The sequence below is a fragment of the Solanum dulcamara genome, chromosome 10, assembly GCF_947179165.1.
Source record: "Solanum dulcamara chromosome 10, daSolDulc1.2, whole genome shotgun sequence".
Lineage (NCBI taxonomy): Eukaryota > Viridiplantae > Streptophyta > Magnoliopsida > Solanales > Solanaceae > Solanum > Solanum dulcamara.
In genome coordinates this window covers 2,837,479-2,909,567 of record NC_077246.1, presented here as the reverse complement: position 1 = coordinate 2,909,567, position 72,089 = coordinate 2,837,479, and the positions used below count along the sequence as shown (strand labels likewise).

Sequence of the window (72,089 nt, the reverse complement as noted above, 5' to 3'; positions counted from 1 at the left end):
ATAATTTAGTATGGATTCCATCACCAGTAGAAGCTAAGTACAACATTTGCTCCAGTGCCAATTAGTTTTGAAAAGCTGTCATTGTCATAAAACAAATTTATTTTTTTATTTTTTATTTATCTAATTGAGTTATGATTTGGTGTTGCAGCTGAGCATGATACTCAATGAATCCTTGCGTCTTTACCCTCCGATCGTCGCGACGATTCGACGAGCAAAGGCTGATGTGGATCTTGGAGGATGCAAGATCCCTCTCGGGACCGAAGTATTGATCCCGATTCTAGCGATACACCACGATCAAGCTATTTGGGGTAACGATGCTAATGAGTTCAACCCTTTAAGATTCTCAGAGGGAGTGGCACGAGCCGCTAAGCACCCTGTAGCCTACATTCCATTTGGACTTGGAGTTCGTCAATGCATAGGTCAGAACCTAGCAATTTTGCAAACCAAGTTGACTCTAGCTATTATACTTCAACGATTCGTCTTACGATTATCACCACAATATAAACATGCTCCAACGGTGTTGATGCTACTACATCCTCAATATGGTGCGCCCGTCATCTTCAAACGGTTGACTCATGACCCCACAATTGCCAAAAGCTCTTGACATGGATAATACCTTTGGTGTTTGAGTGCATATATGCTTGGAGAAATGAAAAAAGAAAAAAAATGTTATTGCAAGCAAGCATTAATTATAGGAGTAGGGAGAAAATTTATTTTATTCCTTTTTTTCTTGATTTGTTTTTTTTTAATTGGTTTTCTTTTTTTCTTTTGTTCACCAAATAGTAGTAATACTAACTAACCAATCAAGTAGAGTCATCATCATGCCTTGTCTTTTATTTTGCCCAAAATTTCTTGGATTTTCGGCATGTTTATGCTAGGATTGTTACATAGTGACTCAATTTCGTAGGTTTTCCCTCATTTTCCCACCCTATGTATATGTATCTTCTGTAATATATATTGGCTCAAGCCCTTGTACAATTTTGTAATATTCTCATGTATATCTTCCTTCTTTTTAAATGGTAGGTTGTGTTGCATCTCTTTTATTTTATTAATTAAAAGGAAATATAAGACTCGATTAACCAATGGCGGATCTAGAGTAGATGTAAAAGATTTGGTCAAATCCACCTTATCTAATTTTTAATCTCTGACTCTAAATCTTGAATTTGCAATGTCATGAACATAGATAAGCAAAGAATATGCCATGCATCCATAAATAAGCAAAGAACCAAGCATTCCAGAATGAGATTTTCAGCTTGAATTCAAATTAGTAGACCCTGAAATTCATTGATTCTAAATATTGAGTATGCAAGACTGCAATACCATGATTATGGATAAACAAATAATCGAATACCCTAAAAATGATATTTTCCGACGCGAATTGAAATCTGTGGGGATAAACAAAAAGAAAAAGAACCAACAAAATTTAAAATTTTGAGACAATGGTATAATTGCCACTTGGTACATTGAATAGTGCAAGAATGAAAAGAAGATCAAAGAAAATTTTGTTTATGTATTTACCAAAAATTGGGCATTGAATCTTGCTAGTGACTTGTGAGCCCATTGTTGCCGCAACATTAGTCCCAACAAGAATACATTGGATTTTGGACCAAATGTGAAAAAAGATAAACACTACTTTTAAGAAAAATCAATATTGTAAACAATTTAGGAGCTTTAGAGAAAATCTTCTTTTTTCTCAAGAAATGTTGGTATGGTTATGACATAGTTGAACTTTTAAGAACATTCAAAAAGTTTAATGAGAAATTATATAGAATGTAACTCCATTAACTCTCAACAACAAATATCTCATCTCTTCTAAAACATATGAGTTATCAAAGTTTTTGAACGCTAAAGTTATCAAGTCGTTAACAACATATTTATCTGAGTGTACCAGCAAACAAAAAAAACTTTTAATTTCTGCAAAGATGTGAAAGAGGTGAAACATCATTAATTGTTTTGTTTTTTTTCTTAAATATAGTATTGATTATTTACTTCAACATGTTTATTACTCCTATTAGTAGTACACTATTCAATTATTAATTTCCCTCCAAGGGTTACATCCTAATAATTGAGGGTATATAAGACTAATGATTAATGAACAATTTCATTTGATTTTATTTGAATAATAAGGAGTTACTAGTACTATTATTTATTGAAGTGCCATTTACTACTCTTCTTTCGAATTTACTTCTCAAATTTTGACTTGACATTACTATCAAGAAAATAATTATTAATATAATGAGTTTATTATTTTACCTCTATCTATTGAAGGCATAAAGTCAACAAATTTTATTGCAGCAAAAATATTTCCCCCGTCTTAAATTATTTGTCTTGATTTTTAAAAATAATTTTATTTTATATTTAATAAAAAAATATTAATATCCTAAAACATAAATGATGATAAAAAACCATCTTTTTAATTAATTTTATAAGTGACGTGTAAAAAAAACACGACAAATAATTGGAGATAGAGAAAATAGTTAAGAGTAGAACAGATTTGCCATGAACTTTACAGAAATGGAAAAATTGTTGGATTAATTTATTTTTTTCATATCCAATAAAATTTCTTGAGTTATTGGGATTTGTTGTACTTGAAAATAAAGTTACATTTACTTGTATTCAATTTTCTCCTCATGTGATTATTTGTATAGTTGTATTGATATTTTAACAAATTGAGATATAGTAACCAATATATCAATTTATTAATTCTTTTAAATTAAGAATATTTTTGAGGTAATCAAAATTGGTAATCATTTTTGCATTGTTTTACCGTGAAACTGTGTGAAGGTAGAATTCTCTTTAAGTTTGCTTTGCAACGTACATTCTTGGAAGTTGAGGTACTCTTTTTCAATAACTTAGAAAAGAGCTACTATGCACTACGCAATCTAGTGATCAATGAAATATGAGTAAATTTTAAAGTTTAGAGTTTTAATTTGAGTAAAGACAAATAAATACAAGATAATATCTTTTCCTTTCTTTAATTTTTTAACCATGGATAGACTTACAAAGTATTTGTATTGGTGAGAGATAATAATTACTCAACTAAAATAGGACGGAGGAAATAAAATGGGACAACGCTAATTAAAAAAAAATACAAGCAATGATTTTATTGAGTTATTCCTATTTAATAAAGGTGGATAGATTTTTCTGCTAATATTCCGCACACTTCTTTATTATTAAGGGTTTAATTGAAAATAATTATTAAGTTTTCTAAAATGATAATTTTTAAAAACTAAAATGACAATGACGAAAGAAGTACTCCCTCTATTCACTTTTACTTGTTCACTATTTCGAAAATAGATTTTCATTTTTACTTATCAATTTTACCATATCAAGAAAAAATAATTATTATTTTTTTCATATTTTTTCTGTAGCGTTAATTACTTATTTCTCAAGATCTAATATTAAACATCAATTAATAGGAATATTATAATAAAATAGTCATCTCACTTATTATTTTTTAGTGTGCCAAATCTAAATATGGTTAAACAAAGTAAACGAAGAAAATATCTGATAGATTAGTTGAAATACATACTGGTTCACACATCATGCATTAATATTATAGAAAATAAAAAAGTATGGTATTACTACTATCACTAGGAGATGAAGAAAGTAAAGAACAATTTCAATGCCCCAAAAAGGTGTTTTTAGTGAGGGGTTGTTTATATCTAAGCATGCATAAAAAATAACTTTTTAGGGCTTTGAGTTGTAATCTTGCATGTAGCAAAGATCAAAAGCAACAAAATGCCCTTTTTGTATTACTTTTTGGCCTTCTATTATTAATAATAATGCTTCTCATCATGCTCTTAAGAATTTTGTTAGTCCCCATGATATTGCATGTTCTTGGGACTTGCTAAAACATTTGACAATTAATTATCAATCTCTCTTGCTAGCTCATTCATTTAGTTACTTTATTTTTAATTATAATTTGTCTTTTTTAGGTTTTGTTAATAGGAACCAAAGCATGCCTTGAAGCATGTGAAACCTTTCATAATTATTTCCTTTAATAAAATTCTAATTGTGAATTCAAATTTTTTTTATATAATTCTCTCTCCATCTCAAGTTATTGTAATTTCTAAAAATAATTATCTCAAAATATTTATTATCTAAGACATCAAAGATAAAATTAATGTTTTCTTTTTCATTTTATCCTTAATTATGATTTTTTTTTAAGACTAAAATTCTCAATTATAGCACATAAATAGAATAAAATTTTAATGAGCTAAGGAAAGATACAAATAAGGGTAAAATAGTCAAACATCCTTCCTAATAAATATTTATAAATAAAAAATACAATAAGTATTTTGAGACTACAACAAGAATAACATACATATGTAACCTCACAAAGGTATGGAGATAGAGTGTACGCAATTTTATCCCTATTTTATAAAGATTGAAATGTTATTTTTGATTAGTCTCAAGAAAACGACAAATATTTTGAGACGGTGGGCGAAATTGCGAATTCCTAAACACAACTCGTTGTATAATACTATTGTTTATAGGCTGTCTCTATGTAGCACAATGTTCCATAATAATGTTACTTAATTAACATTTTATTATCGCGTCGTTAACCTCGAGTTATGTGCTAAGAAGAATCATAGCCACCTGATTTGCTAATATTTTATTTAGATATTAATAATTTTAATAATTTTATTATGCATCTAGTTTGCACGCCCTTTAATTTATAATTATGTACATTATACTCCATAGTCGATTTGCTATATTCACCTTTAATTAATTATAAATTGTACATTGTGTATGCGTAACTTAAGAACACATTAATCAATTTCGTACAACTTGAAGTTAATTACAAACTAAACTAATTATTATTAAAAAACTACTAAATAATTATGTACATTCTGGAACTAAAAAAAAGTTATGTATATTATATTTCATAGTCGATTTTCCATATATATATGGAAATGCAAGGTAAGGCTGCGTATAATAGACCCTTGTGGTCAGGCCCTTTTCCGGACCTTGCGCATAACGGGAGCCTTAGTGCACCGGGCTGCCCTTAATATTCACCTTTAATTAATTATTATTATTGTAATCGTGTATGCTTAACTTAGGAACACATTAATTAATTTCGTACAACTTGAAGTTACAAATTATAACTAATTAATTAGATGAAGTCAATTGCTTTGATGCCTACAATTATATTGTACGTGACATGCAACAAACAGTAATTAAGTACGATTTAATTAGTATTTGAATTCAAGTTTATGATTCATTAATGACATTTAATTATATATTTTTCAAAATGGACACCCTTCTCTTCATTGTCATTTTAATAATGTCCTAATCTTCTTAGTACTAATTAATTATTTAATTAAAATTTTAAACATAGGAGGCAACTTTGTGCTTTATTAATAAGCACGGTTCTAGATATTGAGCTAAGTGCAATGTTCCCAACCATTACTAGAAGACAAACTAAACATTCTAATTAGGTAAACTAAATAAACATATATAATTAAAATTATTGTTCTTGGGATGATTAAATAAATTAAATAAAAAATAATTATTGATCTTTAAGCAATAAGTTTCAACTTTTCACCACCATGAAATGTGTGGTGGAATAATCAGAGTTATTTCGCTTAATCAAACGTCTCTCCAATTTCAAAGCCCTAAAAATAAAAATAATTTTGACATGCAATGTTGAGGATATAGTACAATAAAACAATTAAATGTGTACTCTTTGTTGTAATAGTATAAACTTTTAGTTAAAGATGATTATATAACATGACATGGTAATTAAGTAAATTAGATATGTGCTTTGTCCAATAATTAAAAACTTTCAAATAAGAGTCATTTTACTCTTTGGGCCACCTAGAAACCAAATTTCAAATTAGTCAGTAAATTTCGAATGTCAAATAGTTTTAAAAAAATAGTTCCTTTGCAGTGCGATAATTATACATTGTCACGATTCAATTTACCGGGTCGTGCGCACACCTACTCTAACATCTAGAGAGGAGAATTCTTACAGAAATAACATCTGGAAACTTAACAATTGTCAAATATCAATCTAAAAAGTCAGGAATACATCATAATTGAAAATTTTAAAATTCTAAGTTTTATTACTAGAAACATACTAACACCCACAAGGATACTAGTCTAAACAAGTAAAAGAGCTTCTAAAGATACATAGTATAAATAAAGTAATGACAAAACTCCTACCATAAGGAAAGAAGAGTAGAAACTGTTGAAGAATCATCTTCGTCTTCACCTAAGAAACATCACTGACTCTGCAATTAGACTATGCTAAGTGGTATAACAAAAGTAGTATCAGTACAAACAACACGTACTGGTAGGCATCATCGGTCAACCCGATACCCACCGTATAATATAAAGAAATCAATGAGAAGAAAACATGCTCTTAAGAACTACATCGCCTAACCTTTATGCGCAACTCTTACTATTCTCGATAACTTTATTAAATTCGTTCAAGCCTAACTCTCATCCCTTCTAGTTGATCCGCTACCAACTCTAATACAAATCAAGGCCTGACCCTTCTATCACATAGAGGAGTTCCAAACTATGGGCCACTACTAACTGTATCTAACAAGTCTATTACCTTTAGCTTTCACACCAACACCTGGTCCTATAATAATTATCATCTCACTTGGAAGAGGTTAACATATAAGGGCCCTAAGCTCCTCTCTGGTCCGTACTGGCCCACTGTGGCGGGACCTAACCCGCTGTGGCGGCCTCGTCACAGCGGGATTTCTTTTGCCAGAGCGTCTTGGCCGGAGATAGTAACTCTGACTTCTTCCCCCATGTTTTTTTCCACATAGACCAACAAGACCCCATAAATATCTGACTCTAAGTCACAAATCTTATTAAACCACACATCAACTGTTCTCCGCTTGTTTACCACGGACTCACACCTACGATACGGATACATCTAACAACTATAACATAATCTGAAAATGTATATATATAGAAGCACATTATCAATTTACCATTTTTAAAAGCAATATACAGTTTCACCGAGTGAATCTCATATTACAACTGTTAACATGGTAACACTTGGATCTTTGATCCTTTTATATCACTTATTACACAGAATGGGCATGTTCAATTATCATCAAGTCAGTTTCTCTATCATCACACACATAGTCAAGATCAATTTACAGATGATAAACACACAATGGTTCTCTTATGGAACTCGTACCTAAACTATTAGTGTGTCGGCGTGACACCTGTTGTGGCTACAATTACACATGCAAGTGTATGTAGTCTCTCAAGTAGTAAAGCAACTCTTTCAAGCTAGATGTCGAACCCACAGGGACCTTAATGAGAAGAATTATTTTTTTTCAATGAACTACACTAATTGCGATTATGTGATGGATTTGAGATAATTTGTTAATAATTTTAGATAGAAGAAAATTTTCTACGAATAAAAGCAATGCAGTAGTTACGTATATTAATAAGATTATGAGAAATTCTAGGGCTATAGCATAATGTGAAGTCAAGCTTGCTATTTTCCGATCTCAGACTTCGATGGATTATTTAATTACTGATCAAAAAGGTTATTAATCCAATCATGGTCTCCCGACCTATAATTTCCTATCTTTATTGTCAACCTAACTACATCATTGAGCAGAGATAGGCATGAAACAATAAAAACGCATTTAAGCTATCATCCTTTATCATGACCAAATGTGGTATATAGCTATGTGTCACGACCATCCTATATACGAATCATCCTAGGTTATTCTAGTATAAACATATTCCTTCCATTCTTTCATCTATCTATTTGTCCTCTTCTAAATTCAAGGCAGACAACACATATATTCTAATGTTGGCCAAACATTAAAATCATAAACCCAAGAATGCAAGAGTAATTAAAATCAATAACCCATCATCAACCATACTCAAATAATATTAAATCATGACTTTGTAGGTATAGCTCCAGAATTTGGGTGCTTAGCTACTCATATTCAAATGATAAAACAAGTATCTAATTTCATACAAATCAATGGGTACAAGAAAAAGAAGAAGAAAAGGAACCTAAAATGCTTGTGAACTTCTTTCTCTTCCTTCTTTTTCTCCTCCAAAACGCAGTTGCTACTTTCTCACAAGTCCTAAAAATCTATTTAAATGCCATCCTTTAATTATTGTCGGACCCAGAACAATAAACAAATAAAAAAGTTCTTGAAGCTGCAGTGGCGCTGGGCGCCACTATAGCACCCAAAATATGTCTCTAAAGGTTTGCTCTTGGCGTAGGGTGCTACTATAGCGCCTGCAAAGCACCTTTGAAGTTTTGTTCCTGGCGCCGGGCTCCACTATAGCGCCTGCAGAGCGCATTTCTCTTTTATTTCTCGTACTTCTACATACTCTTGCATATGCTTGAACACATACCTTAGTGCACACTTGATTGGTATTTCATTCAAAACACACAATTTAGCTCCAACATCTTCTCAAAACGCCTATTAAATTTGGGCAAACATTGCGCATGAGCTCATAAATATGCCCAAGATCACCACCCCACACTTAGACTTTTGTTCGTCCTCGAATGAACACCTGACTTAGGCATAAACACTGACCTAACATGAACATAAGGTAGTCCGTCTCAAATACACATTGAGCACCTAGCTAAGCATGTTCACATCCTCATGACTAGTTCAACACCCCTTAACCTCAAGGGTTGACTCTATAACACAGCAAACTCATATATATCATTCAGTTGGACATTATATAAATTATCAATTCTTACAATTGAACAACATGTGCATCTCACTACAATTGAATCACCCGCAACCACTCAATTAACATTTTTTTATTTTACCTTAATGGGTATATAACAACTAAGTCACTTACTCTCTCAAAAACAATTTCATGTGTCACACAAGAATTGCCATAGGCTTGTCCTTAGTGTTTTGCTCTACTAATACAAGAATGTAATAGTTTGGAATCACTAGGTCTTCATAGGTTAAAAGGTAGGCTGAGGAACGCGTAGAAACTATTATCTGGTAACGTTCCCAAACGCTTCAATACATTACACTTCTCATTTTCTCAACTTCAAACACCCATTTAAGCTCACCCATCCTTCTTGCTTATCCCTTCTTACTTACTTTGTCTCAAAAATTTTCTCTTTTATACTTATTACAAGATGTAAGTTTATTTCAAACATTGATGCCCCATTTCATAAGTTTCATATTCTCTTATCCCTTTGTTCCATATTTATATCTTTTCAAAATGCTTAGGATTTTGGATCAGATTAATGGCTCTAGATAATATGGGGGTAAGCTGCATAATGAGGCAGCCAAAGAAAATTTCAAGGCTCAACAGGGCTAACTATGGATTAAGCATTCGGGTTAGGCACAGAACAAGGGGAAACACAGACAAGGCTATCAAAGAAATGCCTACTTCATTTTCTAAACTCTACAATCTTCATTTCATTTTACATACACACCAGAAAAGTTCTGACTATCAATATGTACGCACAGAATACATCAAATCCTCACACATACATGGCACATGTACAACTGAAGAATGATAACTACTGATTACCAACTACACAATCATATGAATTCAATATTAAGCATGCATCACTTGAGTCGAATACAAGAGTTTAGGTGTCTAAACTAGTCATTTCATTTCATACCATGCTTTTATTCACGTGCGCAGCTAGTCAGACACTATATATACAAACAAACACAAACTTAGACCTAAGCCAATTTTTTTTGTATAGTTCAAAAGGGACTATCTTTGGCTAAAAATCGAAAATAACTACCAAGAAACCCAAAATAGAAATGCACTAAACAAAATCTATACAAAAATATAATGAGAATTCCAACTCCCACCCCACACTTAAACAAAGCACTGTCCCCAGTGCACCATTTTAATACAGTCTAAGAGTGAAAGAAGAAACTCTCTGAACCGCTCAGTCGTCCTCTCTACCAACAGTGGCGGCAGTGTCATCTACCACCATAAGAGCAATGGTAGCGGTATCATCTGGCTTTTCATCTTCCTCCATCGTGGGTTCGTCATCATCCAAAAGCTCTTAAAAAACTGGCCCCATCCGGCACATGTGTGTAGCACTATCTGTAAGAGAATAATGATCTGCTAATTCAGACATCTCATCATCCGTCACCGGACGACCACCAATTCGTAATTATAACTCTCCCATGCCAAACATGCGGTCCATCCAACTTTCATCGAGAGCTTGTTGGTCCACGACAGACAACACATGTCCTTGGGTTGTCTCTTGGCCCCTAGTTTTCATCACATCAACCATATTACAAACCAAATGTGCCATTACTCAACCATTTTATTTTATTGCATGAACGCGTATTACTCAACTATTTCACATGGAACTGTTACTATGAACACACACACACACACACATATATATATATATATATATATATATCCTATATTTATATGGATCAATAGCCCCTCCTGGACCCCCTCCCCCCTTTTAATTATCACAAGTCTGAGGATCTCACTCTAACCCACCAATTTTCTTACACATTAACTTTACAAGGACCATCAACCATATCAACAAGAAGTATTAGGGTTAACAATCAAGAACTAGACTATCACCACTAGTCACAGCATAATCATAACTCACACAGTACATTTCTACCATAAAAAATAATAGCAACACGTTCTGTCATCCAGACTCCATGCCCGAAGGCCTAAACATGAAATATCCCGTCAATCAATGATACATTATGCAATGGGAACAGATTTATAACTACTTAATTGAGAAACCTAGCTTATTTGGGAACCAATCAACTGTTGCAGAAGTCTGATTGCAAACCTTGACTCCTTTATTGGAACATAATTTTTTCTTGGTCTAAAATAATAACATAATATAAAATCAATCGCAAATAGCCTATTCCAGATTATATGCAAATCCCAAATCCAGGCCAATCCCATGATTTTTCCATCTAAACTAGGGTTTTTCTACCATTAGTTTCAAGCGAACGCCCTCCCTCAATGACCACCCACCAACAATTGCGGGTTTTAGGAATCAAATTACAAGTTTAGGGAATAAATTACTTACCTTTAGCACAAATTGGAGTGGAAATCAGCAGAAAATCGCCTTATGTCGCTTCTGGTCTTTTAAAAACGAAGTGAGAATGAAATAAACCATTTTGGAGTTTTTTCCGACTTTAAATTCCGTCTGTCCCACCATAGCTAGACCATCCTGCTCTAATGGTCCCCCACAGCGACAATGCTTAGTAAAAAAAGTATAACTTTTTACTCTGAACTCCAAATGAGGTAAATTCAGTGGTGTTGGAAAAAAGACTCATAGACTTTTAATTTGATAGATCATGATCAATCTAATTCATTATAGACTAAGATATATGGTCGTTTGAAGTAGACATTAGTTTGAACTCAAGTTCAAAACTAAATTGGAAAAACACTTTCAGCTCAACTTTGAGATAGAAGCATAACATGACCTTAATTCACAACTAATGCACTCACATATCAAGGTATTGATCCTAACTTTATGATGAATGAGATTCGTATACCTTTATTGCAGATATTTTTAGTAACGACGGGCTAGATTGTTACATATATTCTAAAAAAATGATTGATTGTTAAATGGTCGAGTTACTAAAACAATAATAATGTAAGAGTCTGTTTGGATTGACTTTTTATTTTTGACTTATAAGTCAAAAATCATAAGTTAGAAATTCTAGTTTGTGGCTTTTGAATTATTTTTAGCATTTTACCTTAAAACTAAGTGTTTATAAGCATTTTTTTTTAACTTACCCAAACACATCAAGAAATACTTAAAAGCTATTTTAGCTTTAAAAAACTTAAAAGCTATTTTAGCTTTAAAACATTTAAAACAAGTCAATCCAAATATGCTCTAAATTTATTGTCTAGTCAAAATAGCTTTGAAACAAATAGAATATAATTATTTGTTGTAGTAAGTAAACTGGTTACTTTAAATTAGTCTTAAAAGGCTTAAAGGAATGTTACTAAAGCACTGCAACTAATCAGGTAATTAGCACTGAAAAACTTTACAATTATTATTATTACTAAACAAGAATTGAAAGGTTTGCACTTCTGACAACTAACTGCCAACAAGAATAAGATAAACACAACCAAGTAGACACAATATCATGTGAGCTAAAAAGTTAAGGATGTAGACCTTTAATATATATATATATTTTTTTATTTTTATATGATGTTGGATATCTATTTTGAAATATTGAATCCAACACTTCTAATGAAAGGGATAGAAATTTTATATTGCTCCCATTACCATTCTTGATGGTTTGTATTTTTGTATATATCTTGAAAAAGAATCCAAAATATCATTGGGTTGACAATGTATGACAAGAAGAACAAAACAACTAGGTAAATATATATTATACTCACTTTTCTAAAACATACTCTGCAAATTTTCATAGCCAAAGGAACTAAGCCAGCTCAGTAATGGATTTTTTTTAAAGGTTTTTGTAGATAGCAGAGATCCCAAGTAAATGCTTACTTAAGATCTGAGGTTATCATTATTATTATTATTATTGTCATAATTCATAAATAATAAATGTCTCCTGTTTAAGCATTCATGCCAGAGAAAATAAGTTGGCTTGTGTCTGCACAATGTTAATGTTCTTGTCTGTGACAAAGGGGCAAAGGGCCATAATTTTTTTAATTATTGAGGAATAATCCTTCTTAATTATTCTCTATGGTCCAAAATATGTATTGTTTAGGGTTTTGGTATACGATCAAAATATCTCGGTAATAATATTATTTGTTTTTATATTCTTTGATTGCTATAGTAAAATATTATTACAGACGAGAACATATAATATAACGTAATGTGAAAAATTGTTTCAACATAAAACATGATTATTATAAAAAGATTTGACAATACTCTTTAAGAAAAATCATTTAATGACATTAATCAGGAAAAAAACAAGAGAGTCACTTAATGAGTTGATCTTTAGTATATCTTACCTGGCCCTATCATTGTTTCTCCTTATTTTAATAAGATAAGATATACTTATATCATTTAGTTCTGCAATTCTTTTCTTTTGCCAGATGAAAACTAACTAATATTACTTTCTTTTTGGGGGAGGGAAGGGATCAACAAAACTAATCAGACGTATTGAGTTCGACTTATAAATATGAAGTCGAAAATTAACTAATATTACTTTCTTTTTGGGAAAAGGATTGATAAAATTAATCAAATGTATCATATTTGACTTATAAATATGAAATCGTCTGAAGTAAAATTTCTCCAACGCGATTCAAAATTAGTTCGGCGACAAAATAGTTATGAGAAAAATCAAAATAAAAAGAAAAGAGAAGACAAGAGTGAACCATTCCAAGAATATTGACATATTTCTGCCATGATGGGTGCATTATTTTTTGTCCTAATTAATGATGGCTATAAAAATATATATACAAGAATTTTAATGGTTTATAAATAAAGTATTTCCCTCTCTTCTGCATTTATATTATTGTTCTTGTGATTTAATGTTTGTTCAAAATAAATGCATAGGTATCATGTGACACTGGGGTGGGCTAAAAATGCAATGTTCCTCTGCTACTTCTGTAATTTAATTTAATGCATTGACATTGACAATAATCAAAGGGAAAAAGATTTGCCAAATTCGAAAAAACTATAAAGAAGATGAAAGCTATCTCATGTTGTCATATGACAATTGTAAATTTCACATGTCCTAAGTGTTGTTGTATGTTAAATTGGGGACCAAATTGAGTAATGTCATAATATGTCACAAGAGAGAATGTAATTAATAACTTAATTTCATTATCTTATTTTCGATATAAATAACTCAAATTTTCAACTTAGTGACATTTTCGAATTTCAGAAGATTCAAATTTTTATTATAATATTCTTGACTTGCTAAATTTTTATTATTTTCTTTGCATATGATTTATGACTGAGATAGTCGTTAAATTTTAGATAAATGATTAAGAAGCGTCAACAATCTATGTCAGATGATCCAAAATAATCATTTTCTTTGCTTTATTTTGCTTACCCCACTTAAATTCAGAAAAAAAAAAACTTCATTTTTTTCACTTACTTTTATATAGCTCAAACTTTCAACTTGTTGGTCAATTTCAAATTTCAAAACTTAAAATGTTTATTATTAAATTATTAACTTGCCAACTAGATCACTTACCTTATTTACCCTGTAAGAAAGTCGTTAGGCTTTAGACAAACGGTTAAAAAGCGCCAACAATTTAAATTGGACGATTCAATTAAACCATTTTCTTTTATTTATTTTCTTTATTCCACTTAACTTTTTTTAAAAGGAAAATTGGCAGTATTTTCATTTACTTTCGATATAGCTCAAACTTTCAACTTAATTATCAATCGAGTTCAAATTTCATAATTCGAATTCTCATTATTGTATTCTTGATTTGCAATTCAAATCGCTTATCTTATTTATCATTTCATAACGTATGACTCATGCAAAATCCTTTTTAATTCTCTTTCACCTAAATTATTGACGCTTCATAACCGTTTTTCTAGAAATTCATTTTTTTGTCAACTATAATGAAATGACAATACATAGAGATATAGACTCTCTCTCTCATCTCTATTAATCCTAATATATTCTTTTACTTTTTAAAAAAAGATGTATATATATATATATATATATATATATATATATATATATATATATATATTTTATGAGATTTTTTATTTTTCTCATATAAGACAATAATTTAGGTCATGGATGTCTAAAATCCCAACCTAGACTCATTTACTACTCTCCTACTTTCTTCCTGTGAGATAGGAAGCATAATCACATGGGAGTAGCAATCATGAAAGATGCTAAAAAGACAATGGCAGAGGATTTGGTGGAACCACTTTTTATAAATGTGCAACTCATTTGTAGGTTTCTTTCTTAAGTATCTTTATCAATCTTTCTAATAAATTAAATAAAATCTAAATCAATAATTTTTTTGTGCTCCCCATATCAAGAAATTTAATGTCCTCTGACCTTGGATTGATATTTTGGAATTTTGTAGATCATTTTTTATATATTTTATTTGATTTAAAAATCTATTGAAAATGATTTTTTTATCTTCTAAAAATAAAGATAAAATTTACATATACACTATTTTTTTAAAATCTCAATTATTGAAATTAAAGTGGATATGTTATTGTTATATTCAATGAAAATGCCATTTAATAAGTGTATCCTATTATAAGTCACATACATTATTATCCCCCCCCCCCCTTATCATGTGTGACATTTTGGTGACAAGAATTGATAATCTAATTTTAAATTAACTCGATGTGAATAAGAATTTTTATTGCTAACTTTTGATTTTCTCGAGTAAGCGGTTATCTCCTCTAAAATCGAGATGAGAACGATTATCCTCACTGTATGACAGTCTAAGCATTTTTCACCGAACGTATTCGTGAGTATGATCATATTTATATTTACCCTCATAAGACAAATCTAGAGTGGATAAAATTTGTCAATTTCAACTAGGATAGTGAAATTATTGACAATATTGAATGAAACCAACATAATAAGGTTGATAAAAAAAAAAGGATTTTTTTAAAGCTATTTATTCCATGGGTAATTGAATACAGAAGCAATTTTATGGTCTCTTCATTATACAAGGTACTAATGGGCTAAATTCTGCTATTGGGCTTTCCATTATGTTAGAGGCGTTCGATGATTCAAGAATTGTTTTGACTTAAGGAAAGCCCAATATCTACATATTGGACTCTCTTAAGCCCACGCAAGTAATTGTGGCGCCTAAGCCCATTTTAATTTTACAGATTTCAAATTTATCTTGTCACAAATCACAATCATAGTCGGAAATTAATTCAATAAGAGAGAAACAAAAGAATTCGTGTTTTATTTATATAATTGATATATCCCGATAAGACATATATTGTTAGAGAAATGACATTTATTTATTTATAATCAGCAATATAAAATGATTCTACAAATAGCTTCATTTACAAGGATCAAATTTGCCAATTTTATATTTACATATTTTCACTAGAAGAAAAAAGAGAAACTTACATAAATATACAATATTAAGAAAATATTTATCATTTATAGCAATAATTTTTTTTTTCACCGAACACTTATAATACATTTATAATACAGTTTTAATATATATTGCAGAGAACTATTTATAAAACATATATAATACAAGTTTTATAGATGGATAATACATTTATCACATATTTTAATAGACTTATAATACATTATGTCAGTTTCTTACTATACAAACATAATATATATTTTAAAATACTTATAATACATTGTATGCATAATTCACTTTTAATACAAGTGTAGATTTTTCATAATATTGTTACGTATTTCTATAAATGGTAATAAATAAAAAATATCGCTAAAATCAGTAATTAATTTTTAAAAAGCACCCAATCAAAAAAAATTTCCAAAAAAAAAACATAAAAATAAATTGGGCTGTGCTTCATCTAGATCATACCTCATGATGAAACTGTATGACCCTGGTCATAATAGGCCCAATAAGAAAATCCATATTTAGATTTGGTTCATTATCTTGGGGACAAGTGCACAAAATAGCCTATTTTGTACCACTATAATTTGAACCAATTTCAGACATAGGCGATTGAAGTTGCAAAATGAATCTTTATTTTTGCTAATACTTAATTGTAAGTTATAAATCTTTTTTTTCGTATAATTTTTGATATTAGATTAATCTAGCTTTATTAGTAAAATTGACAAAATGAAAAAAAGGCAAGTATTTTCAAAAGGAGGGAGCAATATTTTCCAGTTCCAACCAAATATTATCTAAAACTAATATGAATTACGGTGGCATGGTTCGATATCCTTAACTAAATCATGTTAGAAAGATTGCGTTCAAAAATAGGCCTTGTAATAATAAATTTAAATTTAATCAAATTTCAATACGGGCCTTATCTAGTAAATAAAATAAAAAAGTTGGATGTGAAGGTAAAATTAAGTTTAATATCCAAATTAACAGGCTAATTTGTTTTAGGCAATTAATTAACTGAAAACGTTACGACAAAAACAGCTTCGTCTTTGGAATCTCCGGCTCTCCATTTTTCTTCCAGAGATTCAGGTAAGAACACCATCAAAAAGCCCTAACTTTTCTCCTTTTTCGTCAATTTTTTATTTAATTTTTTTTTGTATACACATTTTTTCTTCTTTCTTCGTTAAATTTCTCCATATTGTGCTTGTGATTTGAGATTTACTTTCAATTTGCCCGTTTTTTGCTAGTAATCTTATGGTAGGATTTTTTTGAGGGCTGTGGACTCGTTGTTAGCTACTAATTCACTTTAGAAGGGCACTTAGTGAAGAGAGGGGGCAGGGGAAGGGGAAGGGGATTGCAAGGTGGGGAATCGAACCCTCACCAAATAAGGTGGGAGTTCAGGTAACAACCAATTGAGCTATTAAGATTTCCAAAGAGTCTTTTCTTAGTTTAAATTTTAAAATCTCTTTTTTAGCCTATCCATAATTTCCCAACCATAGGCTAGTTATAGTGTCTTTGGATAGATGGTTGAGTACCCTTAGTCGAGGGTCTATTGGAAATAGTTTCTCTATCTCTCAAGGCAGGGGTAAGGCTATGTAAACACCACCCTCTCGCGACTACACTTGTGGGATTACACCGGGTATTATGTTGTTGTCATTGGCGGCTCAACAATGCTTTATGCAAGTGTAGTTTGTGAAGAGAGTAATTATGTAAGTAAAGATTTTTGTTCTATTTTGGTTGAAATGATGTTTGGAATTCTGGAATTTTCATTTAGTCTTTTAGTTTTAACTGTTTGGAAACTATTGATTTTTAAGGTCAAATGCTTTTAGCCAAATAGGAGAGAAAAAGAGGGAGTGGTTGGAGAGGGCAATAGTTTTCTGAGGCCAATTGATAGAAGTGGAAGCGGAGCCAGTGAATTTTGAATATAAGCTTTTAACAGAAAAAACTCCTCTCGGATGTAGATTTCAACTTTAGTTACTTTTAACATAATATCAACTTTTATAAGTTCGTCTAAATTCTATTTACTCAAACTATTTTGAGATAATCTTTTGTAAAATGTGACTAATGGTTCCTTCTCAAAAAAAAAAAGTGATTAATGGTAGCAAGGTGCAAGTCCATCACAGTTTTTTTTTTTGATAATAATTACTAGGGCAGTGCCAAAAACATATTTACATAGAGGAAGAAGATGCATATCAAAACAATGACAAGGTGCCTATCAAATTTATTAAAGAATCTTCCTCCTCTGCTAGATACTCTTTGCTCAAAAAATGAAACAGAAGAAAGCACTTTATCTTGATATTCTGCAAAGAACTGTTGCTGTCTTCAAAAACTCTAGAATCCTCTCCTTCCGTATTGTTCACCATATACAATGAAGAAAGCACTTTATCTTGATATTCTGCAAAGAACTGTTGCTGTCTCACATACTATTCCAGCTCTTAAGTAGGTCACAGGTGTTGGCTGGCATACACCATTTGAGTTTCACAATCTTAAGGAAGAGTTGCCACATTTGGTCTGCGAATGAACAATGAAGAAACAAATGGCTATTTATTTCTGTATTTGAGCCACAAAGAGAGCACCTAGAGCAAAATTGCAAACATTTTCTTTTTTAAAGTCTCTTTAGTCAAACAAGCCTCTCTTGCCACCAACCAAGAGAAACATAAGACCTTTGTACGGCTTTGACTTTCCAGATATATCTCCAAGGCCAGTATGTAATCTACTGGTCTGAATTATTGGCTGAAAGATGAGCAGATTTGACTGAAAAGACCCCATTCCAATCTGGCCTCCAGTGCAGTTTATCTGCTGTATCTCTAAGAACATTGAATTCTTCCAAGGTCTTAAAGAATTCCACTGCTCGTTGTTCCCAATCATTTAGAGCCCTCCTGAATGTGATGGTTCCACCCTTGCTGCCCCTAATCATGTCCAGTCTTACATCAAGAGCTATTGCAATGCTAAGTCAATGGCAGTTTATACTAATAATTGCTTTGTAATTATAGTTCTAAGTTCAAACTTTCAGGTGCCTTTATATGCAAAGCTGATTTTTGGTGTTTGCAGGTTCCATTGTTTGATAAAAATTAGTGGACAATAAAGTGGAAGCAGTATGAGTCTCACGGGGGCTTCCATGGGTTCTGGTTAGTTCTATGGTTTGTCTCCATGTCTTATGGCCACTGCAGATTGTACTATTTATTTTTCTTCAATGGCATGCCAAGGTCGCCTTCCCAAAATGCAACGAAATCACAGAATCTAATTTTCTGTTTCTGAGGCAGTTCCGTTGGAATACTTTGTTGTCTATTATTCTCTCAGGGTGTCAATAATAAAAGATACTGAATGAAAAAAATATGGCCTTACAATACATTTAAAAAAAGAAAGGAAAGGTTTTGGTTCTAGCGGCATGACCAAACTCTTCAATATTCTTACAGTGTATTTTTACTAATTTGCCAATATAATGGTAAGCAAAGAAAAATTTGTGAACTATTATGTCTTCATCATGGAGATCACAAAAAGTATGGAAATGAGACGGAATAACAGGGAAAAGTATTTGTATCTATATCCTCTTGACTCACTAGTTCGTTTCAAAGTTTCTTTTCTTTCCCTTTTTTTTAATTTGCGTATTTATTATTCATCAGAGATAAAAGTGTTATTGATCATCTGAAGATGTACCATTACCGTATTATTTCTGTCTCCTTCAATATTTCTAATACTAGTAACCCTTCATGTACATCTATTACAGTTGCTGGAACTGCTCGAAGGGCATTTGAGTTTGGACAGACTTATGTTGTGAAGCCCAAAGGTAAACACCAGGCAACCATTGTCTGGCTGCATGGCCTTGGGGACAATGGTTCGAGGTAATCTTGTAAACACTTTCCTTTTACCTCTTGCTTCTTTGTTCAAGCTCAGTATGTTTCAGTATATATCTGTCTCTCAGTGATCTTCTTGGATGATGTTGGATCAGGAAAGTTTTAGCATTATTCAACAACTGAATACATCTAAATATTGACTACCTCAGCATCTCTTATGTGTTGTGTTAGTTGCATTGTTCCACCATAGAGACCGAGAAATAATGCTTAAATTACCTATCATCAGAGAGATACTGTCAAAGATGTTTAAAATTATGTTTAAAGTTCATTTAAGTTGATAGTTTGTAAATATATTTAGTCAAAGCTAAAATAATTATTTTTGTTACTTTGAGTTTTGAAGATAGATAGAATACTAACAAATAATTGTTATACTAACAACCTAGTCAAATGGGAGATAACCTTGAACAGCAAAGACAAAGGGGATATGGGCATTAGAGATTTGAGGAAACAAAACAATAGCCTTTTGATGAAGTGGTTATGGAGATATAATGAAGACGGGCAAGCCTTATGGAAGTATGTCATCAGATCCAAGTATAGTGAGTACAATCCTTGGTGCAGTAATGTTAGTGTTGATGCCTATGGGGTGGGGGTCTGGAGAATTATTAGAAACTTATGGCAAAAACTTGAAGCTAATATATACATTGAAGTGGGAGATGGCAGGAGAACTAAGTTTTGGGCAGATGCGTGGAACAAACAGGCCCCTCTAAAAGAATCCTTTCTAGCTCTGTTCTTACTATGTAGTAATCCAGATGCAAATATCAATGAATGTTGGACAACACAAGGGTGGAATCTGAACTTCAGGAGGTTTTTGAATGACTGGGAAGTGGAGAGAGTGACCAAATTGCTAGAGCTACTAGAAAAATTCTCTGGCACCACCAATGCTCTTGATTCTTTGAGATGAAAACTTACCAATGCTCTTGATTCTTTGAGATGAAAACGTAGTAAAGATGGGGCTTTCACTGTTAGTAGGGCATACAAAATGGAAAGCCCCCGGCAAAGCAACTCTAAGCAAAGTTTGTGGAGAAAGGTATGGAGAACCTTAGCACCAACTAAGATATAATGCTTTACATGGTTGGTTGCTAGAAGGGCTTGCCTGACACATGAAGTGTTGAAGAGAAAAGGAAAGATTATAGTATCTTGGTGTTCATTATGCGGGAAGGCAGAGGAGTCCAACAAACATCTATTCTTGCATTGCAACTTTACAACACAAATTTGGGTCATCTTCCTTAGTCTCACAAAGACAAATTGGACCATGTCCGAGCATACTGCAGACTTGTTGAGTTGGTGGATAAGAAGAGGGAGGAGGAAGAACCAGAAGGCATAGTGGAGGATACTTCCACATTGCATTTGGTGGACAGTTTGGAAAGAAAGAAATAGTAGAAACTTTGAAGATATGTCCAATTCCATTTAGAAGGTTAAATGGAATTGTATTGTATCTTTTTATTTTTGGTGTAAAGAGAAAGGTTTAGAGGAAACAGAGCAGATTGTGGAATTATTAGGATCCTTGTAAGTCTTTTTTTTTCTTTTCTTTTCTTTTGTTCCCCTATGTTTTCTGAAGGTCACCAGCATATCCTTAATGCTGAAGAATACGACATTACCATTTTCAAAAAAAAAATTGTTATACAAAGATTAAATTTATGTAGGTAAAGACATAGATGTGCTGAAATCCTTCCTAGAGTAGTCTACTTTAATTTGACAGGTGCATATTAAAATTTTTTAAGATAATAACTTGGGAAATAGATGAGAAAAGACTTTAGGAAAAATCAACTTGTCACGAGAATACTGTTAATCATGCCAGTTTTCTGTCTGGTAAGACTCACTTATCAATGTTCTACTTGGAAAAACTTGCTAGCTAAATTGCCACATAGGTCATTAACTGCCTACTCTTTTGCTACAGTAAGTCAGGCATGTGTTTTTTTATCGTTAAAATATATTTGTATTAAAGAGTCCTCAATCAGAAGGTGCTTTAAAGATATTTCCATGTCAACATCACTGTTGAATGTGCAATGAACTCAAGAAGTCTATCATGGCCTCTATATATCATTTGCAATAGCCATGTTACACCAAAAAAAAGTAAGGAGATGCATTTGAACTTAATAATAATTATAGATTCAAACTTGCTCTCAAAAATTCGTGCATTCCTTTCCTTCCAAGTAGTCTACCATAATTTGGGCATATTTTTATAATTCTATTTTTTTAGATATTTGAATTATTTTTAGCCAAATCCCCGCACCCGTATCCATACTTGGATCCGCACCCCCGAATCTTAAAATTTAGATCATGAAGGATCCGACCTCTAGATCCGCACCCGTATCGAACACCTGCACCCGAGTCTGAGCAACTTAGGTTATGATTCAATTTCTTCTTATACTGTTTCCTAAATCTTTTTCATTAGACTCGTTAAAATTTGAGTGAGATAGGTGCTATCGGGCTTCAAGGTGGTATTGGAAATTTCACTCCAGAGATCTAAGTAGTTGGTTAAAATGTCCTAGATATGGCATGGGTAGTTTTGTCTTTGGGGGTGGGAAAGACCTAGAGTTGAAGGGAGCAGTCAATGCAAATGCTGTAAATGGTGATCTCAATGTGTTGACGTGAACTAGAAGAAGACGAGTTTTTTGAACATTTTATTGTTGTTTTTATTTATCGATCAAAGTATTTACTTATAAAACTCAAGAGACAGTTTGCTATGCTTACACACTTTGGGTTTCCATCTTGGGTGTATTCCTTTGTTCATTGTCATTCCAAAAATGCTGCCACAAATTGCGACATGTTTGTAATTGACCTGGAAACTGTTATTTATTGGGTTGGGAAGCATTGAGAATGAAATATCCCATGCAGAAGCGAGGATGAGGTTTTGAAATTCATCAATCTTCCAATCATATAAGTTTCCTCTGAATGACAAGGCTCAAAAAGTTCCACTGTCTACAAATTACCAGTTTTAAAAAAAAAAAAGTTCCACCGTCTTTTAGCTACAAACCTGGTAGATTATCGTATTTTTTGACTCATGTGCTAAAGATAGTTCAGGCTGTCTCACTCAGCATATATCTCTGCACCAGTTCCACTTCCTATTTCACGCTTAAAGTTTCCATGGAACTTCCTACACCTTCAAGATGGTCCTCCATAATCCACATCCACAAGGCAACATAATAGTTTCATTCCTTCACTCCTTCCTTGATGAGGTGCGTTGCTGTGAGTAGTGCTTTCCTCCATAAATCCTCCGCTATTGTTGCTGAACCTCCAAAGTGGGTTCCCTACGAGCATTTTGTTGAACACCTTGAGATCTTCGAATCCAAGCTAACCATAGTTTATTGAGGATGTGTTCGTTTTCTAATTCATGAGGTGAAACTTTTTTATCTCATCTTGTGTCCAGAGGAAATTCTGTTAAAGTTTCTCCAACTTTTTGGTAATGGTAGAAGGAGGTGCAGCTATTAGAGATGTAATATGTTTGGATGCTTGTGGCGTGATATTGACCTGTACATCCCTACCCCCTTTTGGCATCCTGCTAATTTTTTTCTCAATTTTATTACTGAGTTCCATATTGTGATGTTCTTAGCGGTTGCTTCTAATGTGATGCTCTTAGCAGTAAGTCCAGGTAGGTTATAGGAAGTGTCCTAATTTTAAGGATACAATTCATCTTTTCATTTGAAATTTAGTCATTTCATTGCTTATATGTTAGCTTTAGGATAAGTATGAGTGCATTCTTTTATATTGAGTATCTCAGTGTTTATTGAAATATATCTAGCAAATTAGCAATGACATTGGTTGTTTCATGCAAAGTTTAAGGTTGATTGAATCCTTTTTTTTTGGGCAATGAAAGTGAGCTATAATTCTTGAAATATTGAGTCAATTGTTTGCTATTTATGACTACACGAGTTCCTTATTATGGATGTCAAGCTTCTCTAAATTTTCTTGCTTGCTATACACAATGCAATATGTATGCTCTATATAACTTGAGTCTGTGAAATAAACAACTGAAACATATTAACTAATCTTTTATAATTTACTTTTGGTTTTGCTGGCAGCTGGTCCAACCTCTTGGAGACCCTTCCTCTTCCAAATGTAAGGATCCAAATATTGCTTTTTGTACTTGAGAATATCTCTTGTTGACTCTTAAACATGTAAATCTCATAACTATGTGCTATTAGAATCTCTTAGTAGGCTCTGGTATATTGCTCTTTCATCTCCATGCCTTAATCTTTTATTGTTATGGTAGCTAGCTTGATTTTCTCTTATTTGTATGCTGCAGATTAAATGGATCTGCCCAACTGCCCCCCAACGACCAATAACTCTATTTGGAGGCTTTCCATCTACTGCCTGTAAGCTTTGTGCTTGTAGATTATGCCCATCATTTTCCAATGTGGATATAATTTAGAACCAAACTTTTTATCCTGGCGTGGATGTACATTGCATGATGTGTAAATTGGATAATTCTATTAATTTGCGACTCATCTGAAAGCATTGTCCAATTCGTCATTGAAATTAGTTTAAGTTGGAAGTCATGCTTTGAAGCACAGGAGTTAAGAAAGCATTATTTATTCTCATCTTTTGTAACAGGGTTTGATGTCAATGACCTTTCTGAAAATGCTATTGATGATAATGAGGGTTTGGATGCTTCAGCAGCATATGTGGCAAGTTTGTTGGCTACAGAGCCCCCTCATAGTAAGTTTCTCCCACCTGGTATACTAACTTGTGCACCATTATTTGAAACACCAACTTCTCTAAAGCGCATGGCTTCACCCATGAAGCAATAACTCCTTGCGTCGAATCGCTTCAACACCTTAAGTGACAAAACAGTGGCTTTAATAACGCTATATATAATGATGCGTGACTAATAGCCCATTTGGCCAAGCTTTTGGGAAGCCAAAAGTGTTTTAATGCTTATTTTTAAAGAGTTGAGATGTTTGGCCTAGCTTTTAGGAAAACAATAAGAGCTTTGAGTAGTGGTGAATAGCTGAAAAAAGTAGCTTTTTTCAGAAGCACTTCTGGAACCTTGACCGAGCACAAATTTTTGCTCTAGTTTTGGCAAAAGTGACTTTCAAATTGATTAGTCAAACACAAATTGCTACTCTCCAAAAGTACTTTTCAAAAAACACTTGTGACAAAAAAACACTAGTTGATTCTTCCATCTGTTCTAGCCTTGGTGGACAAAGTTACTTAGTATCTGTTGGTGGGAGGTGGTAGGTATCCCGTAGAATTAGTCTAGATGCGGGAAAGCTGGCCCAGACACCATGGTCATAAAAAAATAAAAATAACACTTCTCAAAAGAAGTAGATTTTGGTGGAACTATATCTACTACTTGATCAAACAGGCTATAAAAGATTTTTAGCTTTCCTTCTCCCTCTTTTTTTCTTTTCAAAAAGTTATTATCATTATGCTGCTGAATTTTTTAGTGTGACTATGTCTATTACTTGGAACTTTAACGCAACTCATTCCGATCTGATGTTTGTGAATGTGAAAGCTCCCTTTTGTTTTCTTTCTCTGTGTGGGGCGGGGGATTGGAAGTTGTTTGGAATCGCACAACCAGCTAAATTTCTTATTTGCTGTCCATCATTTCGGATCTTGATCTGTTATATGATTGTTACGCAAGAGTTAATTTCCTTATTTCTACCTTAGCCATCTCATTACCTAGTTGTTATTTAGACATCCGTAAAGTTTTAGCGTTAACATCTGAAAAACATTCAAACCTTCTCTCCATTATGAATTATGATCAAGGGATCTTATTAATGTTTTTTTTTTTAATTCTTTATTGTAAAACAGAATTAAATTCTTTACTTTGTTATTTTGTGTATTACAGTCAAACTTGGGGTCGGAGGCTTCAGCATGGGTGCAGCAACCTCCCTTTACTCTGCCACTTGCTTCGTCTGTGGGAAGTATGAGAATGGCAACTCGTACCCTGTCAATCTGAGTTCAGCTGTTGGATTAAGTGGCTGGCTTCCCTGTGCAAAGTTTGACTTCTAGCAATCTTGTCTTTAATCTCTTCAGAGACATTTGTGATGTTTTTGTGTTGACTGCTACTATTCTGGCAGGACTCTCACTAACAAATTAGAAGGGATGGAGGGGGCTGTAAACCGTGCTACATCATTGCCGATTCTTCTTTGTCATGGCAAAGGTATTAAGATTCTTCATTTTCTCTTTTTTTTTTATCAGTGATGCTTCAGTTTCTCTTCTACTTGCCTTTTCTCAAAAAAAAAAATAAGAAGAAAAAAATACTTCATTTCTCTGCCTAGTCAGTTTGAACGTGTCCCCAAGTTTCCCCTACTCTTAAGTTGTCACTCCCCCGCTCCCAACCCTACCTTGATTGGGGGTGGGGGGTGGGATCACTTTATATCTGTTAGTAAAGTCCCTTGCCTCATCATCTGTCACATACTCACATTCATGATAAGTACTGATCGTTGCCTAATCTATACCTAAATTTGAAGGATTTTCTTGTCATTTCTCTTTAATTATCTAAAAACATATCTCTATCTTGTCCAACAAAACACAAGCTGTCAAATTCATTTGTTTCGAGGCACCATTATTGATCAATTATCCCAGTTGTGTTCATTGGAAGAAGGGTGAAATTGCTCATCAGTGCAAAGCTACATGGGATGATTGGGAAATCGAGAGCAAATGTTGGGCCTCTAGTGCCCACCATATTCACAACATGAGTGTTCTAAAAATACAGTACTAAGATGGATGTGTGTTTGTACAAATTAACACGACCAAATGGGACAAAAGGGTTCAAGTAGCATATTAGAGGATGAAATAAGAGAAGATTACTTGAAATGATTTGGCCATATTTTACTAGATCTCCACAAATTCACTAATATGTGGATGGGACAATATGATTATTGAAGGTACTAACTACTAATAGGGATGATAGCATAAAATCACATGGAGGGAAATTTCTTAGAAGTCCTACAATCTGTAAGAATGCAATTTATAGTCAATAACAGAACATGATGAAATCAAGGAAGCCATATAAGTGATACCACTGCTTAGCATTTAAGCTTAGTTGTTACACTTACATTTGGTTTAGCCGTTCAAGGTTATGATAGGTTTGAGATAGATGAAACAGTGTTCAAAATGAAATATGAGAGAGATAACCCATTAACCCCTAATTTTGTCTTAACAACATGTTGTTTATTAGTATTGGAATGAAAGAGATTCGAATAGAGCGAAATGGTGGATATAGAGGATTCATATAGCTGATATAGAGTTCAATAATATTTGATAAGTAATATCTTTAATGATGGATATTTCTTATTCGGTGGGAATGGGCTTCGTGGTGGACACGATGCGGGAAGGGAGGTTTAGATGGTTTGGACATGTGCAGGGAGATGCGTCGATGCCCCAATGAGGTGTGAGAGCTTGTCGTGGTGGGCTTGTTATCTTCTTGTTGTTGCAGTTTGTTATTATTGCTTCCTTTTCATAGCTCCTTGAGGCGAGGATCTATCGGAAACAGCCTCCCTGCCTTACAAGGTAAAGTAGGGTTAAGGTCTGTGTACACTGTATCCTCGCCAGACCCCACTTGTGGATTTTAGTGGGTATGTTGTTGTTGATTGATATTTCTGATCCTTATATTTAAAGGAGTGACCAATGATTTAGAATGGAAAATGACACCTTAAGAAATTCATAGAAGGGAAATATAGAAGAATATAAAGAAATTGCTTTTTACTCTAGTCCTCTACAATGTGCAATCAAAATGCGGAAACAAATATATAATATCTACAGGTTTTTCTTTGTTATTCCCTTACTAGACACAAACACTCTCTTCCTTTTGGACTTGCAAAAAAAAAAACAGCACTCTTTCAACTGATGAAATGAAGTTTTTCCTTGTTGCTATAACCATTTCCCAAGGATCTAGTATTTTCTTTTTCAGCTCTCATATTTTCCTTTCCATTAATATTCGAATACATTCTCTTTCTCTTGTGAATATAGGTGTATTTATCAGAATTCGTTTCTTATTTCAAATGTTAACGCACAATATTTTTTGTTTGTTTGTTTATTCCTTTTTTATTATATCCCGGTTAGGATGTTTGTGTGTTCTATTCACATGATAATCTTGCTGCTTGTGCCTTTTATAGCAAAACCATTCTGCAAAGAATGGTATTGGTGCTAGATCTTGATCTAGTCTTACCTGATATATTTATGTTTGATTGACTCAGGAGATGATGTTGTTCCATATAAATTTGGTGAAAAATCTTCTCAGAAGTTACGTTCATGCGGATTTCAAGATATGACATTCAAATCCTACACCGCGTATGTTTTTCTACCTGTTCTGATACTACTCTGTCCTTGATACTAGAAATATCACATAATCTTTGACTTATGTTCGACAGACTTGGCCACTATACAATCCCAGAGGAGATGGATGAAGTTTGTGCTTGGCTAACTTCAAAGTTGGGGCTTGAGGGAAAATCATAAGTTGCACTTCTGTTGGGCAACTTTTCGTATGCTCACTTATTGCACAAATATGGAGAATCAGCATTATCACTGTTAATGTGTTGAAGAAGCATTGAAAATTTGCAGAAACGCGAACTGACTGATTCACCTTCTAATATTCTGCGACTTTACATTGTTCAGCGGTCATTTTATGCCTACTGCTGTATTATCTGATCCCGGTGATAACGATGTTTTGGGTGTTTATTCTTAGTACTATTTGATAAGAGATAAATTATGCCTATTGACATGATTTACTTGGGCAATTTAGTAGTATATGGAAGCCAAAAATTCCCTGTTGCTGTGATTGAATAGCATGCAGTTACTTTTATCCAAGAGACAAGTTATCAAAAACAACAGCCACAAGAAGCCAACAACATACCCACTGATTTTCCACCAGAAGTGGGGTTTGGGAGGGTAAAGTGTACATAAATCTAAAGTGCAGCATGCAGAGCATTCAGAAATGGAACACTAATAACAACAAAACAGTGTGATAATCGCCATACAATAAACAACAAATGATGGTAGATATTAAAAATAAGAAACTATTGGAATAAGGCTAATACTACAAGAAGCACTACCAAGTCTAAATCCATTGAAAAGCAAGACAACACTCCACTATTTATTAATTTTCTACTCTAATCCGCAACCTCAACACCCTCATAAGGTCATATCTTCAATATATGCAGAGATTGATTTTATGGCACATTACAAGCGTCTTTTTAGTCGGGCGAAAAGTGTATCAAGTAAATAAAACATAGGCTTTTATAGGAGATTAGTCGATAAAATACAAGACATTTTTGTGCGATCATTTTTTTCTGTTCAAATTGTAACTGATTATGGAGATCAATTTCCTGTATGAGTATATGGTACTAAATAACTGTCAGGAATCTCATTTTTCACAAATAATAGCCTGTTTACATCTTCCACACTCAGAATGTTTACATGGATATTTGTGACCTCAATAGATCATAATCCTGTCACTTTGAACGAATACATCTTGCACACTAAAGGAAACCTTAATAACCAAAAGCAAAAAAAGTTTGAAAATCAATGAACTAGTAATTCATATAGCAAGCGAATGGAGAATTTGAGCAGTGGCTGTGTGGGACGAGTCGATAACCTTTAATAAGCCAATAATACATATTGAATCCCCTGCAAGTACTTTCAATCCAGCCTCATTCAGGCAGCATGTTTCACCTTTGGGTCTCTCTTATGAAAGCCACTTCACGACTTCCGATTGGAGATGACAACAAGTGCTTATCTTGATCTCCATCATCGCTTTCAGTTGGTTCATGGGGCGTTGTAGACGACATTGACCCACTCCCATCTTCTTCTGGATAAAAGAAAGATGTTATTGAGTGAACATGTATAAGAGATCTACAAATGATATATTCAGTGTTTCAAAAAGTGAAAAGTGGAAGAAAACAACAAGGTCCATGGGGCTTAAAGGTGAAAAGTGAGAAGTGAAGGTCACAATTCACGACGTAAAAACTGGATCATACTGAAGAATACGATTTTAAACGAGACAAACAAAAAAGGAGGAAAGACCACTCAAAAATGAAATTGCCGAAAGATTTTCTTTGGAACTGTTTGAAAGTTATCCAACTTGAGTTATGAGAGTACGAATGGTTTCTTTTTCATTTTAAGGAAGAACGAAGAAAAAAGGATTTACATCTTTAATTGCTTTGATCATTTTATGGATCCAATTGTCATTTCTTAGATAGAATTCCACAACAATCCCACAAGTGGGGTTTGGGGAGAGTAACATGCATGCAGACCTTACCCCTACCTTTATGGGGTAGAGAGGTTATTTCCGATAGATCCTCGGCTCAAAAGAGAAGTTCATTGGAGCAGGGTTGCAAGAAGAAAAAATGACAGCAAAATATACGGATACAAAGTATATGAAGCAATAGATAGTAAAACACATTGAAGAATAAGAAACTACACAATTCCAAAATACTACTACTAATGAGGAGATGGGGCCGGTCCCATGCCTCTCCCACCTAAAGTGCAACAACACTCTACTAACTACTAACTTTCTACCTAATCTGTCACGTCATTAAACATACAACAACAACAACAACAACAACAAAGTGAAATCCCACAATGTGGGGTCTGGGGAGGGTAAAGTGTACACAGACCTTACTCCTACCAAGGTAGGACGGCTGTTTCCGGGAGACCCTCGGCTCAAAAGAAGCATAAAAAGAGGTCAGATAAGGCCAAGAAGTTCACAGCGATATGGGAAAGCAAATAACGAATAACGCAAATAACGAAAGCGACACAGATAGAATACACGTCATTAAACATACCGAACATATATGAATTTTGTACTAGAATGATCAAATTGCAATGTCCAATCTGCAGTAATACTGATACTAATGCAACCCCTTAAAGATGAGACTAAACGAACCGGCCACTTTTTGTTGGGATCACTTTGCATGTCATTGTTTGAGACACACACTTTTATGAAGCACATGGCTTTATCCATAAAGTGATATCCCGTTGATTCGCTAGCTTCATTGTTTTAAGTAACAAAGCAATGGCTTTTAATAATACTGATCCACAGAATAGCTATTGCATTTTCTATTTATCATTACAAGGATATGGATCATGTTACCTGTACAAGGATGGTACTCAGGAAGCTGTTTAACAGTTGTTGCTTGGAGGCTCTCAGGAAGAAGACAACTGCAGAAAGCACCTGAAATTAAAAATAACCTTGTGTCATCGACTCACCATATATGGTAATTGCTTGGGAGGTTATCAAATTATAAAAGGGATGCCGAAGACCAAAGGCACAGGGGTGCAATTGAACCCCCTTCATTCATTAAGTAGAGAAATTATATTTCTTTATGACGAACCTCCCGAAAAGGATAATAAAGTTACATTTTAACCCCCTTTTATATGGTTTGTAGATATCCTGCTTACAAGAATTCGACGTGTTTAACTCCATCAAATCGCATAAATAACTTGATGAGATCATTAGCATGAATGTCAAGCACTTCATTCTCACAAAATTCAATTAGAGTAGATAGCAACATCAAGACAAGATTTTCAGATGCACCAAAATAAAGAGGCTTAGTACTGTGCCTTCTACAAATCTCAGATCATATACCTTAATGCTCGCTGCCGTTTATGACAGTATATCACCAATGAAATAATGAATGTAGACCAAAAAAAGTGAAAACTAGACGAAAATGAATTTAGTGGACCAAAAAAGTGAAAACTAGACGAAAATAAATTTAGTGGACCAAATATACATACCAACTCTGGCAAGCCGATTCACCCATCCAGGAATCCCTTTCCCTGTCAATCTCTGTGCTATGTCATCTGTGAAATGGTTACAGTTCTTGGAGATGAGGTGATAGGTATCCCCATGATACTCAGAAGCCACATTCTCAAGAAATGCTTGAAATTCAGAGGGAGGCATCTTAATACGACCCAATGGGACTGAACATCTGTAGATGAAACCAGGGCAGCTCTTAGGTTCCACTTCAAACACGCCACTTATGGGAAAGTCATGCGCTCCATATCCATATTCCATACCATGGACTGGAAATTTTCCATTTGGCATATGCAGAAAGCAAAGAGAAATTCAAACTCCAATCAACAAGAGGTAATTTAATATGCTATATCGAAGAGCTTTATATGAAGGTATTCAGTACACGTTAGTTCTAAATTGCATACTCCACATACAAAAGAACCTAAAAAGTTTATCTACGTTGAAAATTTTCTTCTTTTTTCTTGAAAAGAACATAGCCAATGAAAGACTTAAGTTCTTCTGATGACAAATAAGTGTACAAATTTTCCTCAAGTAATTTGACCAGTTTGATATTCATCTTATCATCTACACACCACTATGGGGTATTATGTTCTTTCTTAATGCAAAATTACAATGTAAACTTTCTGTGTTTCTCATTTGAACTTCTATGGCTCCAAATTTTGAAGGTGATGGTTTAACCTCCTATCATCAAACAACCCATCCTAGGATAATGTAAGAGCTCAAAGATGCAACTAACGTCCCGGTGCACAAAGCATCCGCATTAGCAGGGTCTAGGGAAGGGATGCGCACCAAGGGGTGTGATGTAGACAGCCTATCCAAATGCAAGCATTAGCGTCTGCTTCCAAGGCTCGAACTCGTGACCCGTAGATTACACGTAGACAACTTTATCGTTGCTCCAAGGCTCCCCTTCTCATGGTGCGGTGAACGTGGATGCCACTACTATGGAGAAAGAGCACCACTTCTCTGGCATTTCGTGAGGATGAAATGCTATAGTAACAGTTCAGATGGACAAAAGTCCATGGGGATTTGGTGTGGAGAGAGAGAGGAAAAGTCCACCTAGTCTGTCCTTCAGAAGCTTCAAGAAATGAGATGCTGCTGGAGGAGAAAGTGTCCGATGCAGGAAAGAAGTCTGTATATGATTCCTCTCTCTACCTCAATTAACAGTTGGTGTTCTGGAGCGAAAAATGTCTGCGGTAAGGAGGAGCAGTCCTAGTTCCATCAATACTTGGATGAAAATACCACTTTCAAGAAATAGGAAGCTCATAGATATCTAGCAAATAATTTAGGAGACCAGATCAATAATCCCTGAACACAACAACTACAAATTTTAGCAGTTGCCATACTATACTATTCCAAGTATTAAGTTGAATATAAGACTTCCATAAAGAAATGGCTTATCTTGAATCCTCCAGACTGTATTTTGCATCTACTGTCTTGCAACTCTGGTCATAATTTTTTCTTATCAGGATCTCTCGGTCATAATTATTTGGAACTCTATGTATAACAACATTAATATGACAGGTGAATCTAGAAATGTTAGTTGGGGTTCAGAAGTGCCATATTTCCATCTTTGACATTTTCAATGTTTCAAGAATCTAGGAAGGTGAAGCAATGGTATAAGATATCTACACACGATATTAGCAGAACTTTTTGTCCTTTGACAGTAATGCTTATACAAGCATAACCCTCAGTAGTTCAACAATTCAGAAAATTGTAGGGAAGAATGAAATAGAGAGGCGCTAAACAAGAAAAATAGACAAGATCCATTACATGGACCAGTAAACTGTTGTTTATGTTTGAACGTTCCATGAGCTTCTCAGTTAGCAAGCAACTAATATTTATAAGCTAACCATTTTATTCTCACCTATTCATTGAAAAGGACAAACAAAATCCCATCATCCACTTATGTATGACCATTGCAAAATTTATGGCTTCATGCTTACCCACTAAGTTGATAATCACTCAATACCATGTGTATTACAGGATATCTGTGCAAATCGACAAGCCTTTGTCTTTTGACCCAACAGCAAAGAAAGTATACTCTGTCCGTTTCAATTTGTTTGTCTGGTTTTGACTTACACGGAGTTGAAGAAAGAAAATAAGAATTTTGAATCTTGTGGTCTTAAACTAAAGATATGTTGGATGTACCAAAATGTACTTCAATATTGTAGTCAAGTTGAAATTAAAGAGTTGTCAAAATAGCAAAGAGGCATTCTTTTTCAAACAGGCTAAAAAGGAAATTTAGACAAATAAATTGAAACGGAGGGAGGATCAAAGATCTCACATCTCTGATAAGAGCTAAACACCCCGTCATCGTGATATAAGAAGGACAGGAGTGTACTTAATCAGAATCACTTTCAAATAAATATTTTTGATAACAGAAGTCATCCTCACATCTTTTTCTTCCTTTCTCTTTTTCGCACCTTCGGGGCATAGGGTTTTGCACCCAAGTTCCGTTGAGATTTTCACTGTACCAATAAGAAAAACAGAGATAGATCGGGCAAAGTTTAAGCCGGTGGGTGCATTATTCCCATTGCATCTACTACTTCAGTGAAAATTGATTCAGACAATCTAAATATGTATAAATCCACCCATGACCTTAACACTGGATAACAAAAGCTTCCACATTTTTTTTGATGACAAGAGAACCTGGAGCCACTACCCTTCGCGTGGCACAAGGTAAACCCCACTCCAGTGTAATAGCCCGCAAATCACACAGGAGAGGTAAACCGCACTAGGCAAGCCCTGTGCACCTAGCTCAACCGAGAAAGCATGCAGGGGTTTCGAACTTGAGACCCCCCCATTATTACAAGGAAACAACCAAGATTAAGATAACTTACAAACACCACCAACTTAACATTTTCCTCCGATAACTCCAAATTCAAGATCAAATAAACAGAAAGCTTCTTGCTAATAATCCAAAAACTCCCTTACTCCTTAACAAACAACCCCACAACAAATTCTTTTTTTTTTCTGGATATGGTTATGCCCCCCACCCCCCAAATCTCCCTAGCCAGGAGCTCAAAAGTGACAAACCCACAACAAATAATCCAATAACCAATCTAAATTCTAACAACAAGAAGCAAAATCATTTCTTACCTTCAATACCAGAATGAAAGATTCCAAAGCCAAGCCAAACTGTGTACTGATTTGCAGGGGTGAGATCATACACATTCAATATAACTGGTGACTCATAGCTTCCATTATTGTTGGCTGCATTATTATTATCATCAGGCTTGGAATTTGAGGTGCTCTCTTCTCCCATTTGACTCCTCTTTTTTTTTTTTGAAATTTCTGTGAAAAGGGAAAACTGGGATTAGGAAAAAGATTATCTTTTTGAGTTCATTTTTTTTTTTTTTGGGTAAAAGCAAATTGCCTTTGAGATTGATTTTACTATTTTATGATTCTTTATTTCTCTCTGGCAAAGAGAGAAAGGTTTGAACTTTGAAAGATGGAAATCACAAAAAAGGAAAAGGAAAAGACGGGCAAATTGGTAAATGTGCCTAAAGTCTGCCTGTCTGCTTAGATTGTTGCAATTTTTGTAAATCTATTTTCTTTTTTTTCTTTTTTTTGGGATAAAATATTTCTGTTGTTATACAGAGACAAAATAAATAATGTGGAGGGTAGGGTATGTAGTTGCCCTTCATTCTCTTTTATTTTATTTGATTTTTTTAAAAAAATAGAATATAAAAATAACTAGGGATGAATTTAAGAAAAAAAGTTCTACTTATTTCATTTTTAATATGTTGAAAGCTCTATTTTGTTGATATAATCATATAATATTCAATCAATTAATTCAGATTATATTGGGTATGGTGCCTTTCCTCATTCAATAAACAGTAAACATGGTTGAAGGTTAAAGTAGAACTTCTAATTCAATTTCTAGATATTAAATTATGAATCATAATTACATGAAATAGATATTTTAAATTGATCAAAAAAGAATTTGTTCAAAATTTCCTTAGAAGATAAATAAAAGGACACATATTCAAAGAAAGAAAGAAGAAGAGGATAAAATAAACATAATATTCATGTATGAGATATATTTAATGAGGTTAATACGTATAATTAAAAATGACACATTTTAAGTTATTAACTTTTCTATTAGGCGCTTAAACACATGCATAATTTTGTTTTCAAACTTTTTAGTAACAAGTATATAGTAGGAATACTCTATCATCTCCTCATATGTCAATTAAAATATGTTGTAATTTAAGATCGAAATAAAATTTACTGACAAATTTAAGAGCTTATATATATTCTGTCTAAAAAATATGATAATTTTTTTTTTGTTACATAAATGGATAAAACTAAAATAAAAGGGCAAATTCGTCTCTTTAAAATTAATGCAATATACGGGTCAAGCACAAATATTTTCTCCCTTCTCCGTGAACATCAAATTAGGGTTTCGAAAAATCGGCCACGGTTATCGGAAATTCCCAAATCAACCTCTGCCGTCTGCCATTTTACTGATTCTCAGCTCATCGCCGCCGTACACTACTCCGATTCAGGTAAAATCTCGCAGGTTTTCTGGATTTCTTTACTATTTCTCTTTTAAAAATGAGTTAAATTAATTAAATTAAACTATTCCAGATTAAAAATACTCTTTTTCATGGACATAATTCTCCAGTTTTTAATTTTTAATTTATGTATTGATGAATTGGAGTTTTATTTAGAATATTTAGTACTACAAGAATTTTGCAGTATTGTATATATACTTTTTTTCGACAACCGTGGTGTCTGCACCAGCCTGGGCACCTCACGCCTGCAACGTATCAGGTAACTCGGTCCATCGAGACTAAAACAACACCGAGACTAGACCAATAAACAAGAAGAAATCACCTAGTGCTTTTGTCTGGGATTTGAATGGTTGAACCTAAGACCTCATGGTGATTAATCACTTCATTGACCGGCCACACCTTGGGTGCTTGGCAGTATTATATTAGAAAGACTCTTCTTTTCTGTATTGTTCAATGGTTAGTAGTATTCTTTTAGAAATGCTTTTATCAGAAATCCATCGTATTGACTCGTATCGATGCATGATGTCTTTATGTCACATGGAGTTTTGGGATTTATCTAGGTTGACTTTTCACGATTAGTTGCTCACACACAATTAGATTAGACATGGTTGGGGAGATAATTTGAATCATTATGGATACCATGAGCAGCTGATTTTTTTCGTCAAAATAAAATTGAATGGGTTTTAGGATTAAAGTCCATACTCAAAGTTCCGCCAGGTTTTTGTTTGATGCATTCCAGGGCCAAATAACCGGAGGAATTCTCTGGAAACCAATTCACTTGAGTTTGACAGAGAAGAGTAATTTCTATGACAGAATGCAAAAGGCGAAGGCAATTCTTCTTTGTCCCTACCAATGCAAAAATAAGGAGAGCAAACATAGTTAGATATCTTGTTTGTTCATGCTGTGAATGTTCGTGCAAGATGTGTAGTAGACTTATGTTGTGAATTCGAAGCTTGGCTAGGGAATCAAGGGTGGTATCCAATCTGAGAAATGTAGAGGGATGAACCTATTATCCTCCGAGTTTTAAAGACCGAGACATCAAATTTCTTATCACCAAAAAAAAGAGATTGTACTCGAAGACATCGAGCTGAGTGTGAAATGGATTAGGTGGGACATCTTACTCTGTGAGTTGGACTAGCAGTTCGATTATGTTCTTTGATTGTAGAAATATTCATCAGTTTATCATTACAGATTAAATCCCACATTGTTGGAAATATATAAAGCAAAAAATCCATCATTTTATCCTTAATGATTGAATATTTCTCTATTTTACTAGGTTTTATGTCCGGAAGATCTTTAGTGGGAGTATAATATGATTGGGATTATGCAACAGGTCATAACCTCAAGCCTGTTGCATTTGTTCTATGTTCAGGTTTATGACTTTCTTGCTTGTGTCTAGTGAAAGGTATTTAGTTTCAATTTGTCGCTTTTACTGGACATATGAAGTTATTTGATTTGTTTTTCTTTTTAGAATCCAGTCTTCTTAGAAAGTTGATTTGTTCCAAAATTCTGCAGGGATTTCTTTATAGCCAACTGATGCATAATATTAGACATGATATAGCATTATACCCAAGGAACTGCTCTTTTCATTTTTTATCTTATTGAAATTTATTCTTTTCATTTTGTAACTACATAAATTGAGTCTGAATAAATGCTCTTAAAAATTAATGAGAAATAAAGATCGGATGAAGACCAAGCCAGCAAGCCATATAGCTTAGTTATATCCGGTCATAAAAGTAGAGAGGTCAAACTGATATATATATTGACTGAAATTTCCCTTATCTCAGACAGTGATATTGTGATGTTCTTAGTGCTCTTATATAGTCATGGCTAAGGTTGTAAATGCATATATTTCCCAGAAAGTTGGTTTCAGAGGTGTTAATTCTTAACAACTTAGGAATTGATAGGTGTGAAGTCCTCCTTTGTCTGTTTCCTTAAGAACCCTGGAATTGTGGCATCATCTAGGAGTGTTTGCTCCATCTGCCTAAATGTTTCTAATAGTTATATACTTGTTAAAGATTCTTTTGGTTGTGTATTTCGGTGATATAATCAAGAAAGAGACATCAAGAAATAAATCTCAGTTAACTATAGTAGTTTGCAAATACTATATTTTCCACGAATGACTTGGGGATGAGGGTAGGGCCAAAGGGATGACTCTGTTGTTGTCAAAAACAAAAAATGGTTTTATAAGGTTTACGTTTACGGTCTGTTCCACTATAAGTTGATGCCAAGAATAGGATTCTATTACCTTTTTGTTTCTTAAAAAACTAAATCTCTATGGTGTCATGTATACCTATTGCACATGGGTTAATTTCCCTGTTGGGTTTGCTTTCTGGTGAACGCCATTTACCTACCTACTCCCAACCCAGGAAAAAACGTGTATCAGGGTTTTAGAAGTTCAGATATTTGTTTTTCTGTTAACGTATAGACAAAAGGAATTTTCCCTTTTCTGAATAGTTCATATGGATACATGGAACGAGCTTATTTGACAGATTACTGAAAGCAGTTTGTAAAAGAATTATTATTCTGAACAGCTGTTATACCTGCATGTGTTGGTTTATGACGCAGTTGATTGTGATGACATTAACCTGCCCTAGTAACTAGGTCGAGCAGAAGTCACATTGTTTAATGTGCATGATTGCAAATTTTTTGTATCAGGATCTTTTCTCCCTACATCTAACCCTTTTGGTCTTTTCTGATCAAGGCTTGAGAGGATTCATGAAAGATTTGTGCATTTTCGAACTGCTTGCCCATGCTAATGAAGTTTCCTGTTGAATCTTCAGGTTTGGATACATTGGCTGCTTTCTTCAGTTCCTTTACATGTCAACTCCCAATAGCTTAAGTGGGGACTTTAGCTATTTAAAAGTGTCGATTTCATAAATTGCTATTCCATGGAGGATCAAAACCTTTTTGTTGGCCAAGAGTTTCCTGATGTCAAGGCATTCCGCAGTGCAATTAAAGAGGCTGCTATTGCACAACATTTTGAGCTTCGCATAGTAAAAAGTGACCTGATTCGCTACATAGCAAAATGTGCCTCAGAAGGTTGTCCGTGGCGTATTCGTGCTATTAAGCTTCCCAATGCTCCTACTTTTACTATAAGAAGCCTCGAGGGAACACATACCTGCGGGAAAAACGCACAAAATGGACATCATCAGGCTTCTGTTGATTGGATAGTGAACTTCATAGAGGAGCGTTTGCGTGATAACATAAATTACAAGCCAAAAGACATTTTGCATGATATTTATAAACAGTATGGGATAACTATACCATACAAGCAAGCTTGGAGAGCCAAGGAAAGAGGGCTGCAAGCTATATATGGATCTTCCGAAGAAGGGTACTGTCTATTACCTGCATATTGTGAGCAAATCAAGAAGACAAATCCTGGAAGTTATGCCGAGGTTTTTACAGCTGGTTCAGATAGTCGGTTTCAGAGGTTCTTCATTTCCTTCTATGCTTCTCTTCATGGGTTCCTGAATGGTTGCCTGCCTGTTATTTGTCTTGGTGGTATCCAGCTGAAGAGCAAATACTTAGGTACTTTACTATCAGCGACTTCTTTTGATGCTGATGGTGGAGTGTTTCCGCTTGCTTTTGGTGTTGTCGATGAAGAAAATGATGATAGCTGGATGTGGTTCTTGTCAGAGTTGCGCAAAGCTCTAGAGATGAGCACTGAGAAGATACCACCTCTTACATTTCTGTCTGATGGACAGAAAAGTATTGCAGATGCTTTGAAAAGGAAATTTCCCTCTTCTTGTCACGCAATTTGTATGCAGTATCTGAGTGAAAGCATCAGTAAAGATTTCAAGAACTCAAGGCTTGTGCAACTCCTGTGGAAAGCTGCTAATTCCACGTCCACCAGGGGGTTTAAAGAGAAAATGGCTGAAATTGAGGAGGTTTCTTCAGATGCAGCAATGTGGCTTCAACAGTATCCTCCTTCACGCTGGGCATTGATACATTTTGATGGAACAAGATATGGTCATTTCTCTTCGAACATTAATGAGTTCAATAAATGGATTCTTGAAGCGCAAGAGCTTCCTATTATTCAAGTGATTAAACGGATTCACTGTAAGTTAACAGAAGAATTTGAGCTTCGGCGATCAAGGAGTAGCACATGGAGTTCTACCCTTTCTCCATCTGCTGAGAAACGCATTATGGACGGAAGAATTCATGCTTCCACGTATCAAGTGCTAAGGTCGGATGAAGTTGAATTTGAAGTTATCTCAGCAGAGCGTTCAGACATTGTGAATACAAGTACCCGATCTTGTTCTTGTCGTGATTGGCAGTTGTATAGGATACCATGCTCTCATGCCATTGCTGCTCTCATATCATGTAAAAAGGATGTGTATGCCTTCACAGAGAAATATTTCACTGCAGCTAGTTATCGCGAGAGTTATAGTAAAGAGGTACACCCTATCCCTGATAAACTTGAATGGTCGAGAACCAGACTAGTCCGACCACCCAAGTTTCGTCGACCACCCGGACGACCTGAAAAGAAGCGATTATGTGTCGAAGATCTTAATCGTGAAAAGCATACTGTACATTGCAGTAAGTGCAATCAAACTGGACATTACAAGACAACCTGCAAAACAGAGGAGGTTCAAAGTACACAACAGTTCTAGATGTGTAGCCACCCCAGCCCCCTTATTTTCTTTCGAGAACCAAAAAGTTCTTGAGCAACGGTTTAGAACCAATGGATAATGGACCCGTCCCTCTACCCTCCTCCACTAAGGTTAGCGCCGCGCCCCTTCTCGAAGTTTTTCATTTTACTTTTTAGGTTCTTTTCTTGGAGATATAATTAGAAAATATTGTAGAAAGATGTAAGATTAGAGGTCTCAACTAACTCTATATATTGTAAAATAGGGTTGCTTATTATACCCAAAAACTCTTTATCTCGTTGATTGTGAGGAAATGTGTTTTTATACTTTATTTGATTTCTGTTATCAAAAGCAAATTCTCATAGTTCAAGATTGGGTTTCTCTGCTCTGACTCATATAAAGTAGGAGATAAGAGGTGTAATAAGTATCCTCTAAAACTTGGATTCTGACAATGTAATTGAATTTTTATGTTGATCTGAATGAATCATCCTTTTTATTGAAGTAAATCTTTGCCTGCTAGGCAAGAGCATGACAAATTTCATAGTAATGTGCCTATTAAGGGGAAAGTGCTCTCAAGATTTTTTTCATACTCAGGACTAGAGGTCTCGGGTAGAAGGATTCTATTCATCTCACCACAATTTTGTCGGTAAACTCATCACTTATACAACTGTTAAAACACTTCCAAAGCTTGTATTTGGTGCAAGAAAGAAAAACATCTTTCACCAAATGAGAAAAATGACTTATCTATTTGTGCGCAAAAGTCATTTTCCTTTACATCTCGACATTTCATTTTTTTAAAACATTTTATCTAATCAGTTTTTTTAAAAAAAAAAAGAAAAAAGCCTCAAATATGTTATCGAACTTTGAGAAAAAGCTCATCTCTATGTCATCTGTTAAAAGTTTGGTTCATTTATGTCATTTTCGTTTGAGAAAAGATTCATCCATGTCATTATTTGTTAACTAAAATGGCATAGATGAGCCAAACTTTTAACAGATGGCATAGATGAGCCTTTTCTCAAAGTTCGATGACATATTTGAACTTTTTCTATTTTTTAAATAATAATTTAGTTAATGACGTGGCCGAATCATAATTGACTACGTATACAAAATAGTTTTGCAAAACGGAAAATATTTTTAGTGGATGAGCCTTTTTCTCAAACGGAAATGGCATAAATGAGCCAAACTTTTAACGGATGACATAGATGAGCCTTTTTTCAAAGTTTGATGGCATATTTGACCATTTTCCCTTTCAAAAAAGATATATATTTGTCATCCTCCGACCAAACTTCAAAATTTACAGAAAAATGTTTTCCGTGAGTGTGTTTGGTGTGCTTTGTACGAAGAAAATATTTTCCAATTTTTTTATGTTCTGATGGTTAAAATTTCTGAAATTTCTTTTTAGGAAAACAAGTTTCTTAAAGACGAGGAAGACGACTTCCCTATTGGAAGTAGGAAAAACAAATTTCACAAGTGACATTACACGTTGTTTGTGTCCTCCCCAGTCTCCAACACACCTCATCTTCATCCCTACCCCGAAGCCCTCATCCTATCCACTCCACACCCCTATTCCCTACCTCTCTCGCCTCCCATATTATTTCTCTATATTATAAATAAATATTTTTAAAATAATATTTTTCACTTGCATATCGAACCCACCCTAAAATGGAAGACTCAAATTTTCTCAGTTTTGTTAAGTTACTCTTAATTTAGGCGTTTGAAAGTCTAAACTGCTATCAAAAATAGCAATAGCTAATAGACAATAAATTTCTCACAGCTATATTAACTGCAATTAATGAAAACCATAAATACAAATCAATTCAGTCAAAACAATAACACCTACAGAAAAAAAATTAAACGTACGTGAAAATTAACTCCCCCTTCAAGTTATATATAAGTACATACTAACGATATAATTTTTTTTATCAATATAATTTAACTTGTTATAACAAGAAGAAACCGCGGGAGCATGGAGCCCCTAACTATTGTTGCTTTCACAGGGGGAATGATTGGACAAATAGGGATTCTTCTTCTATGGTGTCAACCTATTTACAATTGTGTTCGAAGATTTGTCGATTGTCTCAAAAATCCACAACCTTTACCTCCTCAAGAAGAAATTAATGAAAAGATTTGTAATGCTTTGAAAGATCGCTTTCATTCCTGAAATAACTCGAAGACGTGGATTTAGAATAGATTATGTGAATTCAGCTTGATTTGTTGCATTTAGTTTGAATTATGTATACATATTCAAACAAAAAACAAATACATAACAAGGTTGTACTTGAGTTAAATTGTGTCCAAGATTATGTTGAATTCTTGATTTTAAGGCTTTACTTCTTGTCTATTATTAATATTTACTTTGTATTATTTTTAAGTAACATTAAAAATACTACTATTTAAAAAATATATATTTACACACATATATATATATATATTACAAAAATAGATTAACATTAGTGATATCACTTGGGGTAGGAAGAATTAATTGCAAAAATATAAAACATAGTATAATAGATTAACATTAGTGATATCTAACATCCAATTTCATTAGAACATCAACATTACTAATAACAAATCTTACAAAATACTTTGCATCTACTTTGTTCGGATTCTTAAAAATTGTTATTGTATTCATATCGGATCATATAAAAATACATAATTTTTGGAGGATGATGTGCATATCATGCAATATTTTTGACGAGTCTGAATAACATAATCAACGACGCTAATGATTAATTTGTGCTAACAGCAACAGCATGTCCTTTCGCCACAGCAGAAACAGCAACACAATGCGAACATACTGCATTTTCAAGATTTATAAAATCACATAAAAATAAATAAATTAGAACAAATATAATATTTATATAAATATATACTTATATATGTATTAATCAACTATACATCAGTCTCAAATTTTAGTACATATACACACTTCGTAAGCATTTTTGGACATATACATATTATTTACAAATAATATTTTTAATTTACAATTTATCCATTATTTTAACTTCAACTTCGAATAAAAAATTTGAAGTTTGAAAAACTGGTTCGAAGATTATCTTAAGTAAAATAATTGAGGATTTTCACTCACACAAAACGTAAAATTCAAGCCCAAACAATAATTTCGACTTTCAAGTTCCAAATACTTCTGTTCGACTTTAACTTCACCTTCAACTTTAAATACGTTTTTTTAATCAAAAAAGTGTTCTTAAAGAAAAAGAAGTCGAATCTTAATTCTCATGTCGCTCTTATACCATTTATTTTATTTTTCCTAAGGAAGTAAAACTGAAAAATAACCTTAATAAAATAAAAAAAGAAATGATGAGAGTTTATTATAATACAAACCAAGCATAGAGGCATCCTTTTTCTTCATGTTGTTTTTGGACATGGTCATAATATGACATATTTTGATACTTTGGAGCAGCATCCATTTTCTTAATTTCTTCTTAGTTTGAAAAAAAATATATGGAAGATTGCCTAAGATGGGAAGTTGATAAAGAATATTAAAGGACTAGAGGTGAGTAATTAATAATGGGGGCTGGAAAAAAAAAGTAGATGGTAAGTTGTCTAATTAATAGGGTCACATTGCGCAACTCAATTATTTCATCGGGTACTTATTATCTTTGATTGAGCCACAGGAAACTGATAGTCATACTAACAGCTTGAAGTCGTGTCTTGAAGGTTAGTCTCCAGTGTAACTTTCGTCTCTGATCGGTGTCTTTTTCAGGACCCGAGACCAGAGGATCCTTGGGAGTGAATGTGAGGACAAGGGGCTCTATAAAGCAATTTATTCGAACCTAATTCTTCCTAAATTTTCTATTCCAATCAATGGACTCTTCCTAGGTGATACTGAGGTCCTTGGGGGAGAGAGAAAGGAGGCATTACTCCCAGAACGGGATGGTACTTACTGACACTCATCATAAGTAACTTCATCCAACAAGTAAAGACGAAGCTATAATAGTTGAAGGGTTGTCAAAAAATTATATTGTTGGAGTGATAATGGTCGAAAGATAACTATTTAAACACTCATCATCAGAAAATTGTAATATATATATAGGTCAATATTTATTTTTTATACTCGTATATTAATTTTTGGACACACTTTTTAGCTCTCTTTGTGAAAAGGATGTGGAAGAATTGCCTAAGATTAAGAGTGTGTAATTGTTGATAAGAATGTTAAAGAACTAGAGGTGAATAATTAATGATGGGGGATCTAAAGGAAGAAGATGGTTAGTTGTCTAATTAATAGGATCATCTTAACCACCTCGATTATTTTATCAGATATCTATTATAGTAAAACTTTTGCAAATCTTAATTATTCTAAAATTACATTGTTAAAATTTGCTTTTTTATACACATCAAATCTTAAACACGCTTGCAAGAAATTGAATCTTAAATTCTTATGATTTTCACTCACTTCATTGATCGTTACGATCATACCTCTAGTTGTTGTAGTAGTTTCTGTCTTTTTGTTTTCTTTTCTTTTTTTGGAGTTATTGATGGGAAGACAACTATGCATGTGTAGAATACAACTAGACAACAATGGTTCACATGTCTATGTATGCCAACATATTATGAACCTAGCTGGCTTGTGAGCTACTCACATTTTCATGTCTTTTTGGGTTTGTAGTTTGTGAGTTTAAAGCATTCAAACAATTATATTGAATGTTAAAAAAATATATTTAAATTAACTTTTTTTTTTTGGTAAATTTTATATCTTAAGTATTCATTATTCTCTTTACCTACAAAAACTATCACTCCATTTGTATTAAATACACCTTGATATTGAATTGGCCAAATATTTATTTCCAATCGACAATGTGCACGTGTAAACTAATTCAGCATCAGGTGTGTTTTAATACAAAGGAATGTAATAAAAAACTTTCGCAAAAATATAATAGTTTAGGTAGGTAAATAAACAATAAAGTCGCAAAAAAATAGTTTAAATATGTTTTTTTTTTCCATTAGCTCATTGCTATTTGATCATAACTTGGTATTTTGTAAAGTTGTATGCTAAAAATGCATTGTTTGACTTATCTTTTTCATACACTTTTTGCATGAGGTGAGGATGATCAATTAATTGAATCTAGGTTATCCCTCACAAGACAATTCCAAATTAAAAAAAAATTAAATTTGTTATAGAACTAAATATATCAATCAATTACGTCTCAATTTCAAACTAACGAAATAAAACTATATTGATCAGACCAACTGTTGTAGAGTTACCCTAGGTACATGCTTGATCAGACCAACTGTTGTAGAGTTACCCTAGGTGCATACATGTAGGCGAATTCAAGATTTTACGTTTATATATTCTGGACCGCAATCTCATTCTAGTTTTTGAGTTCTGAAATGTTGCTTAATTATTACCACAACAATGGTCGCGAATTGGTCTTGCCCCTTCAATAGGCCATACGTAGCGCGATTTCATTGCAGACAATAGTAAGTATCACAACTTTGCCTCATGATCTATACTTAACTAAAGGTTTCGAGTTCAAGCAAGTACGAAGCACATTCCGCTTTAATAGGCCTTACAGCGACACAATTTCCGATTAATCAGACCAGTTCACCAGCAACTACCACCCTCTTCCTCATCTAAGATACAAGATAAAATACAAAAGCAGCTAAAATCCAGTTTTACTTTGATAGTTGAAAGAAAAAAAAATTGACCTAGTAGACTTTGCTAACCTGCAAAACTAAACAGCTAAAGCATTCTTTTGATACTGAAAAAAATAATCTCTTCATATTCTTGAGAAGAAGAGCATACTAAGATGGTTCATTGCTGATCGCGAATAGTATAACGATCCGATTCAAAAAAACAAAAACAAAAAACTGTGGTGCAAGTGAGTGCACCAAGTAACAACAACATAGGTATGTAACTCCACAAGTGAAGTATGGAGAAGGTAGAGTGTACACAAATCTTACCCCGACCTCGTGGAGGTAGAGATAGAGAGGTTTTTTCCGAAAGCATTATCCTTACCCAGTGTAAGTGAGTGCAACCAAATGTCTTATCTTTTTAAAAAGCCAAAAGAATAAGTAAATGGTAGTGGCAGTCACTTAGCACAGCTTTGGGAAATAGTTGAAATGTGAACATGATGCCTTGTGGCATCTCCTATATACATCCATATCCATATTCCAAGACACAAATCCATACACTAAAGAAACAGGACATGCATGTTTCTTTTTTACTTTTTCACGAAATAAAAAAACGCGTGAATGAGAGCTAAGATGGTTCTTTCTATCGATCAACGGTCAAATTAGCAAGAAACGAGACAGGTGGGGGGTTTTACCAGGCCTGGAATATTAGAAGGAACGGTAATAGGTTCATAATTAGCAGCAATTTCTAGGCGCTCCCATGTCAACCTTCGTCTCTCGGCTGCTACATTTGACTTTGAATTTTCTTCTTCAAGTTTGCGTTGGCAGTCGAGTACAAGCTCTTCATCCATCTCGGAAAAGACTTTCCTCACATTTTGACTGAGATTAAGAACTGCTTTATTCCAGTGGTTCTGGCTGTTCCGTTCTAAAGCTGAGATAATAATTGGCATGATCACATGCCTGTTATGCATCACGAGGTTAAGGACGTTATCGTTGTTCCACAAGAAATGTGCTCTTTCAGCCACCTGCAAGTTCGTTAAAAGCGGGAGAATAAGGTAAATGTTGCAAACAGTCAATTGTATGAACAAGTTCAAGAAAGTCTGCATTTGGAAGAAGAAAACGGAAACAAGATTTGACAAAGTACTAAATCAATTCCCAACTCCGTACACTCCTGGGGATGCAGCCCATCTACGGACCTTGTGTGAACACAGGATGCTTCGTGCACCAGGCTTCCCTTTTCTGTACATGTGGAACAAACCCCCTCCCACCAGAAAAGGGAAAAAGAAAAGCAACTACACCTCAATCCTAAACTTGGGTCGGATATATGAATATTATATGCAAGTATTATCTACTCTGCTCCCAAATCATTGCGATATTCTTTAAAAAAATGAGTACGCATCTTTTATGTCAAAAGTGGGATAAACAAAGTAAATTAGCCTCTCGGAGGAGCTCAGAGTTTAGAGCATTTGCAAAGTATAGATATACTTATTTTGACAACCGTTGTGCCCGTGGCAGCTTGCGCGTACCTCAACTAATTCTACGGGATACTTGTTACCTCCCATCAACACAAATACCGGGAATCTCTGTCCACCAAGCAATGGACAGATCAAAAAAAATCACCTAGTGTGTAACTTCATTGGGTTTTGAACCTGAGACCTTGACAACGTATAGATATTAAGACAAACCAGATGCAGAAAAGGCCCTTTCAAGGGCTAGAAATATCCCACAAAGGAATGGGAGATGTAGCATGCTGATCAAGAGATAGTAAATAGCTGGCTATGTTGTCAACAATAAATCTTCAAGAATTCTATGGATAAGAAAAATCTATATTTCAAGAATTTCACATAATATTAACAGATTGACAAAAGTTTTCAAAGAAGGGTGCAATAAAATGATAGTGTGATCTCAAAATCCAACTTCCGAGGTCTTCTTTTTTTCCTTTTTCCTTCTCCTTTCACGGAGCCAGCTTCTAAAGTTCAGCTTAAAAGTCAAAACTATTTGTATGGTATATAAAGATACGAAACCTAGTCTACTAAATGCATGAAATGACAAAAAGTTTCGTGCTTGGTGACATCCTAAGCTTCACAAACCATTGTAAAGTTATTGACACGACATTTGAAGTTGAAATTACCATAACCGTAAGCCCGAGAATTGAATTTGCTATTTATCTATCATACATGTGAAATTGTTGTCTCCAATTCTGTTGACTGAAACATAACCGAGACCAATTCAATTATGTACCAATGATGGTAGATAGCTTGTTTCGGATAGACCATCGGCTCAAGGAGATACCATAACAATTGCATGGAGCTCCCTCTTTATTGGGACCATAATAGTTTTGAGAATTATGCAAGACAAGAGCGTTTTGATTAAAAAATATTACCTGGAAATGGGAGCTGTTAAGGCAATAGCCTATACGACGAAACAGTGGCACCATGATCTTCTCAAACTCTGCAATACTGATCATTTCTAAGATCTCTTCCAACTCACTGATGAACATCAATTGTTTCTGGCTACTTGTCACTGGCCAATACCTCAACAATCTCGTTATCACTATGCTAGCCAGATTTTGTTCCTTTTCTATGAACTGTACAACACAATATGCTAATTGTTGATGATAGATCCCCAAAGATTTTGGCTTGTGTAGAGGTATCAAGGCCCTGGAGAAGAATAATCTATGTTCTTCCTTTAATGGTAAAGCAAAACCACTAATTACACTTCCAAAAACCTCCAGGAGCTCCGCAATCCCATTATGTCTTTCAGTCTCAAAAGTGAAACGATAAAAGATATTGCTTACAGCCTTTCGGATAGCAGGCCTGTGCATCATGAACTTCCCATAAAGGCGATGCAATATTGATTTCAAGCATTCTCTTTCTCTTGGGTCCTCAGAATCAAATAGATCAAGCAGTTTCAATATGAAAGAATGGTCTACGTATTTCTTAGCAACCTTTGCATCAAGAGAACCTTGACCGATGATGCTAAGGAACAAGTCATAAACAAGTTGTAAGTGACACCATGCTGGTTCAAACATAGGTTCTTCATCTTCACTTTCACCGCGAGCTGAGAGATACTTGGGAGGAAAAGTTCTGAACAGGTTAACTCCGCACATTTTACAGACTGCAGAAATTGCTGATTCCGTGAATCTTGCAGATCCTGAAGCAACAAACTCATTCAGCTCCAGCAAAACTTGTCGTTTCAGGTCCTTCTCCGCGGAATCTTTATCTGGATCGTTGAAATCATAAATTGTACAGCAGAGATTCAACTTGCTTACAAATAAGCTTTGCTTCTCCGCATTTGAAACATCTTTAAAGGGCACATGTGGTGCTACAGACTCACCACCGGCCACAATACTTGCAGGGAAAATTGCTGTCGACATCCGTTTCACTACATTCAGCCTGTTTGCTATGACGGTGCAACTATTGGTAAATTGAATTCCATTCCCCAAGTTTGAGGTGTTGTTGCAGGAATTGCTTCCCGACGTATCAAACGTATCACATTTTGATGATTTCCTAGGAAGTTTTGCAAGAATTTGCTTAAGCATAGTAGCGTTCCTCCAACTTGCAGCAAGACTAAACCTAAGCCACACTCCAAAACAATCTACCTATGAATATTACAAGGAATTAAGCATAAGAAAACAAACCAGGAGACCACAAAACTTTGAAGAAAATAACAGATCTTGTGGCTAACATAACCAGAATGTTTAGAAGACAGACAATATTATAAGAATTACATATCAATTTTTTCATCTAAAAGCTCATCGAAACCGAAATCTCATTCCCAAATCCACCTATTTACAGTTGCATAAATCTCAGATCTGGGATAGAATTCACACAAAGGCCACCACAACATAAAATGGAACACTGATTATGATTAAATAGTAGATCACTACATTCAGAGGCCAAAAAGTAAGCATTATGAAGAAAAGGATCAAACATGAGCAATATCAGTTTCAACAAACTATGAATAACTAAAGCTGAAATCTTTAACTAGTCCAACAACTTATAGGAAAACCCAAAAAAGGATCAAACTTGAACAATATCACAGCATTTCTCAAAAGATCTAAGAGCAGAGTGAAAAGTAGAACCTGAGGTTTTGTCAATCTGCTCTGAAGTCAAGGAATTTCCCAAAACTACTCCAACAACTATTCAAGAAACCAAAAAAAGGATCAAACTTTAGCAATATCACAGCATTTCTCAAAAGATCTGAGTGACAGTGAGAAAATAGAACCTGGGGTTTTGTTAATCTGCTCTGAAGTTAAGAAATTGCCCAAAACTACTCCAACAACTATTCAAGAAACCAAAAAAAGGGATCAAACTTGAGCAATACACAGCATTCCTCAAAAGATCTGAGTGACAGTGAGAAAATAAAACCTGGGGTTTGTCAATCTGCTCTGAAGTTAAGGAATTTCCCAAAACTACTCCAACAACTATTCAAGAAACCAAAAAAAGGATCAAACTTTAGCAATATTACAGCATTTCTCAAAAGATCTAAGAAACAAAGTAAGAAAATAGAACCTGGGGTTTTGTCAATCTACTAAGAAACTAAAGATTCGTCAAATGAAATTGCAGAAAGATTGAAGCTTTTTGATAATACTAATAAGAGAGAGAGAGAGAGAGAGAAGGAAACAAGGTAATGGAGGCAATCACATCATGTCTTTCTTTTTTAGCTTGGGATTGAAGACACAATGATGGGTTTTTGAGGAGCCCATTTTTTTCCTTTTCTTGATTACCTTTATCAAGAAAAAAAAACACACACACAGAGATTAATTTCTTTCAAATTCTTGATTGTTGTTGTCTGTTCATGTCCTAACTAAGTAGTAGTACTACTACTGCAATGGCCTCTCTTTCTTCCATTTGTGAGTGAGGCATTTCTCTCTCTCTCTCTTTCTTTCTGTCCTCGATCCAAGTGCCACAGCTTGAATGACTGAGTGGCATCTTCACAGAAATTGCCGGCATTAGATGGTGACTGTTATGTACTCATATTAATTATTTTTTCTTCCTCCTCCTAACATTATTTACTTTGTCAAATACTGTTTCATTTCACCAACCGTAAAACCACTTCATTTTATTTGTTTAGTTTCTTATTCGATAGCTCGATTAAATTTGAATTTTATATTAGAAAGTTTCATGTTATTCTTTTTAATAAATATGACTCTGTATTTAAAAGAATTCGAATTTAAAATTTTTGATTAAAGATGAAAAAATATCTTTTGTAAGTTAATGTTATTAAAATATACTTTAATATCTTTTATATTAAAATATACTTTGATAATAAGCTATCTTGCACACGCCTATTATAGATTGAGAAAATAAATATTAGCTAATTTATCATCGACAAGTGTTTTGATAGAAAAAAAGAATTTGTTGTGGATAAAAACACATAATTTAGGTATGTTTTTTTAGTGTTAACTCTTTTTTATTGTTTTTTTCTCAATATCTAGTTGTATTTTTTTTAGAATTGTGATTAATTCAAATTCATATCGTAAATGATTGATCAAAAGGAAAAAAAATTGTATCATAATAATTTTTATTTCAAGAGAGTTTAAACTTGACACCTCTTATTATTCTATTTATTTCATCTAGTCAAATATTAGCTATATATTAGGAGTTTGAGTTCTTAAAAATAAAAGAAAAAGTTTATAGAAAGAGTCTTGCAAACATTTATTCACATACTAGCAATATTTCTCTTTATATCTTTTATAAAAAATGTGGTTGGATCATCCTGTATATCTTTATGCTTTTCAGGTGTAAAGAAAAAGATAGAAGTAATAATTTGAATTTAGTCTGTAATATGAATACCAAATGTCGAGTTGAAAATCAAAAAAATATATTATTTGAATCTCCCTCTATATAGACAACCACTTTATAGTTGACACGTTCAGCTTATGATATAATTGAGTTCACAAGAATCTTGTGAAATTTGCTCAAATATTACAATGTAGTTAAAAAGAAAAAGTTGGGTAAACTTATTTTCAAAAATAAAAATAAAAAATCTGATCGATTGGTGGGTTCCACGTGGTCATTCTTCTTGTTTGTTTTTTTTCTTTTGTCAAATTCCATAGGTTGCTCCTTAAAATTGACATCAACTTTTACTTAGACATCTAAATCAGGAGATGTTCATTTTAGACACCTAATGTAAGGGTTAGATGTGTCATTTTGACACTTTTTAAACAGCTGGCACCTCGCGTGTTTTTCACTTACTTGAGGCGCATAGAAGCTATTTTTTCATCTGATCTAACATCAAACAAGGCCTATAACGATCATATCTCTCTTATCTATATATTTATGCCCCTTCTTCTTCATTTTTGCCCTAATTTCTTAGCTTGTTTCTCTGATTTGAAAAAAGAAAAAGGCAAAAATCAGTTCTCTCTTCTTCTTTGTTTTTCTCTCTTTCATGTCACTCTTCTCCTACACTTCCATGTCGAGCTTCTCCAACTCTTCCATGGCCTCTTTGAATGAATGTCGATATTGTAAATGTGGTAATGAAGCACTATTAAAGACTTCTTAGACCCAACTAAATCCAGGTCGTAGATTTTTTACTTGTAAACTTTCAAAGGTAAAGTAATTCTTTATGTTAATATTTTTACTCATATATTGCAATTTTTATTCAATGTGAATCTTAAAGCTCCATTTATTTTCGGTATGTACAACAAAAGAGGAATAAGTATTTTCTGTTAATTGTGGGTTTCTAATTATTTTTTCTGATTGATTTTGTAGAAAATGGGTGGCTATGATTTTTTTATTGGTATGAAGATCGACACCCTCCTCAAGCAAATAAGGTGATCTGGAATTTGTTGAAGAAAGTCAAGGTTTTTGATGAAAAAATAAATCGAGCAAAAAATATATTTATTGTTGGTGTGATCGTTACTAGGTTGGTAATGTTTGAAATATGGAGATTGAAGCCTAATTGTTAAAATGTGTTGTGTTGTTGCTGTAAAGTTGTCTATGTTTTGGATAGGTGGTGGTGTAGTATTATTTTGATGTTGTTATTGCTGTAAAGTTGCTGTGAAGAAATAATCTTCATGTTGTTGTTGTTGTTGTGAAGAAATAATCTTCATGTTGTTGTTGTTGCTGTAAATTTCAAGCTAGGCCACATTTGTATGTATTTTGATGTTATTGTTGTATACAATTCACAATTCACATCTTGTTGAAGTGAATACATATTTCACTTATTAAAAGTTCAAAATCCTACAATGTAACTCAAAAACGGTGGACTGGTTAATACCAAAAACATTATGTGACATGATAATTTCACAATGTAACTCAAAAACATAATCCACAATGAACTCAAAGTTAGCATTATGCTAAATACCATGATCAGTGGACTGGTTTAACAAGGTTACAATCCTCAAAAGTGATTACGTTACACTTTATGTTAAGCTGTTAAACTGTTAAGCAATCCGCAAAAAGTATTCAAAACTTCAAGCTGCTATTACTTCTTTTGTTTGCCATTTGCTGCAACTGGTTGGTAGTGACTGCATCTCTATTTTTCTATCTCAAGTCTCTAGGCTTCAAACCAAGGTCTATGCCTGCTGAACTTGCATCCTTAAAATTTGAATCTGTTGGCAGAATTCTTTGACTTGAAGTCTCTGGCTGTTTTTATAGAAAAAGAGAAATCAAAATTAGTAAGTAAGTTGCATGCACTACTGAAGATTAGTATGTAACTAAAGGAGAAAACAACATACATTGAGTATTTGGGTTCCACTTGCACTTGTGAATATGCCAAATCCAACATTACTTGATTTACCATATGATGGCTTCTTTGTCCCCCCCTCTTGCAGAGTCTTCTCCAGTTGCTGCAACTCCTCTCTTTTGTCCAACAGTCTCTTTTCTCCTCCGAGGTAGTTGACTTGTTATTCCTCTTGTAAAAGGAATAATTGTATCCACATATGATGGTGGTTGGCTTGAGCTTGTATCATTCACCCTCTTAAATCTACTTGTATCAGCATAAACTGTTGTTGAAGAAGCATGCTTGCTTGATATTGTTGATGCAGGTTGGCTGAATGTTGTTGGTTCAGGTTGATTGAAGTTTTTTGGTTCAGGTTGGCAACTTTCTTGTGAGCTTTGACCAGTAAATTGTGAATTATGGGTAGCTGCTTCTGAACTTTGACCAGCAACCTAAATATTTAACCACAAAATATATGTTCATTAAAAATTCAACAAGTGATTAAAAAAGACACAAACAAGTATAAATTATGTTACCTTGCAATATCTCTTGTTGTTTACACATGGAACAAGTCTGTTTCACCTCTTGTTTGGACGTTTTTCCATACTTCTTTCTTGGTTCATCTTTGCCCTTTCTTCTACTTCTTGCAAGTCTGCCAGGCATTGGTTTAGGTTCAGGAGGTTCAATCCTTGGATTGTTAGTTTCAGGCCACATCTTCATATTTGGAATTGGTTGGATGAAATGACTATAAGCCTTTAAGAAGGTATCCTTCTTATACCAATGCTCCACAAGAGGTTTAGGCTCCTGTTCTATGTGGCACAAAACAGCAATAGCATGTTGGCATGGAATGCCTCTCAGTTACCAAGTTCTACAACTACAAACTCTATCAGCCAAGTTAACTGTATGCCTGTACTCCCATTCTCCAATCTCAAACCTAACATCAGCATTTCAAAGCACCTTGCATGTCCTAGAGTTGTCCTTATTCTCCTCTAAGATAAATCTAGCCATAGGTGCAATATCAGATATCCAGGTGTTGGCAAACTTAATCATATCCACAGTTCTTGTCATTATCTTTCTCCTAATTTCCTCCAACATGGTTATTATAGATTTGTGTCTACATGATATGATTAATGAGTTAAAGGTCTCACACATGTTATTTTTAACTACATCACATTTGGAATGCTCTTGAAAGAATGCCCTAACCTATGACACCTTTGGATAATGCAATAAGTCAGCACAAATATCCTTACCGAGTTTGCTCATTTTATGAAGTTCATCCTTGAACTTCACTTCAAAACTTGCCTTTGAACATCTCCAAAATTGTTTTCTCCTTTCCTCTCCTTTCCAGGTTTGATTCCAATTAGACCAAATGTGTTTAGCACACATTCTAACTTCAGCATTTGATAGCAGTTCAGCAACAGCTGCATGAAAACCCTACAAATAAAACAAAATGCAAGTCAATACTTAATAGATAATCTAATAGCTTTAGCAAATGTAATATGTAATTATCTTTTGCATATCTGCCATCACAGTAAGACCTTGTCCAGTACCCAACTGCAGGTCCTCTTTCAAGTAATTGATAAAGAAACTCCAACTATGCTTAGTTTCCTTATCTACAACTGTCCAGGCTACAGAAAACATCTGATTGTTTTCATTCTTGCCAACTGCTACTAGAAGTTCACCCTTACAAGCACCCTTTAAGAAACATCCATCAAATCCTATTATTCCTCTACATCCTTTCTTCCACGCCCTTTTCAATGCATCCAAGCACACATAGAAGTATATAAATAAATTCTTTTCCGGTGCAGTTTCTCTATCCATTCTTAAAAAAACAGAACTATCAGAATTAGTCTGTTTTATAACCTCAGCATAATCACATAATCTTGAAAATTCCATATTCCAGTCACCCATGGATTCTCTAAGAATCATTAGCTTTGTCTTGTAACAGATGGTTCTACCCACATACAATCCTAACTTCTTCCTGCACAATTCTTGTATTTCCCAAATATTTATGGATGATTGTTTAGTTATTTCATCCCTGAATTTGTTTGCTAGGAATTTACTTGTATACATTTTGTTCTTATTTGATGGACAACACTTATGTATAGGATGGTAGTTCTTGATCAAAAAGTTACCAGAATCTCTATCAGTTGCACCATAACACAACCATTTGCATTTTTCTTTGAATTTACATTTAGCCATCACTCTATGAATTTCATTAGGCTTAACTTAATCTGATAATTATTTTCTACTGCATAATTTGTCAAATCCTGTCTAAATTGTTTAGCATTTTCAAAAATTATTCCAACTTCAAAAATAGAGACTTCACATTCAGCATCATACCTGGCATTTTTACTCTTCCTTCTTCCTGGTTGATCAACACCCCTAACAACTTCTACATCTTCCACATCTGTGTTATTATCACTATCACAGTCTGAGCTATCAATATACTCTTCATCTCCTCCTAATCTGCCAACATATCTATCCTTTTTATTTCTTCCAATATCTTCAAAACCTCTATCAATACTAGCTTCACCTACTAGTATTTCTTCAGGTACTTTCTTTTTTCTCTTAGAATTAAGATTTCTTTTGTTCTTCCTTTCAGATGTAAAAGATCTCAATTCTTCATCAACATCTGAACTATCTTCATCAGGAATGATATTTATATCTGAGTCACTACTATGTAGATCTAACTCATTCACATCTGAAACATCCTCGGTCTCATTCACATCTGAAACAACCTCATTCTCCACATTTCCAACATCAATAGAGTCTGGCAATGGTAAAAGACCAGCTGGAGTTGGTAATTCCTCTAACTCATCAATTTCATGGACCACATAAACATGAAATTCATCACCATCTATTAAGACTTTCACATAGTCTAACAACTGAATATCAGAAGTAACTTGGACAAATTCATTGTTAATTTTATTTTGACAATAAAAATCCTTCACATTTGTGTACCCAAGATCTTCAGTGTATGAAAGAAACTCGACAATGCTAAAATGATTTTTATCAATGGCAACGGCAAATACATCTACTTCTCCTTTGTAAGTAGGGTTAGGGTTTGTGATAACATGACCCCATGATGAAAACATATGTCAATATATAGTCATCTATATCTCAAAAAGGAAATACCCAAAAAGCCCCTTACTTTATCAGTGCAATTTCCAAAAAAAACCTAGTTACAAAATGCTAACAAAGAGTGGACACAACCAGAACATATACCTTCTTCTTCAAGGATGAAACATGCAAACACAAGAAGTAGTTGATAGAAATGTCAAAACGCCCAACAAAAATGCAATCTCCAACACTTGATTTCAACCTTTAAATCTGAAAATTGGCAACATAAACTAACATAACAGTTAGTACTAACTAAGAATTGAATGAAAATCAAGAAAAATTGAACTTTGATACACTTACTTAGGTTTTGATCGGTGAAGAAGGAAGAGAATTTCATTTGAACTGAAGAGACGATGGAGTGATAGTGTTGAAGATCAACTTTTGGCCATTTAATCTTAAAGTTATATGACGTGTAAAGTTGGTAGTGTTGGCAGGATTTAATTGGTCAACTAATCTATGTGGAGGAAAGTGTAATACACGCTCTAGACTCCAACTTCAGATTATTTAAAAAGTGTCAAAATGACACATCAGACCCTTACATTAGGTGTCGAAAATGAACATCTTCTAGTTTAGGTGTCTAAGTAAAAGTTGGTGTCAACTTTAAGGGGTCACCGATGGATTTGACCTTTTCTTTTCTATTCGTGTGTTTGAGATATATATAAAAATAATGTCTACGTCTCAATTCCAAATATATATATATTTATTTTAATATTTAAACTCATATCCTTATCATAATAAATAGAATAAAAGCAAAAAATATGTTTTAGAATAATGATAAAAGTTTCATACTGATCTAAAATATATCTTCAACTAGTGATTATTACCTATATGAACCACTTTCTTTATTAATTGTCCCCTATTTTTAACTAAGTCTATATTGATATCAAGCAATTGCAAATCTTTGACCACTTTCTTTAATGTAATTTAAGTCTATCACGTTCCCTTTTAATACTTTTATTTGCCATAATTTTACACTACACCTTATACCGAATATGATCATTTCTAATCTTATCTAACTGTTACAACATCACATTTATCTTAACATCCGCATTTCTTAAACACTCAAAAAAAAAAGTTAAAGTACATACATATTTGATTGTAAAAAAATAAATATCTAACTCTTTTTTATGCCTTGGATAATCATATAAGCGTGGATAAATGAAATGAAGATTATGTCACATCAATGTTTTTCAAACAAATGTTTATGTCGGATTATACTTTTTTTTTCTTTTTTTAAAAACTTTTTTACAAGATCCAAATTAATTAGTCCAAATACATTGTAACCTATTTCAGCCTAATTTTGTGTGTCTTTTGTTTTATTTTCTTGTACTTTTTGTTTGCGGTGATAATCATTATTTAATTTCTTTAATTATCGATAAATAACTTTATTTACGGTGTGTTTGGATAAAGGAAAAAAAAACCTTTCCACAAAAAATATTTTCTTAAAAAATAAGTGATTTCTTAAATTTATTTTTCAGTAAAAAATATCATATCATGACAGAATAGAAATATCATTTTATAGGGGAATAGGGGTGGATGGTGGATCGCGGGTGTGAGATTGAGGTGGAGTATTGAGAATTGAGAGCATACAATCAACGTAAAACATCACTTATGACACTTATTTTTCTTACTTTTATCAAGAAATTATTTTTTTCGATTTTTAAGAAGCTTATTTTCTGAAAAGAAAATATTTTGACCAACAAAATATGAAATAATTAAAAAACATTTTTCACGTCAAATGCACCCTTCGCTTAGAGTATCAATTTGTTAATTAGGTGTACTAAAACAAATTGTTGAATAAAAATTCTAAAGCTAATTAATTAACAACTCCACTTATTGCTAGATTGTTAATTTGTTATAATGTCATGTCTTAATTATATTAATTTTGAATGTTATATAGTACTTATTTTTAAGGCTGAATTATCGATGGTCTCTTAAAATTGACACCAACTTTCACTTAGACATCTAGACTAGGCTATTTTCATTTTAGACATCTCATGTCAGGTTTTGGTGTGTCATTTTGACACTTGTTTACTATCAGCAAAAATATATAAGGAGTGTGTGTTACACTCGCGAATAACGTGTAAAGTGACAAATCAAATGACGACATTTATCATTTGTGTATAAAATAATTCTTAAATAATTAATTTTGAGAAAAACAAAAAGTAGCCAATGGATTGATGACACATGTCATCTTTGCCCACATAAAAAAATTTAACCAATTAAAAAAACTACTTATCCTGTTGCCATCTTCTCCAAAATACCTATTTTGCATAAACGCAGCCCTCCCCCCCCCCCCCCTTGAGCTTCTCAATCATATACCAAATCCAGTTCACAACACATAAAATTTCAACTTGAACATATAACATTATCTGATATTTATAATATCTGTAAAAATATCAAATCTTGAAATTGAAACTCTTGCATAAAATTTTAATTTGAATCAATTCAAATAGAAGCAACCCATCAAATCATTCCTCACAAAATAATAAATTTCAGAGAAGAACAAAGCTAAACCATTGATTCGGATTCTTTCAAACAAATAACAAAGCAGCAAAATTGAATTGAAATCATCAAAAATAACTGGAAAAAAAAAAGCACTTATAGTGAAGCAAAATGTGAAAGCCAATAAAGAAAGATGCATGAAAAAGGAGAGAAAAAGGGATCTTAGGAAAGCTGAAGGAACCAAAAATCAAATCTATTCTAATATGCAAACATTACATTCCTTCGAGAAAGAATCTCATGATTATTTTTATATTTAAATCTTGAAATAGGTTTCTTCCTACATTTTTAAAACATTCACAATGGATGGAGTTAAGCTTGGAAAAATAGTGGTTGGAAAATGGGGAAGAAGATGAAAAAAAATATTAAAAATTGACTAAATAAACTTTTCACGCGCGCATAATGAGTGTATTACACTCTTTATGCCATGTAAGCAAAAGGTGTTAAAATGACACAGTTGAACCTTACATGAGGTGTCTAAAATGAATAAAATCTAATTAAGTTGTTTAAGTGAAAATTGATGTCAACTTTAAGAGGTCACCAATGGATTCAACCTTTTTTTAATGGTATATAGTATTCAAATTTGAGTTAAACGATAAAATTGATTTCAACTTGACCAAAAAAATATGCAATAATAGTCAAATTTAACAATCCAGCAAAAGATTGTAATTTCAATTAAAACAATAACTATCAAAATAATAGGCAATTAATAGTGTGATTTAGCAGTTAATAAAGTACGTGAAAATCTTCGTAGATTAGGGACCAAAATCTCAGCGAAGAATAAAAAAGAAAAAATGTTAGGTAATTTTTTTTCTCAACTATTTGAAATTTTGATAGCTAGAGTTATATGTTATATATTCATATCAAACCATATCAACTAACCACGACTAGGTGATTTAATGATGTAAAAATAAATATAGGTCATTGTTTAGTACTCTAATATAAGTCTATGTGCAAAAAAGTGTAATAAATCTATTTAATATTTTTCTAATGGATCTTACTCACACAAATTCAAATTAAACAAAGCCTTAAAATACTTATTGAATACTAAATAATTTTTTTAAAGAGTAATCAATGCATAATTTAATACAAATATCGAATATGTATAAACTTTATTATGCACATATAAACTGTTTTGAACATCACTATAAGTAAAAATAAAAAAAGTATATAAAAAAATATGGGAAAGTAGACATCTATAAGGTATTTTTCTAATGGGTCTACATATTATTTTTATTTTTATTTATTTTTAAAAAGAACATATGATTGGCACCAAATAAGAAATCCAAGAACACCAGATAAAACAATAAATTTATCATGGGCAGATAAACTAAACTAGATAAAAACTGTCACTTGTAACATCTAAATAAAATTGTCTAATTAATTATAGTAAATTCTATGATTGACCTAATCTTAACTTTTAAATTAATATTCTTTTTATTCTAAATACTCCTATCCACTCTGGCTCACTTTTGCGTGTGACAAATGTACCAAAAAGAGCAAATACCATGTGAAAAGAGAGATATTTGGATATTGTATTATTATTATTATTATTCACAATTAAGACAAAGTTAATGAATTGTTCCCTGCTCATGTGAAGTCTCATGGTTGACACATTATTTTGTTCTTCAAGATTCTTTGTTTTGTTTACTAAATAAAAAAATATCACCAAGATAATATTATTATTGAACATGGCTTTTGGCTTTTTATCCTTTTTTCTCCATCACTCATTCATTTCCATCCTTTTTCTTAAGACAAAATTAATTTAACCAAAAGTATTTTATCAGTTGACAATAAAAGTCTCTTTCTTTTAAATGGTTTTAATTTCAAGATTGAGAGGTTGAAGTATTTGTTTTTTCTTACCTTATGATCCTTAGACCCTAGTAGCCTTTATTAATAACAAATTATGGAAGAAGGAAAAAAAAATTAGTATGATTCTATAAGTAAGGTCTTGAAAGATAACATATATGTGTAGTCTATCCTTATCTTTATTTAGTAGAGAGATTATTTTCGACTGATCCTCGACCATCCTCCTTCTTTATTCAGACTTGAAACCGACAATGCGAGCAAACTCACACAGGGATAACTAAATTATGAGAAAAAAGATCTCTAAAAATTATTCAATAACATTTGGAAAATATGTAGTTAAAGTTTGTGGGGAGGGGGGATGTGATTAGGGCGGCCTAAAAAGGAGGACTGATAGACTTTTATACCGGAAAGTTTCTAAAAATAGGACATCTTCGCCCATTTCATGAAAGAGAAAAGTTAAGAACTTTATAAGGCATAGCTTTTTGCATATTCATACAAGACCAGAGTAGGCGGATCGAAATCCTACGAGGTAACCACTACTTATAGTACCCTACCACAAAGAAAAATATGTGTTTGTTAATAAGTTCTATTAGAAATGCTATTCTTACACACAATTAACCTTCTTCCCGAAAGCTTCATGGGAACTAGTAAGGACGTGAGACATTTATAAGGTATGCACACTTTTTGAGCTCAATGAAGACATAACCTAAAGGACAAATATGTAAAATTTGTTCGATCATGAACCATTCATCTTATGAGCTTGAATCATAACAAATATAGTTTGGTAGGTGAAGTTAAAAGGTTAAAAAGTTAAAAAAGAATATCCTTCAATTATCAAAGTACATCTCCCACAGCTTATTCTACATCCAATTATCTGTAAAGTTGATTGTCTGGTTCCACTTTTATGATATATACTATTAAAATTTGAACACGATTACTACTTTGATTGATAAAAAGACTAGACCACCAACAAAAAAGAGACGCGTTTGTCACTAAAAGACACAACAAAATGAAAAAAGATTCAATTTGTAAAAGTGAATGAACTGAGAATCATTATTCACCAAGATAATTAAGCATGTTTAAACATCATTGATTAAAAATTATTACTGATATTCTTTTTAATTCTTTCCAAATGATACCTTTTTGTATTTAAAAATTCTTTAAATTTTTCAATTCTTTTTAATAATCGTAGTATTCCAACCAACTTGAATGCACCACAGTACCTCTAACCCACCAATACAAGTATCGAGTACGTAATATTTTTAGATTCTGAACATGAACCTGAAACATCATCATTCTCGTCTCACTTCTTCTCATGACTCGAATAGCTATAAGGGATAATTTGGTAGAATATATAATAACAACTCAAAACAAAATGTATTAGTAATACTAAAATTAAATATGCTGAAATTATTACTCATTCACTATTTAGTTTGATGTATTAAAAGTAGTTCTAATTTTCATCATGTTTACCCAAGTACTAATAACCCTTGAATTGCTATGTATTAAAAACCATGATCTGCTATATATTTAGTTACACAATCTTTACACACCTTATAATACAAATACAAAGAGGCAACTTCCATACACTCAATTGTTGACAAATGAAATGGACCACATGGCAATGAGAACAAATATAATGCATTACAGATAAAAAGAATTGCCACATATAAAAAAATGTTCCATTTGCTGTCCAGTTCAGCAATGCCATTACTAGGCCAAATTTAATTGCCAGCGAGGTAAAGGAGGGGACAAAAGATAAGAAAGTTTTTGGAGTATAGGGAATAATGCTAAATAAAATAAAGACATTAGACACAAGGACTATACTTACAATCACTGATAATTTCACTAATAATATCTAAGGGGACAAAAAAAAGAATAAAATGGGGAAGGGATAAGGAGGACACATATATATATATATTGATATAGATATAGATATAGATATAGAGAGAGGGAATATATAAAGATCAAAAGAGCACAAGTAGGAGGATTCACAAAGGATTGTGATATATTGAGAGTTGACAGTTTGACACTACTTCAAGTCGACAGAACTTGGAAGTAATGAAACTTACTACGCGCTCTCTGCTGGGAATCCGCCCAGGCTCCCAATTCCATTGACAAGTTTCGGCCTCCATTCAGTCCGTCCCTTAACAACCTCTCCACCATTTTCAAGCCGAAGGACATGTTGACACTCGACGTTCCCAAAGTCGGCTAAGTCGTCGACTCCCTTGTCGAGTACAGAGGTCAGAGACTGCAGCACACTGTCCCTTCTGCACTCCCTACGGTACTCCAATGTCATGGCAGCAAGCTCACAACCCTCTAGTATTTGCATGGGTGCACTCTGCAGCCATAGACATGTTCCAAAATTACATATGCACTCAAGAGAAATATTTCTTTATTAATGTTATATCATTCGACCTGATAAATTTGGAATTCTGCAACCCACTAAACACTTTTAGTCAACAATATCAGTGTGTTAAAAATCCCAAAAGAATTATTACTACTATTTTTTTTTGACACTGGTAACATAGAATTATTACTATCGTTATGGCAAACAATTTATGTTTTATGCAAACAGTAAAGAGAATGAGCACTAAAGGCCAGTTGAATTGGAGATTAATGACCATCGGATTTTTCAGAACAATGCATGTCACACTGCTCACTTGAGTTCATACAGTTTTCCTTAGGTTGATATAAAGATTTCATGCTCATACACCACGCAACGATAACTACTCCCTTTCTTATAGGGACAACAAGATGGAATTGGGGGATTGGGGGTTGAAACTAATTAATGTTAGACGAAAATAAAAGAGATAGCGAAACACTTTTATTTATCAGCTAGAAGACAGGAAAAAGTTTATTACTGTGTTCAACTACATGAACACTTTTTAGACTAAATTTGTGGCAAAATACAACATACAAAGTGAATCCCACAAAGTGAGGTCTGAGGAGGATAAAGCGTATGCAGACCTTACCCCTACCTCGTGGAGGCAGAGGCTGTCTCCGAAATATACTCAGCTCAAGTGAAGAAAATCAAAGTAGTAATGAAAAGGAAAAACGACAGAGAAGAAAACATGGCAACTAATAGAAAAGCAGTACAAAGCATACAAGCAAGGAGCAGTAACATCAACAAATAAGTGTGTCATAACTTAATTAACTATGCAAATTGCTCCTAACAGATGTACACACCATTGGATGTATTTCAGCTCTATCTGAAACCTTAGGATATCTAATACCACAACAAATCCAACAAATACAGAAGTTGGTTGGGCTAGTGTGTGCGCACACAACCTTTTAATTTATTTTTTTTTTTCTGCATTGTCCTGTCCACACATTTCAGAATACGATGAAACCTAAACTCATATATTATGCTACATACCCTAATTATGACCGATAACATATTACAAACAATAACAGGGAAGAAAAATTTATTTATTTTAGGAAAAAAGGAGGAGGCGGTAGAGGTTGTACCTCAAGAATCCAGCCAATGTACTTGACATTATTAACATGCTGGTTAACATCCAAATCACTCCATCTTGGCTGTAAATTTCAACAAATGAGAATATATTAAAAATGATGTCCTTAGATGCGACAAAGTCACCATTGATGAATACTTCAACTTACAGTTAAACCAGTTCGAGTGTAGTCTGCTGTTGTCTCGTCAAGTTTTGGTAACTTCCTGCTGTCCTCACCAATAACAGGAGGTGAATCAACAAAAAAACCTTCAATTTCAGCCCGAGCCTCATCTGGTATTTTAGATAATCTTCTCGTCTCCTTATTCATCATCACCCATTGGCTGCAAGCAAATGGAAACAAACAGAAATCCCAGTTATGAACCAATGAATAGATCATCAAGCGCTTCATGTTTGGCTATCAAACATACAGCAGAAAAGATCAGGAGCTATGACATGGTCATAAAACAGCCAAATCCAACGAGATGGTTTCAACCACATAGAGACAAGCCTAAGTAGGAATGATAAGATCATTTTACATTGAAGATAACTGACCATTGTGTTAAAATTAACCAAACTGAAGTAGATTAAACAATAATGCCCCTACCTGGAAGCTCTCATCAACACATCCCCTGTATTACTATCGCGGAGGAGCCAATCTCTCCGCATACCATTTTTCCCCGATGCAGCTACCCAAGTGTCTACTTGAACAACATCACCCCTGTGAAAAAAAGAAATCAGTCAAAGGATCTTCATCTCCCGTGTCAAAGAAACTGTCCACGCAGTGTTAAAAATATCAATAGGGAAATCAGTAGGAAAAATAAAACATAACCCCCAACAAATCCCAAATAGGATTCAAATCTTTAACTATGCAACAAATGTAAGAAAACCTAATATTTCTCCTATGAATAGTCCACAACTGTAATTTACAACAGGGAAATAAATGCTTAGTAGCTAGATGGTAAATGAGCAAAACAATCAACAATGGAGGGTTACTTGACGCCTAAAAGAGCTTGAGAGATTTCTGATTATGTTAAACAAAATTTTCCCATTTAAATTGATCATGTTCCTAAAGAGTTCACAGGCATTAACATAAGGGAATCAAATTAAATTGAATTTAATCGAAGTGATTCCCATATCACGAAACACCAAAATGCAATGAAAACACTTTACTAGCCTGTTTGGCCAAGCTTTTGGAAGGCCAAAAGTGAATTTTTTTTCAGTACTTCGAAAAAACATAGGTGTTTGGCCAAGCTTTTGGGAGAAAATAAGTGTTTTTAGGGAGTAGCAAAAGTTGTTTTTCACAAGATAAAAAAATTTCCACGAAAGTACTTTTTTCAAAGCTTGGTCAAACACTATTTGCTACTCAAAAGTGTTTTTAAAATTAATTAGTCAAATACAAATTAATCTTCACCAAAAAAACTTTTTGAAAAGCAGTCTTCAAAATAAGTTGATTTTAGAAGTTTGGCAAACAGGTTATAGGACTACATGTTACACCAATGTGTGTTCGAAGAACATCATTAACAAATTCTGGAGTATGACACTCAATCTCGAATTGCCTTAAACATTGATCAACAAAGATTGTTCCAAAAACTGGTGAACTTTATCTAATACAACATATCAGAGACATCATCTCATCCATATACAAGAAGAAACTTACCAAGTTGGATAACGGTCCACCACAACCTGCATTTTAGTAACGACCCAGATCAAATTTCTCTTGGACATTTCCGGAGTTGATCCAAACCCACCATGCATGAGTCCCGCACTCTTGACATGGTTAAGAGCAGTTTCCTGCAAAACCAACTCAAGCTCATGAAAGGCATGAAAACTAGATGCTTCTACAACCTCAAGTCAATAATTCTTTATCAAATGGAAATGAAAGCCTAGAATACCTGTAAATGATTCATCATTGTTTCTATAGACGCAGTCCTATCAGCCCCTATTTCATAGGACCTGATGCTAAAATTTTGACGGAATACTAAGCCATCCTGCACAATTTTTCCTAATCCGAATGGATCAGCGAGCATATCAGGACGCTTAGGCTTCCAATCAAGCATCATCCATTGCTTCTCAGCAGCTAAAAAAATTGTTGTGATGGCGGCAAGGAGCATACTCCAATCAGGTAACTGGTTGATAAAGGTCCTAGGATGATGTGAAGAAATCACCTCATCATCATTTTTGAAGCCATCCATAACGCCAACCTTTGTTCCATTCACCTTAGGTGGAGCTTGAGCATTGGCCTTAGCTTGTAGGCTCCCAAAACCAGGCTTCTTAACATTAAGCCCCCGTGTATCTATACTTCCTGGAAGACTTCCTCCTAAATTTCCAGACGATTTTGCTCCAGAGTCAGGAGGTGGATTAGCAGCAGGGAAGAGTGCACAAGTAGCAGCAGTGGCCATCATGAACAAAATATTGTATACTGGCAAATCAGTCTCCCTTCGTTCCAATTTTATTGTGTATGGATTCAGAACACACACCAAAACAGATCAAAGACTGACACCGTTCTTCCTGCAACACCACGCAAGTAAAATATCATTTAACAACAACAAACCCGAATAAAGTATACGCAGGCCTTACCACATAACATATCACTGTATGTAGCTACCAAATTAAAGAAAAAAACTTGAATATTTGTAATAGTCCTACAGAATTAAACTTTTGCAGCCAAGCAGAAACGACAGGCTTTCATAGGCACGAACCATAATAAAGTTTCAAGTTACAATTTGAAATTTCACCGAATAACCTAATAAAACTAATTAAATATCATCTCTACAGATTAAACCACTCATCTTTTCACCATCCCCAGCCAACAACCAAACCAGCACCACAAATTTCTCAAACTAAGAACATGAATGTCAAAAAATGTCACTCCTCCATTCAATTCAACAATATATAACACCAAGTTTGTATCTTTTCACCACAAATTTTCATAATCTTTTGAATATATCAACGTAATAGTACAAATTTTTCAATGAATTTCTAAACATACAACAACAACAACCCAGTGAAATCCCACTACGTGGGTCTGGCTGGGGGAGGATAAAGTGTACTCGACCTTACTCCTACCATCTAGAACTTAATCAAGGAACTGATACTCAACCAATTTATAAATAACAATAACGATAAACTAACCAAAAAAATCCCTCAAAAACAAACAAAAAACATTTACAACACCCAGACAAACGAAATTTAAACATACACTATAAGAACCAGAACAGATCTGAGCCTCAAAACACCATTAAAAAAAATACAAAACCTCTAATCCTCCACATTCCGCTCAAATTACAAACATTTCCCCCCTACATTATACGTCCATTAATAGACAAAATTCAACCAGATCAATCAAAAAAAATTCAAAAAAAATACCTTTTTCTGCAGAGAAACTTGTGGAGATAAACAAGAGGAAAAATGTATAATAATAATAATTAATAATATTGTTTAAAAGAGACTACAAATTTGATCAGCAAACCCGATCAAAATATATAAAGATTTTCAGAACAATTTCTAGGGTTTGTGATCTTTGTAAGTAGTCCTTTTTTCTCTGTTAAATTTGTTTTAAAGCTGAGAGAAAAATAAAAATTAATTTGAAAAAAATTAAAAGGAAAATAAAATGAGAGAGAAAGAAGGGAATCTGGGTGGTAAGGATACAGTGTAGTAAACCCATTTTTATAACTATCCATCCACCTGGCCTCCTCATGCCTTGCGTTTCACTTCATAACTTTGACCTTATTCTTTCTATTATTTACATAAATACCATTCTTCCTATATCCCCCTGTTTCTTTTTTCTCATGGTCGATACTCGCATTAGAGTTTGAATAAGCCGGAATGCTCCTTATCAAGGATTTTTTTGTATTTAAGAATCGAACCTTAAATCTTTGGTTAAGAGATTAGTAGTAGTCTTGTACATTGCACTACATCCTTTGGTGATTTTTTTTATTTGGTATTACTTTCTCCTTTGTAATTATTTTTTGACTGATTTTAAGAAAGTGGAGAAGATTTTTTTAATATTGTGGTTTTAAATTGAAGAGATATAAAATGTTGTTTAATTTTGAGGTATTAAACATGTTATGTTGAAAGTTTAGAATTAAAGAGTGGTTAAAAAAGGAAATAGATATTTTTTTAAATGGATTAAAAAAAGAAAGTAAGATAAACAAATTAAAACTAAAGAAATGTGTATTTATGTTTAGTTAAAACGTCGAATGGACAGGTTAGACTAAATTTAAATGAGTGAATAAGTGATCTGGTTAATAATTCACCCAAAAGTTACTCAGGTTTAGGCTAAAAAATGGGTTGTAATCTAATCTGATTCATTCTTACTAAATTTAAAATTATTTATTTATAATTTGTTTAAGTATAAAAAAAATTGTGCTTGGTTCATGGTTTCTCTTTTTGTTTTGTTTATATTTATTTTGAGTTAAGAGTCTATCAAAAACATATTTTTTTACTCCTTAAAAAGTACGGATAAAATCTACATATATCCTATTATCTTTTGAGGTTACACAGGTATATTATTATTGTTATATATAACATATCAAGTAAAAATTAGTTTTTTAAAAATATTTAGACAAAGTATCTTATGAAACAATTTGAGTTGTAGATCAAAATATTTTCTAAATAGGTTGAATTAAGCAGATAAAAATATACTGAGTTAAAAAAATAAGCATGTCATTAACTCTCACAAATCTAAACGTGTTGTGTGGGTTGTAAAAATAATTGTCTTTTTTCATTTTTTACACGATATTTGATATATGTATTGGAGTTCAACTAAATTTAAATTCACGTCGAAAAGATTCACATTGAAGATAAACACATATTCTATATTTTCTACTCAACATACAACAAGATTTGAATCCAAAGTCTCTGAGTAAACATAAAATAGTACTTATTATTTCATCAAAATCCTTGTTGGTACATATAAAAAGTTGCTACATAGCTTGACTTGTCTATGATATAGACAATAACAATCATAATATATTAAGTATAATTTCATATAATTTCCTTGATTTAATTTATGTGATGATTTTTTAATTAGACATAAAAAAATTATTTAAAAGTATTTTAAAATATATGATCTATGATTTTATTAAAAGTAAAATGTAAAATATAATACTCTCTTTAAAACGGCTAAAAAAAATAGCCAATTCTTAATCGTTTGCAGTATGGGAGCAGATTTCCTAAAAAAAAATCCCTAAAAACAATTTAAAAAAAGATATCTCGATAACGAAAACTAATTAAGATATTCATTTTCAAAAAATTATGCAAGAAAGTGGGGGATATTATATAACATTAAGCTTCCGAGAACTTCTATGTTACTCCTGAGCTTTGCTAGGTTGTCTGCTACTTTATTTCCTTCCTGGATTTAATTATTAACTATATGTAATTTTTAATTAAAATTGAATATATATATGTATAATTAACTTAGCACGTGGTTATGTGTGCTAAAAGTTTAATATATACTTGAAATATTCAGCGGCAACATTCTATAAAGCATACTTAATTAGTTTGGAGAATTTTGTTACAACTAATACAATTGTTATTTATAGGGTATTTTTAATAGATAAATACATGAAAGATCATTTATGAAAAAAGACATAATTGATCTATTTCAAAAAAATATTGATAGTTGTGTAGGTACTAACGAGCTCATGGCAGCCATAAGCCAACCTATTTTTAGGTTTTAATTGCATAATAATAAACACTTTAGTGTGAAAAATAATTTCCTTAATCAAATATTTTATTAGCAAAATATGAAATGATATACGCAAAAAAATACGTTACCAAATAATTTAGCTTATATGTCTTCTTTAAAAGGAAACAGAAAATAAAACTAAATTTCTTGACACGACAATTATATATACGCTTTTGTCACATAAAAAATAGGAAACAAAATTAAACTTCTTGAAATTTTTTGCTTATACTTATTCTAATTATTTTTTTTCTTCAAACAACTTATTTTGAAGGAAATGTGGAGTCAAAATTTTTATTTTATGAATTTAAAATTTTTAAAAAATAATTTCAAGTATTATTAATTGAAATTATATATATATAACACAAATATTATTTCTAATGCTAATTGTGAAACACAATGAGTAGCAGAATATTGAGGTCGAAATTCTAAGTAAAATTATTTATTCACGAGTAGCATAAATATTATTGACTTTAACCAAACTCGTATATGGACTTCTATCTTTGTCTCTATTTTGAAGCATTCTTTTGAAAATTTATCTTGATAAATTTTCAAAAGCCAAATTAATTTAAAAGAAGAAAATATGAGTGAATCTTTTACTTCCATTAATAACATTAATAAAGATTCGTTTAATTATGCTAACTTTTATTTTTCTCTATTTTTTTTATTCTATATGAAAATCAACATTTTGTCATAAAAATTTCAGATACAATTTGAAGTTGTATTTTGAAATTTGAAAAACACTAACATACGTTTAACTTTTATATTAAAAAAAATATCGTAAATTTTTTATTTTTATAAAAATAATCTCATTTGAATTATACTTTATATTTTTTTAAGATACATTCAAATTCTAATATTTATTGCAAATAATATGATCAAACAAAACCACAACTTCAACATTAAAAATTTAAGTATTTTTTAAAAATATTATTTTCATGATTAACACAGAAAATTTAATAGGATAAAGTTGCTTCTAGAATAATATCACCTCTTCAATATTAATTATTATGGTTGAACTATATGCCTAACTTTGCCACCTAAGATTGGCCTTCCATATCTTTTTTTTAGTAATCTTAATTTCTTCAACATTGTGTTGTCGCATAACGTGTTGGCCATACTCATATTATAGTTTCATAATTGATTTAAATTATATACACGCACAACAAATTTATATATAAATATTAGTATAAATTAGTTTATTATAATTTGTAACGTGTCTTTTTTCTTTTAAATTATGATCAATATTTATTGAATAGTATCGTCTATAATTATTTTTTAATTGATCAAATCTAATAAATAAATATATTATCAGTCAAACATTTTTATATAGTAATATCTCATTATAACAATTAAGTTTTTATCAAAATTAATTTTTTATATTATGTTTTATCTCTTTATAACAATAACAAACATTTTTGTAATAGTACGTTCATTATAAAATTACCCCTTTATATTGGTTATCTTCTTTTTCAGTAATACAATAATTAATTATCTTTATAAAAATAGAATCTTTAAGATTACCAATAATAGGTGTAGAGATTTTGATCAAATATTTTAATATTTTAGTACAATATTTATGAAAAAAAATTTATGAATATATATTTTCATTATTAAAATATTTTCTTTTCCTATA

The 72,089-nt window shown here is 33.0% G+C and overlaps 6 protein-coding genes across 14 annotated transcripts in view; 3 read left to right on the top strand and 3 right to left on the bottom strand.

Moving 5' to 3' along the window:
- The window catches only part of LOC129870458 (cytochrome P450 734A1-like), a 4,660-nt gene extending 3,982 nt beyond the window's left edge, over positions 1-678 (top strand). Inside the window, exon 5 of the mRNA XM_055945260.1 lies at positions 149-678. Within this exon, the coding sequence (XP_055801235.1) occupies positions 149-604 (456 nt within the window). The 3' untranslated portion in view covers positions 605-678. The remainder of the gene's footprint in view (positions 1-148) is intronic.
- Positions 679-16,939: 16,261 nt separating this feature from the next.
- On the top strand, positions 16,940-28,538 carry LOC129870798 (uncharacterized). The gene is made up of 10 exons (XM_055945659.1): positions 16,940-17,040; positions 19,003-19,079; positions 19,679-19,793; positions 23,828-23,864; positions 24,052-24,121; positions 24,360-24,464; positions 25,600-25,750; positions 25,832-25,914; positions 27,953-28,046; positions 28,127-28,538. The coding sequence occupies exons 2-10, from the start codon at positions 19,049-19,051 to the stop codon at positions 28,209-28,211; spliced, it is 771 nt and encodes a 256-aa protein (XP_055801634.1). The 5' UTR covers positions 16,940-17,040; positions 19,003-19,048; the 3' UTR covers positions 28,212-28,538.
- Positions 28,539-29,093: 555 nt separating this feature from the next.
- Positions 29,094-34,960, bottom strand: LOC129871531 (deSI-like protein At4g17486). The gene is made up of 4 exons (XM_055946465.1): positions 34,609-34,960; positions 31,491-31,778; positions 30,847-30,927; positions 29,094-29,562 (listed from the first exon to the last, which is right to left on the bottom strand). The coding sequence occupies exons 1-4, from the start codon at positions 34,772-34,774 to the stop codon at positions 29,423-29,425; spliced, it is 675 nt and encodes a 224-aa protein (XP_055802440.1). The 5' UTR covers positions 34,775-34,960; the 3' UTR covers positions 29,094-29,422.
- A 901-nt stretch (positions 34,961-35,861) lies between these two features.
- Positions 35,862-40,919, top strand: LOC129870680 (uncharacterized). 6 transcript variants are annotated; one of them, XM_055945525.1, is made up of 4 exons: positions 35,862-36,020; positions 36,982-37,136; positions 37,306-37,362; positions 38,813-40,919. In XM_055945525.1, exon 4 carries the CDS (start codon positions 38,921-38,923, stop codon positions 40,643-40,645), a length of 1,725 nt encoding a protein of 574 aa, XP_055801500.1. In that variant the 5' UTR covers positions 35,862-36,020; positions 36,982-37,136; positions 37,306-37,362; positions 38,813-38,920; the 3' UTR covers positions 40,646-40,919. The 6 variants fall into 6 exon arrangements, with proteins under 6 accessions (XP_055801500.1, XP_055801498.1, XP_055801501.1 ...); XM_055945523.1 differs by having other exon boundaries at positions 37,306-37,434; XM_055945526.1 differs by lacking the exon at positions 36,982-37,136.
- A 5,610-nt stretch (positions 40,920-46,529) lies between these two features.
- On the bottom strand, positions 46,530-51,211 carry LOC129870118 (serine/threonine protein phosphatase 2A 57 kDa regulatory subunit B' kappa isoform-like). 4 transcript variants are annotated; one of them, XM_055944725.1, is made up of 6 exons: positions 50,728-51,211; positions 50,584-50,639; positions 50,441-50,497; positions 50,298-50,354; positions 48,597-49,814; positions 46,530-47,238 (listed from the first exon to the last, which is right to left on the bottom strand). In XM_055944725.1, exons 5-6 carry the CDS (start codon positions 49,752-49,754, stop codon positions 46,876-46,878), a joined length of 1,521 nt encoding a protein of 506 aa, XP_055800700.1. In that variant the 5' UTR covers positions 49,755-49,814; positions 50,298-50,354; positions 50,441-50,497; positions 50,584-50,639; positions 50,728-51,211; the 3' UTR covers positions 46,530-46,875. The 4 variants fall into 4 exon arrangements, with proteins under 4 accessions (XP_055800700.1, XP_055800701.1, XP_055800702.1 ...); XM_055944726.1 differs by having other exon boundaries at positions 48,597-49,810; XM_055944727.1 differs by having other exon boundaries at positions 50,860-51,211.
- Positions 51,212-62,937: 11,726 nt separating this feature from the next.
- On the bottom strand, positions 62,938-68,393 carry LOC129870130 (palmitoyl-acyl carrier protein thioesterase, chloroplastic). The gene is made up of 7 exons (XM_055944742.1): positions 68,134-68,393; positions 66,660-67,275; positions 66,425-66,558; positions 65,372-65,485; positions 64,937-65,108; positions 64,784-64,852; positions 62,938-63,653 (listed from the first exon to the last, which is right to left on the bottom strand). Exons 2-7 carry the CDS (start codon positions 67,167-67,169, stop codon positions 63,384-63,386), a joined length of 1,269 nt encoding a protein of 422 aa, XP_055800717.1. The 5' UTR covers positions 67,170-67,275; positions 68,134-68,393; the 3' UTR covers positions 62,938-63,383.
- Positions 68,394-72,089: the final 3,696 nt, after the last annotated feature.

Coding starts and splice junctions, on each gene's coding strand:
- LOC129870798 (XM_055945659.1), top strand. CDS start 19,049: ATGAGTCTCACGGGGGCTTCCATGGGTTCTG. Junction 19,080..19,678: donor GGGGGCTTCCATGGGTTCTG/GTTAGTTCTATG, acceptor CATCTATTACAG/TTGCTGGAACTGCTCGAAGG. Junction 19,794..23,827: donor CTTGGGGACAATGGTTCGAG/GTAATCTTGTAA, acceptor TTTTGCTGGCAG/CTGGTCCAACCTCTTGGAGA.
- LOC129871531 (XM_055946465.1), bottom strand. CDS start 34,774: ATGGGAGAAGAGAGCACCTCAAATTCCAAGCCTGATGATAATAATAAT. Junction 31,779..34,608: donor CTTTCATTCTGGTATTGAAG/GTAAGAAATGAT, acceptor GAAAATTTCCAG/TCCATGGTATGGAATATGGA. Junction 29,563..30,846: donor TGAGTACCATCCTTGTACAG/GTAACATGATCC, acceptor TCTTTTATCCAG/AAGAAGATGGGAGTGGGTCA.
- LOC129870680 (XM_055945522.1), top strand. CDS start 38,921: ATGGAGGATCAAAACCTTTTTGTTGGCCAAGAGTTTCCTGATGTCAAG.
- LOC129870118 (XM_055944725.1), bottom strand. CDS start 49,754: ATGCTTAAGCAAATTCTTGCAAAACTTCCTAGGAAATCATCAAAATGT. Junction 47,239..48,596: donor TTAACAGCTCCCATTTCCAG/GTAATATTTTTT, acceptor ACGAACTTGCAG/GTGGCTGAAAGAGCACATTT.
- LOC129870130 (XM_055944742.1), bottom strand. CDS start 67,169: ATGATGGCCACTGCTGCTACTTGTGCACTCTTCCCTGCTGCTAATCCA. Junction 65,486..66,424: donor GTGGACCGTTATCCAACTTG/GTAAGTTTCTTC, acceptor TTTTTTTCACAG/GGGTGATGTTGTTCAAGTAG. Junction 64,853..64,936: donor ACACTCGAACTGGTTTAACT/GTAAGTTGAAGT, acceptor TGAAATTTACAG/CCAAGATGGAGTGATTTGGA.